General features: G+C 39.4%; 2 protein-coding genes across 4 annotated transcripts; both read right to left on the bottom strand.

The window, feature by feature from the left end:
- Positions 1-25,603: 25,603 nt before the first annotated feature.
- On the bottom strand, positions 25,604-58,735 carry LOC112995867 (cytochrome b5 reductase 4). 3 transcript variants are annotated; one of them, XM_064508735.1, is made up of 16 exons: positions 58,593-58,735; positions 57,191-57,344; positions 54,188-54,288; positions 51,887-51,971; positions 48,000-48,038; positions 43,090-43,144; positions 41,457-41,514; positions 41,256-41,349; positions 40,559-40,591; positions 39,812-39,934; positions 36,909-37,049; positions 35,592-35,744; positions 34,720-34,870; positions 28,762-28,848; positions 27,138-27,302; positions 25,604-26,231 (listed from the first exon to the last, which is right to left on the bottom strand). In XM_064508735.1, the coding sequence occupies exons 1-16, from the start codon at positions 58,665-58,667 to the stop codon at positions 26,177-26,179; spliced, it is 1,569 nt and encodes a 522-aa protein (XP_064364805.1). In that variant the 5' UTR covers positions 58,668-58,735; the 3' UTR covers positions 25,604-26,176. The 3 variants fall into 3 exon arrangements, with proteins under 3 accessions (XP_064364805.1, XP_064364807.1, XP_064364806.1); XM_064508737.1 differs by lacking the exon at positions 58,593-58,735 and adding an exon at positions 55,371-55,423 and having other exon boundaries at positions 57,191-57,333; XM_064508736.1 differs by lacking the exon at positions 48,000-48,038.
- A 1,399-nt stretch (positions 58,736-60,134) lies between these two features.
- Positions 60,135-62,950, bottom strand: RIPPLY2 (ripply transcriptional repressor 2). Its single transcript, XM_026121078.2, has 4 exons — positions 62,769-62,950; positions 62,584-62,659; positions 62,342-62,406; positions 60,135-60,429 (listed from the first exon to the last, which is right to left on the bottom strand). The coding sequence occupies exons 1-4, from the start codon at positions 62,846-62,848 to the stop codon at positions 60,264-60,266; spliced, it is 387 nt and encodes a 128-aa protein (XP_025976863.1). The 5' UTR covers positions 62,849-62,950; the 3' UTR covers positions 60,135-60,263.
- Positions 62,951-72,089: the final 9,139 nt, after the last annotated feature.

The following is a 72,089-nucleotide window of genomic DNA, read 5'->3' as shown; positions in this document are numbered from 1 at the left end:
ACTTGATTTATGTTAATCTACTAAATGGTTTGAAAGAACCTGGAAAGCAGAGATGGATACGAGAAAGAAATAAGGCTTTAAGGCACCACAAGAGAAAGAGAAATAGTTAATCTCTTGTAGATCTGTAAAGGGTAAACTAAGAGCAAGAAGTAGGAAAAAACAGTAGCATGCCACAAACCCGATCTTTCTTTTCCATCAGTGGTGTTTAGTATGCATCACAGTTACAAACTACACTTGCCAGACTGATCTGGTTAAGCTATTTCCTTTGACTGTCATGAGAGAGGTAAAAGGAGCACTTCTTTGTGTAAATGTTGACAGTATGACAGTAAGCGGTTTGTCCTGTACCGATTGAAAATTCAGCCTAGTGCACAGTGGCGGTTTGGTTTCTTCATAATTCATTGACCCACTCACCTGTTTCCACAAAAATAGCAGCTAGCCAATATACCAGTACAGATGTTATGGACAGTCATTGTAAAGACAACCTTCACTTAAGAAGGATGTTCCTCTAGGGAAACAGATCACATTTGTGGAAAGTGCCTTAAATACAACTTACTACATTACAGAAACAAACCCGGTTTATGATACATCTGCAGTTGCCACATAGCATCTGTACTGGCAGGTGTATGGAAAAAATACGCAAATCAAAAGGTCTACAATTACAATGAAAGAAAAGATGCTTGACATAATCTTCCTAAGCATCCTCTCCCCAACTCCTTTTATCCTAATTCTTCAAACAACAGTCCAACCTCACTAAAAGGTTCATGAGAAATTTTTCTGCAGAGCAATATATACTGAGTGAAACCCGATTTTGCTAGAAAAGTAGCAAAACATCCCCCGAAGTACACTGGAAACCCCCCTTTACCCCTTCCACAGATTTACACATTCCACAATCAAAATCCTGCAGAGATTGTGCATGTAAAAAGCAAACCTATTCTGACGTACAGTGGTTAGCCTCACTTAGATGACCACTAAAGAGCAAAGCAACCAGGTGCACAAGAACATTTTCGCTAAAAAAACCAAGCAAAAACAAACAACCCACATCATTCCCTTTCCCTAACTTTCAGGTGTTATCTGTAGAAGAAAATCTATAAAGGTCTTCAGCAGCTGAGCCTTCAACTGAAAAGCTGCAACTCCACTGCGTACTAGAAATCGCAGATTGAAGAGCTCTGTGGTACATTTTGTCCTTCACTCAACCTCCCACTCCCAGGTAATTCCTCACTGACCCACAAATGATCTCTCTTTCGAGTGGTGCTAATCACCTTACTGCCTTCCCTTCCTAGCCTCCAGATTTGCTCAACATTACAGAACACTTCTCATTTCAAACACTTTAATAGGTTAATCTCAATTAAATGAGACTTGGAACAATCATTCCCCACCTGCACTGAGTTTAAAAGGTTGTCACTTCTATTTCAGATGAGGAGAAAGTCTTCTGTGCCTGAAAGTTTCAGGGTTTTTCTCCCTAAGCTTATCAGTTGGCCTCTCAAAAAATTACCAGTCCCATACAAACTCAGCTATGCTTATATCCATAGAGCATCATAGTTACAAAATGTTCCTTTACCTTTCAGCTGTCTTGTTCTCAGCTACATTCATGTTTCCTCCTATCACTGACACTATATAACTAAGACCAACTTCTTGTATTTTCTGTGCATAATATCAAAAGCTAGCAGTTCAGGGAGACCTGTGTACTGTTTTCTGTAATGTTTATCCCCTGACCACAGTAGGAGTCAGTTAACAAAGCAGTTAAAAATCACTTTATCAGACAGACCCTTACTGAAACACAAAGGGGATCAGATAGTACAGGAGTTGGTGGTGGGTTAGAATGAAATAGAAGAAATGTGTCTACAACAAACATATTGCTTGACTCACTACCTCTTGGTGATTTCTCTCCTAGTAAAATAGCCTCTGTGACAACTCCCTGCTATGTTTCTAATTGGACATATTAATATTAACATAAAAAAGGGAGTCCCAATCTCTTGACATCATGAGGAGTTACCAAATTTGTTTAGTGTGAATATAAGGATCATGAACTGAAGGAGATTAAACTGACAAGGAGTGTAACAAAACTTTTCCCCCAACATAAACCAAAACATCAGATTATATGAAGAATCTCACATTGCTAGGTCATCTAGCATAACAAGAACAAATTTTAAAAGCAATCTATTTTTGAATATCTATAAAACTGTCTTCTGCAGTTTCCATATCTAGAAGATGAAGTACTGGACCTGTCCCCAAGATAAATGTATTTAACAGAATATAAACGTGCACTGCATCACTGAAGAAAATCTGCTTCCTTCTTTGCCAAATAACATGGCTGTGATAAAAAAATTCTTTCTCAAATAATATTTTAATTTTCATGAATATTAATGTAATGTTAATATTATGTTAATAATTCACTTTTTTTTTTTTTTAACTAACTTGTCCAGCTCATGACTCTTTCTCATATAACTTTAAGTACCTAGAACCTTTAATAATTAGTCTTAGATGAGATGAAATTGCCTTTGTCCCTCAAGGCAATTAATAGGCACGCCTAAAATTTTAACAGTTTCCATTTCTGTGAGGGACTTAAAATTCCCTACATGACTATAATTTAAATCTTATTTAACCTTCAATGAGAATTTTGCTCTTTAACCAGTTTGCTGCTTTAAAAAAATCATTATAAATCCTCAGTGGTATTGATATCACAGCGTACTGAAATCTGAATATAACCTTTTGGCTATTAGCCACCTTCAGCTAAGAAAAGTTTTCTTTGATAAAACAGCTTTAGACATACTTCCACAACAATAGACTTTTTAGCCTCTAATCCTAGTGAGTCATGTTTCCTCAAAGAAAAAAAAAATCTTTCTTCCTATACCAGGATAGGTCTCAGCAGTAACTGTTAATATTTAAGTAAGTGCTATCTGAATAGCAAAGAACCTTTCACCTGAAAGCTTCAGACTTTTGGCCCGCTTCAAATCCGGTCTTAAGTTCAGCAGAGTATTTTTTTAAGCTGCCTACCATGTCGGAGATAAGACACGGAGATAAAATACTGTTTTATCTTCTAAATCATGAGAACTGAAGTGCTCCAGAGGTGAAATCTTCTCAGCAGATGTAGAACATAGAGAACGAGGATGATCATCAAAGGAATCCTGCTAGCCAACAAAAGGACAGAGCTTTTTACCAGCAAATAAGTGAAGAGTATTCTTTCCTGCTCCTTTGAACAGGGCTGGCTCTACTGTAGAATGCTTGTTACTATATCGAAAATGCTGAACTTGCTAACCTGCAGGCCTTTCTCCACTGGAGTTTGGTACTTGAATCATCCAGATCTTCAAATATTACTTAATAGCTTGGAAAAGTTCTGCCCTGCAGCTTTCAAAACCCCTCTGTGCAAGAGCCAGCATGTGGCTTTATTTCAGTTAAAGTCACTTTTGAGTCAGAGGCTGTACAAGTGCACAGTATATAAATCTATAGTCCATAAGGAGATTCTGCATCCATCCAAGATCTTGCTTTAGTAGGGATACCTGCTATACACCTCTCTTTAGCTCACTGAAGTTGAAAACACAGTCCACTGCCTTTGCCAGAGCTATTAAAAACAAAACTTTTGTGCTTCTACGTCAATACTATATTTGAGATGCTCATTGGCAACTTGTTCTACAAGGGAGCTTAATGGAACAGAGGAGTGATTGACTGAGGTGGGTGCCATGAGGTTCGAGAACAATTTAGGACTCTGTGTACTCCAGACAAACACATTCACAACTGTTCCCAAGAAAGAGTAAAATAAAACCCATCACCACAGGAATATACTATAGTCAAGCATATGGCTTAAAAACCATATCTAAAAGTTAAATACTAGGTTTGTTTAAAGTTTCAAACATGAAAAAGCCCTCCAGTGGCAATAGGCATAATATGCTAATTCTCATGCAAGACTGGTCTTTGAGGAGGGAAATTTGGAAGTGAAGTTCAAACAACTCAATAATATAAATAATAGGCAGCTTTATGGAATCCTACTATACACCACGGTAACAAAACTAACAGACCTTATGAGTATTCATCAAAAGAAAATCAGATTTTAAGTCTTTAAAAGAACATAGCACTCAAATTGGCATCAGCTTGACAGAGATACAATTGTGAAACAATTCACAGTAGTGGTTTTATGATTAATGTGGGTGGAAACGATATGCCTGAAGTCTCTTCACAAGAGACACAATTAATGTTGAGGTGCTTCTCTCCAACAAGAGCTTATTATTAACTTCCTCCTCCTATTGCATATCTTTAAGAAAAATAGTTTGTGGATTACATGGCAGGGAATTAAAAGAAAACTGATAATATCTCTAAATCCCACCATGACCCAAGGTCCTGGTGAGCAAGTAATCATCTTTTAATAAGCCCATTATGATAATAGCGAGAAGTGACTGATGTCCTCTACAAGGCTCTAGGAGTACAAAATGCATAAAAAAGCTTGACATCTATGAAAAAAACAACTATGGAACTCCAAACATAGCTGAAGAACTTCTGTTCTTCTTTTCCACTATTATTACAGAGGCTTTGGCAGTAGCCCCAGATATTTAAGTTTCATTGTACTAGTCCTACTACAAGTCCATATTATGGGGCAGGCCCTGCCCTGAAGCACGTAGAGGTTAAATGATGGGGAAGGAGGGAGTAATAGTGTGATGTCCAAAGAGAGAAAGAGAGGCCCAAAGTAGAAAATATAGCCTCACCTTGTGTCCATGGAAAGCCAGAGAAATACCCAGACATGCCAAATATCAGTCCAAAAGGGAAAGTATGAAAATGCATTATGAAGTCTTTCTCCAAATCTTACCTTGCAAGTGTGATTGAATCTTCCATCATTAGCAGTGTGAAAGTAAACACTGGTGAGTTACTGGTAGATGTACCCCATCTTAGTGCTACACTTACTGGTTTCATGTGGTATCAAGTATTTCTGCAACTTTCCAGGAGAAAAAAAAACAAGTCCAATATAGAAATACAACATTTAAACTTCATTTTATTACGATCTTTGCAGAAATAACAAGAGCACAAAAGCAAGATAAATTGGGAGAATATTAGACTGAAGATACCAGCACAATCCCATGCTTAAGAACATCTCAGATTTTGGGGGCAGACAGGCCATTCAGAGCCTCAAGCACCTCTTTCCTACTCCTAAAATTCTTGAACGGCAAGTTGCTTGTGCTCTCCCTCTGTCTGTCTCTCCCTCATCTGAACGATGAGGCATAAATTCCCTTTGCTGCAAGCCAAGCTTGACGTTTGGGGATGTTTTGACTATGAAAACTTTGGCAAGCCTACCAAATGCTCACTTGAATTTCACTGCCAACAGTACTGTATTGAAATGACAGCTTCTGCTTCAAATAGAGCTATATGATTTTCTGAAGCACTGCATTTACACGGCTATGCAGTAAGTGAGACAACTAGAAAGAAATGTTTATCTGAAGAAACAATGTTTATCCAAAGTTAAATGCCCCCCAACAGTATGTCTACACTGTCCATAATAAGCATGTTTCAGCTAGCACCAGCTGAGCTGGTAAGTACACAAAGCATTAATTTATATCCCTAAAACTGCATCAGCATGGCACTGAACCTGACTTATTAGCCATGTCTCCTATTAAGGCTCATTAGTCCTCACACAGGGCCAGACCAGTGTGGCTGCGATGTTTCCCTGTCCCAGAGGTAACTCATTCCACACATGATAGTGAGTGCACTCCACCACATTGGATGGTAGAGTAATCTCTAGCATATAAAAATAGTATAGCAGATAGTAAAGTCCACCACTGAAGCCAATCAACTCTTGTAGGACTGGAACCTACCAATACAAAGACAGTTGACACACAAAGCAGCTGTCTTTGGCAAGGGTCATGGAGCTCCTGAAAATAGACAGACATAGGCATCTAGGCACATATGCCTGGACCAGCTTTGGCTCCTAGCTCAGCCATGGACTACTTGGGCAAGACACTTCTACTCTGTGCCTCAGTTCCACATCATCTGCTCCAATGCTATGATAGTGGGAGAGTCAAACAGAAAAGCCTAATATTAGGCTCAAATAGTCAGACACATTGTGACTTCAAATTATTTTTCCCCTGTACTTTGAAGCTGACTTGCCCAAGTTTCATGCTGAATGAAGGAGGACAGAGAGATCTTTATCTTTTTCCCCAGTCCAATAATAATTTTTTTCCTATGGTTTCATTTTTAAATTAGGGCAATTTTAAACCATCACTTTCACTCTATAGCTTTATTTCATTTCCAGCCTCTTGTCACTTTCCTTTTACCCCTTTCCGTCTTCCTCAAAATTTGTCATGAGTTTTACTATAATTAAATTTATTCGGTGCTTCACCTATCAGTTGTTTATTGTCTGACTCACTCGCTCTCTTCACTGCTATTACTTAACTCTTAGCACACATTGTACTTCCCAGATTTAGCAATCTTTTCTCAATCTTTCTTGGCTATTGTCCAATATTTGCTTATGAATCGTTTTCATGACAGAAGTTCTCAGTACCCTCCATCAGCCTTGGAAACCTTTGAGTATGCTAACTTGGATAGGAAAGAAAATCATCACAACATGGCTCATCAGCTTGTCAGTCAAGCAATAGGCTTTGCACTCCCACCCCCCTCATTTTGAGTATGCAATTTCAGCTACACCATTTCTTTCTTTTCTGAGACCAAATGCAAGATTTGGGAAAAAAAAGAAAAAGAAAGTTCCCATATACACATACACACACATATAAAGACAAAATTAAGGAAAACAAGAATAAGTGCAAATCAGGTCTCAGTGCAAGAGCATATCAGAGAATTATGTAACTGGCAATACCCTAGTTGGATATAGAAAATACCTTGAGAACTGGCAGAAGTCTCTGCTCTTGCAAACCCATACTTGGAGCTTCTTCTACATCTATTATTGACATATATGCTAACCTCTAGTTCTTAACAAGGGCTTAACAAGTCCAGAAGACTGCATGTGAACTGCTTACTTAAGGTATATTTTAGCTTAAAGATATTAGCTTATGTTCACTGATTGACTATCATGGCCAAATGATTTCTGGTTGTTTGAGCAGATAAGCAGGTAGAACATGGTCTTATTTGCCTGCAAAAAAGCATGTGGACATGCCTTTAACTGTCCTAAGTCTTCTGTTCATGGAAGATGAATGTTATTCTAAGGGGATCTAAGTTCTAACGAGCAGAAGACGACAATAAAATTATGAAGTAAATGTAAAATACATTTTTGAAGCATAGAGTTATGTAAGTTTCTGAAACCCTGGCATAATCTAAGCAAGCACTAATACTTCTGGAAAGGGTTCATCTAAATCCTACATTTGGCTAACTAGTCCGAATGGTTCATCTAGGTTTGCTCTACAGGTAAAAGGGGAGGGATACATGGGACAGATTGCCTAGCAAGACATATCTGTCTACAATTATGTGAATCATGCTCTGCAGGTATGTGAATCATGCTCTGCAGGTGTGGTTTTCCTTCCTTTCTCCCGTGACTATAAGAAAAGGTTAGCTGAACACCTTAGCCATGACTTCAAGCTAGTTAAGGAAGATGAATCATGCTTCTCACCTTTCTGTCACTCCCAGCTATGCATAAAGAGAGAATACTTTTCCTTTCATTGATAATTTTTTTTTGAAGGCAGAAGTTGTGGCAGAGCAACACTAGCAATCTACTGAAAAAACAGGTAGCATGGGAGAAAAAAATCCATTTCCCACAACACGTTTAAGTATGAGGATTGTCCCAATTTTTGTAGGAATCGGCTCCGAAGCTACAGAAACTATGCCAATGGTGGTCACTTCATAGCCTCTAGCTTGATAAAGCATGCCCTGTAGTTTTGGACGAGAAGTAATCCCAAATCCCAGTTCTGCTGGCAGCTGAACGGCATGATGGAGGTGGTAGACTGTTAGAAATCATACCTTCAGTCTGAGCCTATTGACACTGTGGCAACCACCTATCAGAAGGTGGTTGAAGCATCCACTTGTTATGTACTCTCAGTCAGAAGCTGAATAAGAAACACTAAAGCTCACACACCATGTGATAGCAAGCAGATTACATTGCTATGCAACTGGTGAAGTGTTTCAAGACAATCTGTCCTCCCCAGAAGGGAATAATATATTTCATTTATTCCTGGATAAGCCTTTTTGTTTTCCCCCTCTGCTGTTAAGAATATCATAACACTTATAAAGGATCAGGGAATGTTGTAAAGCTTACAGTAGTGGAAGGGAATAATTTTCTTAAGCTGTGGTATAAACAATAGGAAGTTGCAGTTCCGTTAAACCGTTGCTTAATTGCGCCAAAAATACCTTTTTTGCTTATCAAGGGAATGCCAAGTTTAACTCACAGATACTTAAATTTTATAGTTGTGACTTTTCAGCTAGTAGGTTCATACAAATTTTCTCTCCAATTTAACAATAAAAAAGCAGTTGTCTCCGCTCATCTCCTAGCTGAAAATGATTATCTATCAACCAAGTTAATGGATGGTGTCTCAGTACTGCCTATCATATAGCAATAGCAGATTTATAAGTGTTAACTGTTAGAAATAACTACGGCATACGATATACAATAAATAAGACAAGTCTTGAAGACAGTCTGAAAACTAGCTGATGAAAAGGTTGTGCATGTCCTGGCACTCAGCATGTTTTCACTGCTTCTACCTTGCGAACATCCCATCTCTTTGCCCTCATCTGTCCTGTGCTCATGTTGTACAAGGTAGCTGGGGAGATGGAAATCAGAAGCAATAGCAGTAAGTGCCATGGAAACACTGATCTACCTCAAACTAAGGCTCACCTTGTCACTGAAGGCTCTCTAAGGAATAGACTTCTAAAACACTTCAGCTCCAGTTTGGCAAAACTAAATAAGCAGATTTTCAAAAGTACATGCTACCTATGATCACTTTGGAAGAAAAAATCTCAGCGTGAAAAAGGACAGAAGACATTAGCTAAAAGAAAACTTCTTGCAGATCTCACTATAAGCAGCAACCAACCAAAGGCTGGTTTATAAGAGGATCACACTGCACAGCAGATGTGGCAATTTAAATATAAATATGAACCTGGCATTTCTTGGACATAACTAGCAGCAATACCAGCCAAGTAACTTTATTTACCAGATGTTTTAGAAAGTGACTTCACATGCAAGGAATAAAACCCATGATCAGAGACGAAAGCAAGAACAGGTGCATAGTATCAGTGATAAAGCTGTAACGGGGGGTTACAGAAGCAAAGAGCAAAGTAAACACGCTCTCGACACATTCGATCTATTATGATAAGGACCTCAGTGAAAGAGATGAGCATAACAGAGATATGTAGAATAGCTGGAATAAATATAAAGCAGTTTTCCAGAAGGTGCAACTACATTGCAGAGTGAATCAAGGCATTTGGATTTTAGCCTCTCCAAGAGACACAGGCTGATTAAACGAGCTGAAGAACAACTACAGGCAGACAGGATACACAAATATTATATTCATCTCAAACTGCCAGGCTTTTTTAATAGATCTGGGTTTCTTGGCAGCAGCAATAAAATAGAATATCCAAGATTAGATTTGAAAGTAAGGTGAAACGTTACAGAAAGAAATCTTCCATCTCTCTGGCAAGCATGTTTGCCAGTGACTGTGGGCCTAGATTCTTTACTGCCTCTTATCCAGCTGAACATATTGTATACTACGATCTTACTGCACTGGCAGGGACTCCATTTTAAAAGATAATGTAGAAGAGCCCATTTTCTGCAAACTCTTCTATATACAGTCAGATCCTTGCACCTGCCTGCAGCTAAAGCTGAAATGAAGGCTCTGTACCCACTGATGGCTTCTCCCTTCCCCGGCCTTCATGCAGACAATCAGGATTATGCTTTGCAATGCTCCTTGGGATGACAGTAGTCACCCACTGCAAAAAATTAAATTAAATTAAAATAAAATAAAATAAAATAAAATAAAATAAAATAAAATAAAATAAAATAAAATAAAATAAAAGTATCATTTTAAGTCTGTACTTCCTAAATAATGGGAATGCTTGTAATCATTAGTTGTTTTTCTTCCATGAAATAAAAGACTTAAATTATGCAATTTTGGCAGTGTCTGAGGTAATTATATGCCTTTGCAGTACAGAACAGATTACTTTTGCAGATAAACTAGTTTTTAAGAAAAATTACCTTTGAGGTTTGTTTTTAGTAACAACCTAGACTTAAAAAAAATGCTATTCTTAAAGAAAAGCAGAGGAGACTTCAAAAAATAGTAATCTGATTAAATTCTGTCCTGCCAAAAATTTTTTTCCCATTGGGAAGAGGGGAAGGTATCCATTTATTTATGTTCACAAAAACATTCATTTGGAGGCCCAGATGCAAGCAATAGAATATGTTTTCAGGGCCTGACCTCAAGCTCATTGATACTGAAAGAAAAAAGAATCTAATGTTTTGTACCTGGGAGTCACTCACGGATTTTGTTCAGGCACACTATGGTATTTCATGCCAATTTCATTTTATTTTTCGAACACTTCTTGGGCCATCACATTCCTACCTCTAAATACCTTGTGAGCATCTCAACAAAATAACATCCACTGATAAAAGTATTTATCTCAGCTTTTTGCTAGAAAAAAATGCCAAACTAACCAGAAAAATGCTCTGAGGCATATTGAAATTGGCGTTTGTATTAGGCTCACATTTTCCTCAACACCTGTATTTACCTACTACTTATTGCCATTCCTTCTCTTTAGTGAAGGTTGAGGTGGAGGAAGAAGGCAGGAATATGGTGTTTGTTGCCCTTCCCCTCTGCTAGCACATGAAGTCATCCCAAACTACTAACAAGACAGCAGGAAATATTTTCAAGTCCACATTTTCAGAAGTGACAGATGCTGAAGAGCCTAAGCCAAATTCAGAGAAGTGCACTGCAGCTCTCAGCATTGCATGATTCTGGCTTTATGTACCAACCAGGCTGGTGAAATTCCCAGTCCCAGCACAGACACCTAGGTTTCCTCATACAAGCAAGTGTTTCTACAAAAAGGATTCACCAAAATCCTTGTGCTCATCAGGAAATGAGCTAGCTGATAATGCCATGGAGACACATTAAGCTAGTCCCTCTCAAAAAGGCACCAAAAGATGGACTAAGTGAGGGAACACTACCTCCCCGCCCAAGGAGTCACAACCATGGTGCCTCACCTGAACATAGCTCCCCACGTGTACACTAGCACAGTCCCAGAACAGAAGTCACATTTGAATTGCTCTAAGGTCACAGGTTAGTCGCTGCTGTCCTACAGCTTGGTGGTCACAACTGCTTTGAGAAGCAGGATATGCCAATCCCATTCCTTCACGAACAGAAAGGACTGACGGTCTCCCACATGAAGGGTTGGTGCCCTGCACTCTAGTGGCTAATAGGTTTCTTATCCTGGAGGGGCAGCATTTTGAAACTAAGTGGTTTCACAGGTACTAGGATAGACATTAACACAAGGTCAGCCAGAAGTAGTTTTTTCCAGTGCTGAAGACTTCACATTCTAGTTGGTAATGCCACCATGACCAAAACAATTTTCACTGTCTTGCAACACACAAGCCTGGACAAGAAAGGAGAGCTCGCTCAATCTTTTTTTTCAGGCAGGAGCATCATTTTTAGGTCCAAAGGGATGTATGACTAGTGGATATAGATGTAGGCTAAGCTAATTACGCCTCAGGCCAGCCCAACCTTCCATCATATAGAGCAATGGGTACAATAGCTGCTCTAGCAAAAGTCTTGACTAACCTTTATTTCCAGCACAAGCAGGACAGGCAACATTGTTCACTAGCAAGAGCATCAGCTATCTTCCTTTGGGCTAACAGAAACAGTCTTTAACCGGTCTAGGGGAAAAGCTTCCTCCACAACAGGGCTTTCTTCAAGGACCCCCTTCCCAAAAGACAGACCCTTCTTTCTGCTTAAATCTTTGTCTGGGGACTGATTCTTAAGACACACATAACTTGTAGCTTTATTAAACAAAGATCAAGACCTAGCTTTAAAACCTCAGAGGTGAGCAGAAGGTCAGGCCTGGGGATGAAACAGGAATGTCCCACCAGTGTTGCTGTTTGTGCCCTCCCATAAGAGCACCATGGGCGGAAAACCCATGCAGAACAGGGACAACCATTGCTCTCCTAAAGACTCAGTGTGCATTGAGCCCCTGCCTAAGTAATGAGGAGATTTTCTACAGCTACAGGATCACTTACCTCCCAGGTATAAGAAGAAAGGCAAAAGTCCTCTGCCTTACTGCTAGATATATCCTTCATGAGGCACATGCTCACCTGTCAAGAAGCACAGGTCAAGAGATTCTCCTACATAACCCCGCTTTTCCAGGTCTTGTTCTGTCAGCTCTTTTTTCTCGTTCTCGGGTTCTGTGCATATCCCAATACACAATTCATAAGTTTTCTTGCTGTGCTTAGAATTAGATAAACTCATAATGGCTCTACTAAGGGGAGATTCTACTACATAAGAAAGAAATGTATATAATCATTATTATTTTGGGTTTCATGGTACATAACTTAAAGGGGTATACATTCTGAACTTACCTCATGCTCTTGTGAATACATACAATTTATTTGCAAACACTGGCACAATACTGATCTATTTGAAAGAGGAAATAAAAGCAAACACACTTTCACTTAGGCAGTTGGCTGAACTGTCAGAAATACTGCATGTCATTAGAAATACAACTGTGCATGGAGTAGAGACAAAAACTGTATTATATGCCTCTTCCTGTACAATCTTTCCCACCTGAGACATACTCTGATCTCAGCAGTTCCCATATTATGGAGCACAACATTTTTCTGATGACTTCATTCCCAGTGTGAAGTACAGAAAATAAGTGTTGTTCTGGGTGTCATACAAACCACCCATGACACATTCCAGCTATATTCTCTTGTGATGAACACTTTCATTAAAATGGTAACTACCTAGTTATTACAGGACTAGAGTAGCAAATCACTTTTTTGTAATTATTTCTTAATTTCCTCATGCTCAAGGGAACTCTGCTTATCCTGCTACATCTACTTACGCTCTGAGGACCATAAATATTCTCTGTGCTGCTGAACCTCTACATAGCCATGACTGCAAAAGGAAAAAAGCTTCTGCAAGAAATACACATCCCATGCTACCAGAGACATCTCTGCTACGTGCATGGCTATATGAGTTTTCCAGGTTTATGGCAGCAAGTTGTTATCAGGGTTGGATTACAGAAGCTAACGAGGATCAAAGCCAGGTACCTTAAAAAAAGCTCTGGTACATACAGTCTGCCTATCAGATCAGGTCACCTCACCATCTTGCTCTGATACACGGTTTGGCTTTCCATTAGATTATTCTGTGCTAGTATAATCAAAGCTGTCCAAGTGTCTGCTTGTGGCTTTCAGTGTAACACAATACGATGATACCACAAAACCAGCCACCACAAATCAACACAGACAAAACCACAAGCATGAAGTGTGACACCTGATTTTGCTGGAGGACACCTTGGGCTATCAGAGTAGGGTTCATCATAAGTTCTCTCCATGTTAATCATTTTCAGTTCAAGCATCATTAATCATTTCTAATCATCCTTAGCTCATCATATAAAAATTTCAGTATTTTTTCAGGACAAAATTAGAATTTCTAATTGAAAAATAAGCAGTTATGCACAGGTATCATGCACTTTCTTCACTTCTCACAAAGAATGAAAAGGGAGAGGAGACGTGCAATCAATTTTTCTTTGCAGTCATTTTGGAATAGTCATAATAATAATCAGGAAGAGGCTACATAAAAGTTTGGTCACTATTTAAAAGTTTTATTATCACACCTTTGTTTTTTTCCTACTTACCTGCCACCCAGTAGGAATAAAACCCAATCCAGTCATAGTGGTCTGCTTTCAAGTTTAAATATCATCTTTTCCCATTGGAGGGGGAATTAGGGGAAGACTATTTTCAGTTACAACACTGAAAATCCACTAGGTCTACTCTTTTCAAAGACTAATTGGTTTGTTTAAACTACAGTATGTGGTGGGCCAAACATCTGCTGTGCAAACCTGCCTCCTATGGAAGCTAGTACACTGCACTTCTCCTGAAAGCATTGAACCACAGCCCCTGAGACCGTAAGACACTGGTCCTTGCACAACAGACCACTGTTCAGAAAATGGGAGTGGAAGTGAAAGGTTTGCAAAGCATTTTGCAGTGCCCATCTTTATTGTATTCACAAAGTCCAAAGGCAGTGTTTACTGTGCCAGTATGTCTCCCATTAAGAACATGAAGGGAGTCAAAGCAGCTTCCACAAAACTGCATCATTTCCAGGCTGCATGCTTGTGACGGCTGGTGAAGTCCCCACCTGTTTCTCAAGAGAAGGACATAGCAGTATTTTGTCAAATTGTGAAGCTGTGCTGTTAAGTTTCCTACAGTCTGTGAAAAGAAAAACAGGGAAGTTATTAGATTACTGAAGCTGATGCTGCTCCTCACTAGATTCAAAATAGGTAGCGGAACCTCTGCATATAAGTCCTAATACCCAGGAAATCCATTATTTCAGACTTCATTATTGAATATTCTCTACAGAGAAATAATTTCACAGGATTTTCTGCACAGAAAAAGATGACTGATCATTTAGCAAGTGTGTTAGAGAAGTACTGTTAATAGACTTATTTTTCTTAGGAGAAATTGCATAGAATCTTGACAGGACTGTGGATGGATTTAAGCAGGTTAAAACACTGATGAACATTAACGTGCTACCATATATAATCTGTTCTGCTGTTATCCATTTCTCTTGTTGAAAGGCTAAGGGCAGTGGGTAGGGAAAGACCACCTGACTTAAAACTCCCAGGGACTGTGGTTTTTAGGAACAAAGTTCCTCTCCTTCAAACAGTCTGAGCTATCGCAGTTAATGTAAGCACTTTTGAATAGTAGTTCAAACTCCTATGGATGTAGGAGATGTCTGTTCCTTAAGAAACAAATGGCAGGTACTAAAGCCAGTGGGCACTGAGGCACTACCATTCGTGCCACTGGAAATTAGTCTTTGCCCCCACACTCAGGCACCTTTCTTCAGGTTCCTAAGTTTTAGAAGTCTTGCCTAATAAATAGAAAGCACAGTTACTTTTTGTGCATCACAGAAAAACTCATATTCCCCAGCACCATGCACTCCTGTTATGTTTCAGCATCTTTTCCCCCCTTGAATCTCCCTCGAGCAGTTCACACTTAAGAGTTGTCACTTCACATAGCCCTTATTTCCATCTCTGAGCATGCATTCGAGTGGCACTATCCTGGCTTCTGCATACTCCTCTGTACAACCATCACCATTAAGTGTGTCAGCTTCACTGTTTCAGCTGAAGCAGCTGGTTCCTCTGTCACGTGGTTTGCCTCCTCCTTTGCTTTATTGCAGCTGATGCTCAAAATTTTACTTTACGTTCCTCTGTACCACCCTATATTTGGGTTTAAAACCGTGTTTTGCAATGTGCGATGCCACATTGGGGTTACAGGCAGTGAGCCTACAACTGCAACTCACTACATGGAGCAGCGACTGAAAACTTAGGATGGACCATCTTATATCTCCTACTCTGAGGACACTGTACTCAGACGATTAGGTCAAGATGAATGCATGTGAAAGCAGTAAAGGCAGAAAGGCAAGTAGGACTGCCCTCTTCTTCCAGTAGAGAGCTGCACACTCAGTTCAGGAACTTTTTTGCACCTTTAGAGGGAACAAGTGAGAGAATTCTGACTCCATAGGAGAGAATTTGTATCATACTGTGCTTTAACAAACATACCTGATTTTAAATATACAGAATCAAAAAGGTTTCTCTTGCAAGACTGGCAGTCTAGTCAATTTGTACAGCGTGAGGGTTCCTCCTCTGTCAAGAGACGCTTCTGTCTCTTCCCCCCTGCTCCCCTGCCCTTTCCTTCCAGGTTGATATATATCTGGATCTTTCCACAAGTGAATCAAACTTCTTGTTTTACTTGGTTTTAAATTTACTATGCCTAGGCCTTCCTCCTGTCATCTCACTGCATTTTAAATGGGTTCTTTACGTCAAATAGGAGAAAATACTTCCAATGGGGCCTTGTTTTCTGCCTGCAGATGCAGACACAGACAGGCTTGCCTTCATGTACATTTCAATTAAAATATTTGCAGGTTGGTTTAAAACAAAACGAAAACTTTTAAACCCTCTACAAGCCAAACCATCAATAAAGCAGAACCAGTAAATCTATCAGGAAGTTACAAAGCATGACAGGCTGGCACGCCTTCGTGATTAAATGCGTAAGGACACGCAAGCTGGGGCTTGGAGGAGTATTCTGCCATTTTAATGTTTAAAACCATTATGAGCATCCTAGGGAACTCTTCACTCCCCTATGAGGCATCCAGCACTAGGCAAAGTTTGAAGCAACACAGCATGAATTATTGGCCAGCACTGGCTCAACAATTTTATGTGCCTAACAAATTCTTACCTGCGTTGCCACAGCAACTCAGCATGTCCAGTTTGTTTGAAGACACTAATCTGTCTCCATAGGAACAAAACATCCACGCTTGTGTTGAAACTTGAGCTTCCTTAAACATGAAATTGTGCCAGTAAAAGAAAAACTATAGAATGAAAGTCAGATAGTTAATTAAGAGGAGAGTCTGTATTAAGTATGCATATGATGCTGTGGACAGACAACCAGGGAATATTTACTAAGAAAATTTGGATTCTGACTGGAATGTTAAGTCATTGATCACACACACTAAGACAGCTCCACTGAAACATGAACTGAGCCGCTGATGTTAGGATATAGCCAACCCGTAATTCCACAGGCTTTAGGCTATCATAAGCACTCTCTACAGGTAGCTCATATTAGTATTCACAGTTATTCACAAATGCTGCATCCCCACGTGTTACTATGCTGGTCAAAAAGCTCTGAAACCTGTTTGCATTTCTCATGCAGAAGAGATTTTATGGGCAGGTAAATTTATTTACTGGTAAATTCAGGCAAAAATAAGAAAGTTCTGAGGAAGCCAACTATGCTTCAGATGTGCAAACACATTTCCCAGTAGGCACGAACAGAACTTACATAATAATAATAATAATAAAAAGCCCACGCCTCCAGCAAAAAGATCCTTTATTAGATTGACACTTAGACTAGCAGCACAGTTTTTGTCATGGGATAGGATTCAACTCCAGAGTAAAACACCAAAATTTGGGCGTCTACACTCCCATTATAGTCTATAGAGACTATATATTCTCTCTATAGAGAGAACCCAGTTCATTCTGAAGATGACATCTACAGCAGGATATGTGATACTAAGTGTCCGTGTAGGCACTATGAAATACTTTCCCGGCCACCAGCAGCCGCTCCAGAAAGATGAAGGCTTTCCAGATGTCCCATGACATATCTGCCAATCCTGTATGTGGGTCTAGGTTACCACTGGACACCTCAAAGAGCAGCAAGCATCCTGAATCCCATACCTAGCAGCTACTCAGCTGAATCAAAGCTCTAGACTATTGATTTGAGTTCCACTGACTATATAGGCAGTTCAGAAACCTAGTTCAACTGCAGACACCTGATTTTAGGCATCTTAGTCTCAAGCCAAATTCAACTCTATGTTGATTCTTAAAATATACAGACAAACCTCTGAGCCATGAGGTGTTTAATTTGATCTTTTTTATTTTTCCCCATATAGGTTATTTTTTAACATGCAACAACATGCCTTAACAAAAGAAGGGGAAAATAGTTCAATTTGTCAAAGATAGTTGTGGTACTTTCAATATCATCTTAAGAAAGAAATTGCTACAAGTTGAAGTGCTTATATGAGGCAGAGATACTTGCTTTGTGTGTAAAATGCATGCTAATGCTCATCTAACTGTAGACCATGTCCCATGCGCAAAAAAAAAAAAAAAAAAAAAAAAAAGCTTGATTGATAACTGAAAAATAGAATGTGCATTTAACTGCCTGTTGCTAGTTTTCCTGTTGCCTTTGGAATTAAACTCTGACTGGGCTCGTGATGACTCAATCAGAATTTGACCACTGAACTTAAAGATAGAAAAGATTCATAAGAGCTTGACCAACTTGCCTAAAAAATTGCTGCTGCCAAGAAGAAAGGTTCTATCTGATCAAAGGGTAAAATGCGGCAAGAGCTACGCATCTTAAAGTTGTAGGTATGAAAATCAAGCCTGTTTTTTAGTTATAACTTTTGTGTAGCCAAATATCAGGGCTGTATCTGTGTGCACACCCAGTACATTTGAAACTAGGTAATTGACTGAACCACCATAGTTAGTTATTTTACTGCTTGTTACAGGTGCTCTGCAGGTGGAAATTTTGTACAGTTCTTGAAATGCCCCCAGGCAACACTCACTGTGCCTAGTCCAATTTGTATGGTTAAACGTGTTGATTAACATCCTCTAGGTGGTTCCTGCTACAGAAGTGATCAGATTATATATACATAGATGAGATATTTGCAAGCAGTCAATAGAAACTATTCCTGCAGAAATGGTCACATAAGGCCAAAGACAGTCTTTTACATAGAAAACGTTTCTTAAATATCTTAACTATGTGTTTAATATAATCAATAGCAATGAGTTATGCATGTTCTGGAGTGTTCAAATAGGACCACAGGCCAGCTGGATTACAAGAATTGAGGAGAACTGGTTCTGAGCATCTCATCTGATCCAGCTGAAGACACTCCTGCAAAGACCATTGCAACAGAGACTGCTGTCGTCATCCAGTCAGCAAATGATTACCCTGTTTGGGAGATCCAGTTCCCACACAAGCATTACCCTATGCCAAGCTCTCAATAAATTAGTTTCTTTTTTAAAGAAACACTGCCCATGAGCATCTGTGCAACACTGCCGTGTGATCCCAGCTGCATGTACTTGGCTTTCACTTGCGTCAGCCTTGACATTCATCTTGCTCCTCTTGGCAAGCTGATTCAACTCAAACTGTCAAGACTAATCCAGAAAAAGAAACAATCAAAAACACACTAGTTTAAGGAGCTGAATCATCTCCAAGGCACTGAGCAGGGGTGACCACATCTTCCAGGAGAGGCACAGGGGACAGCACCACCCCTTTTAACAACAGCCAGCTATTAGATCAGCTCAGCTACCTTGACTAAATGCAGACAGCTCATCTGTTGCAGCTAATTGACATGGTTTCCTACCAATAGTCATCTTGGTTTTGATCCAGGTACTAGTTCAAGATGCACACAATGTACCCTTCACTGTTTAATCAAGAGAATGCTGTTCAGCTGAGTCCACTGACCCACTAATATGGCCCCCCTCTTGAATTGTTTCTAATACATGAATATACAGTTTCATATGAAGTAAGCTAACACATTTCTTTCCAGCTGTCTTATTACTACTGTCTCTGTAAGCTTTCACCTGCAATCTCCCAATCCAGGTCCGTTAGAACCTCATTTTGAAAAAAACCTTTCATCAATATTTTGTAGTTTTTAATGTATACATAAATAGCACTTATATTCTATTACTTTAAACATACAGAGAAGAATGTGACTGAAGTTGTGAATAAATTTTTTCCAAAAATTTCCCTAGAGAATACCTCTCCACCATCTGTTAACTACTTCTACCTCTAAAAGCCATTAGATAATATGTATAGTCTTAATTTGATTTGTTTGTACAAAAACATACACACACACGCAGAGCAAGCCAGACGTGGCACTGAATAGCCACACAGCTCTAAACTGTAACAATTCCTTGGTTTTATGGAACATAATCAAATATAATTTTCCTGAGTACGCTAACCACCATACCGTAAGTAAAAAGATGTTATGAAGAAAATACATTCTGCACCCTTTAGACACAAGTATCCAAATTTACAAATGTTGTGCAGTAATTCAATAAGATAGACAAAAAAAGTCCCTTTTACTTATGAAAACACATATTACAACAACATAGGAACTATCACTGCAATGGCTGTATGCTTCAAGGAAAAAAAGCCTCTACTGCTGTTGTAAGTTCTCCTTACTGCAAAACAACAGATTAAATCTGTACAGATGTGAAAAATAGGGTAAATGGAGCAAAAATGTGATCCTCAACACATTATGAGCAGGTTATGCTCTGGAACTCAGTTTCATACACAGTCTTATTACAGATTAACAGGAATTGCTATCAAGAATAAAACAAGTTTTTGAATAAATTCATAGAATCATAGAAAAATTTAAGTGCAAAGTCACCTCAGCAGAGGCAGCTATGATATCAGACCAGGTTGCTCAGAGCTGTATGCAGTCAGGTCTTGAAAACCCCCAAGGTTAGGGGGACACAACCCCTCCAGGCAGGCTGTTCCACCCTATAATTCATCAAAATCCTTTTCGAGAAGAGAAGTTCTTGAAGAATTCATCTGAAGATTTGGAGTACTTTATTTCTCAAGCACATTTTATAAAAGTCACAGAAGTCATTTAGTGAAAGTGCCTTATAAAACACAAGCTCACACAGTAAAACAAGACAGCTGCAGGACTGTCTTTGATCATATGGCCAGCTATAAAGACGGTTAATTACAACAGAAAAAAATCAAGTTACTGACGATCTGGTTAACAGCCACGTAAGGACATGACACAGCCTAAATGGAGGCAGGCAGACCATACAAAAAACATTTTCATTTGTTCATAAAAATTAATCTTGATTTTAGAAGTTTAGACCAATGCCCGTCACTTCAGTAATTTATTATAATCTAGAATTACACTCTAAGTCTTTCAAGTATTAGAACAATAGATTGTAAGTAAAATTTAAAGTTACACTTCAGCCACTTGGAACACATATCATCATACCTATATTAGAAAGTTGAAATAATGTCAAATGGCCATTTGTTGCTAAGCTACTCTGTGCAAAGCAAGTTATGAGTAGCATCAAATCTAAACTACAAAGAAAATCAGAGGCTTTTTGAAGTATAATAATCAGTCCTGAATTACATCTTAAAAATTCTCACAAAGTGCCTGAAGTTTTGAGAACTCATCTTGGGGGAAACAATCAAATCAGTAATTATTTCACCAAAAAGTCCATTTCAGAGCTTGAAAAAGAACATCCTTGCACTTAACTCCTCTACAGAGGCCAATTTATGACTGCTCACAACTACACACTTGTATGCAACCCCTCTGCTTACCACTCCTACAGCAAACTATCCCAGCATCTTGGCTTAAGCTGCTGAAGAAGGTAGGTTTGAGTGAGGCTGGACCAAACGCCCTTTAATCCCATAACTTATCGATCAGAGGATGTCCTAAAATGTGAGAGATTTAGTTCCAAGGGCAACATAAATCTGAAGAGAGTCAAAACCACATCTTTCACCCACCCAGGACATGACCTGGCCACTGGGATGTAGGTAGAACACAGCATATTTCACCCTTCCCATGCAACTTGTGCCACTTCACAAAAGGATGGGAAAATAAATAAATAAAGACTTAGCCAGCCAGAAAGGAGGTATACAATTTTAAAGGAAATAGATTATCTGTATTTCAATCTTTATGAAAAGATGCTTAAATAGGTATTTTCCCAATTGGCAATATAGAATGCCAGGCTTAAAACGGACCTCCCGAAGTGGTCCGAAAGGGCTACCATCACCTTTAGGATATGACCCTTGACAAGGTCAGAGCAATGAAGTGTGTAGGTGGAACCGAAACTCAGGACAATTCTCCTTTTTCAAACCGTCTAGCTCTAAGAGTCACAATACAGACCTACCTGCAAGAGAAGAGTAAGGGTGGAATAAGAGTTGGGAAAACCTGTGCCAGTCTTCCAGAACACCATTTTATGAGATAGTGGGTTTATACAGAATAGTTTGTTTCTGGAAATTCCCATTCAAATTCTGATTTAATGTGCAGACTTCATGAGTGTAATTTCCACATACCTGTGTGGTAGGATTTGTTTGTTTTTGTTTTTAAATTGCAAAACCAGGATGCAGTCTCACGTAAAAGGCACAGAATGTTTTCCCAGGATATTAGTAATATATCTTCTTGTGAGGGAGAGGAAAGAAATTGTTTATTTTGACAGCCTGTAACGTGAGCCACTGCTGGTAAAAGGTCACTGATACAAGCACAAAATTTATCACTATTTATGGGAGTTGCACAGTTTTTTAATGCAGGGATTTTTCTAGAAGAGCAGTGAAGTACTGGTATGATAAAAGATACACCTACATGGAGGTTTCTGTGTCTTCCCAAACAAATTAATTTTGCTCAGAAAGATTCATGAGAGGAGACAATAGTGCAAAATTTTCTGCCTTACTGTGTAATGAATCTCCTCCAGAACACAGCTGGAACTACTGATGCACTGAAATAAGCAAACATTGTGTAGATAAAACATTATAATGTTTTTTTAGTTAATGGAAACCTACCAAATGATTGCACTCTTCAAATTCCTTATACTTACTGGCTGATTTTATTATGGATCCTTTTCTAGACATAATTCTCTCTTAATGAACATACAAATAACCCCTGAGCAACAGAGAAATGATCAGCAACACCGCTTCACATTGGTTCCTCTGAGCCTGCTTTAATTAGTCTTTTAATATGTAAGTATTCCAGAACTACAACTAGTATATTTTCAAACTGAATTTGCCTGCAGAAAACTAAGGGAAAAAAAGTCTTCCTTACTTTGGAAAACTAAAAAAGTTTTTTTTTTCTTGGTGTACCACCATCCAGAGATAGCATAGGGCAAAAATTCGAGAGAACATCAGTTCATGAGAACCTGACATTAACCAGGTATTGGTAAAACGCAGTATAAAATAGTATTTTTCTGATGTCATTCTCTGTTTTTAGTTCTGTTTCCTAGGAAAATGTAGCTTTTATGGTCAATCTCTCTGCAGAGCATGTGAGAGCCTACTCCCTCTCTCCTCTTCCTACCCAGTAACTCCAAATCTGCAGGCCAGGTTCAACAAAAGATGAATAGTGTATCATTTTGATGAGCAGAAGCTTACTGTAAAAATCAACCTAACCAACTGAAAGCTAACAGGAAGATCCATTCAATTGCACCAAGAAAAGCCAATGAAATAATGCCAAAGAGTTGAAAGTCATAGACTGGTACAGAACAAACAAACAAACAAAAAACATTTCTAGAGATGTATAAATTCTTAGAACTTATGCCAGAGGCAGACAAGCTAGCAAGGGAACCACTAGCTACAAATAATGGCTATATATTTAAGTTCTAGAAGATTTCTGAGAATCGATCTCTTCTTCTGTAAGAAACAATCATAGGAATACAACCACCTAAATTTGCAAGATCACCTTAGGCACTTGTTGCAAGCTAGATGTCACCCCAACACAATCATAGCACAGATACACAAAAAAAACTTCAACAAACATTTGAAAATTAAGTCAAGTCATCCACACTAATTAAGGGATTATAACCTGTGGGGGACACACTTAAAATTCCAGTGAGCATCTGAAGCTCTGCAAAAGAATACTAGCTCTATAGCACTTAAAACAGATAATCTGGCGAGTCTCTACATTATTAAAGTCAAACAGAAGTCATTCAGCCCTCATTCATCCATCTCTAAAGAAAACAGAAACAACACTCACTCACTATTTAATGTTCAAGGTATTTCATCTCCTAGGATCATAAGCCTTTTTCTCACGCACAGCAGAATTGGGATCACCCACAGCACACTGACCCAAATGACAACTTGATGTTGATCATGGATAATCTTGTGCAGGAATCCCCATCCTCTCCCCCTTACTTGACCAGATTTAGATATGCCCTTTCTATTGTAAACAGGAACACTTCTGAATTCAATGCTTTGACAGTGACTGACATAACAAAGAAAGCAGAAACCAACCACCAAAAGCAACTGTTCAAAAGTTAAAGTGTAGCACATTTGCATATTGAAACCTCCAAGGATGCATCTTTCACATGTTACAATCCACTTTTGTTGCTCATCTATAACACCAGCGTCATCAGTTTTTATTGAGTATTAATGATATCTCCAGGAGAAATAAAACTGTAATAAGCCCTGCAAAAAAGCTTCTTTTCCCTGCAGACAGATAGAGCCCAAGGTCGATGAAGTTTACTCCAACCCATGATCTGAGTAATGGGAAGAAACACCATAGCAAAATGCCTCTGCACTCAACCCCCTGTTAGGCTTCTAAAGCTAGCTATTAATTTGGCTGCTTTCCTTGCTTCATTTTTATTGTATCATTCATACCATATAAACATATGGACAGGATAGCTCATTTCTTCTCATACAGATGTTGGAGATATGCAACAGACTTGTGAGCTATTAAGGGCACCAAAGAACCCAGTTCTAGCCAGCTTCCTAACACTCACCCTACCAGGGCCCAGTAACACTGGAATTCATGCATTTCCAAAGCCCCTGTAGAAACTTTCAACATAACAGCATCTCGGCATTCTCCCACAGCACTGAAGCGTTCAAGATCCACAGGCCTGATACTGAATATAGCTGATCTCGTGAGGATCAGTTTCCCCATTCTTCCTGACAGTCCTGATTCCTCCAAAAACAATTTCCTCCATGCTGCAACTGTAAACAGCAGCTACCACTATTACATCAGACTGGAAACAAACTATCAGAAACCAGCAGGAATATGCACTAAGTACAGACTTCACAAGCTTCTCAACCTCCTCTGAAGTAGTTTCACTTCTACAAACACAACAGTGATTGCTCTAAGCCTTCAGGAAGTCACATTCTGTGACTGAATCTGGCCCAAGTGCTAATGCAAAGGATAAAGTCACTGAAGCACTGTGTCATAACAACTACTTATCCAAAATGCTTTCTTTTGCCTTTTTGGATAAATGCGAAGGAGGAGGATGAAAGCACAAAGTGCCAGCTACTGGAAAAGTAACCTTTTAGAACCAAAAAGCCTGACACAGCAGAAATTAATGAAATCATTTTACACAGCAAACCAAACAGTTTCTTTTAGCACAGCAATCTCAAAGACTTTGGGTGATGGGAACATCAGAAAATCCTCAGTATCCTAAGGAAGACACAAGGTTTATTCATTAAAACCAAAATGTGATTTTTGAAGTCACCAGAGTTATCTCATTTACTACTGTCTTTTCTGAAACTGTGACTATCATGACCTATGGACAATGACTGACAACTAGACCCTTTTCTACTACTATCTTCAAGTCTAGTAAATGAGAGTGCACTGAAAATATGACAGTTCAGTTTAGGATAGACAGCCACTGTCACATAGCAATTTCACCTTTATAAAAAGATTATTAGAACATTTTTTGTAAATGCTAAGGTATGGATGTTACAATTGCAAGCCTGGCTTCTTAGGAAGAAGAAATAACCATTCAGCATCATAAAAGGAGGATGCATCCAGTACTAGAAGTCATAAGGAAACAATAACTACAGATTTTACTGACAGCATCTAGAGAGGTAACTGCTTTGCTGTTTTTTTCTCCAAAATATTATGTGATAGCAAATTACAGTTTTATGATAACATACTTTTAATAATGGAGTGAAAAAACACAGATTCCAATAACGTTATTTAATAGTACTGCAACCTGTCAGAGTATTTTTAGGTCCTTACCATGGCATCTGCAGGCCACAAGCTGTCATGCTTTTACCCTCAGAACAGCTCGTGACAAGGAAATGCCTGATATCAACAAGGCCACGTAGGAAGTTCACTGGGAGACCAAGACTCTGTGCCACTGTTCCAAGTTCTCAGTTGCTGTCCTAAGCCTGTAGAAACTCTTCTGTATCACATTATAAATTGAAAATACAGAAAATGTATTAAAATGCATACAATTAATGTAAAATTATTATTTTTTTATTTGATGTAAATTTTGTATTTTACCAAAGGTTCTTTTAAATTTTCTTCTCTGTAAATGTGTACAAAACCAAGAACTCCTCTGGATCGCTTGCAAGGCAAATAGAGATTTAAGTTGACAAAGAATGTATTTCAGTGATCAGTTACCTGAGTTACAGTGCAGTATTTAAATTCAGACAGTATTGCTTTTAAGACATTTTACAGTAAGAAATAATAAGCATTTCGAGTCAAAACCTAAATCAGTGCTTATCATAAATTTCAAAATTCTCACGAGTCAACAACATTGTATAACTAACAATGTGTACTATACACTTTTGCTTGCCTGTACAATAAATTAATATCCTGGATGAATTTTAAGTATTAGCAAAAATATTTACAAAAACAAGATAAAACACAGTATAAAATTTTTTTTCAAAGATATATTTCTGTCAAGAAACAGTTTGGTACCAAGAGTGAAACTTCAAGTCTTAAAAAATTACTTCTCATTTAAATAAATTCAGGAAGGTAAATAAATAAGATCGAGTTATACAAACAAACATTGTTATCTTCATATTGTTTTATGCAGTAAAAGCATGCATCTCTTCTTGGGAGTATCCAAGATCCTTCAGACATCTGAAAAGGTCAGAAATAAAGTTTGTAATATTAGTATTTGGAAACCAAAACCCATCACAGATAGAGCTAAAGTAGCACAGCACTGCCATCTTTTTATTCGGACACACACAATGAAGTTTACCTTTGCAAATACAGTTAGAAAACATTTCATGCCCAGAAGTTCATATGCGCTGTAAGAACTTTAAGGATACTATAATGATTTCTAAAAAATAGTTAAAGATATCGCTTTAACCATCTCAGGTTTCTCAAGGGGTGACATAATTTTCAGCCAATTTCACCCTCCTTTATATACATTTCTGCAGCCCTACTGAAGTCAGCTGCATGGAAATGATGTCCATATTGGTTCATTATTTTGAAGCTGGATGAGGGAAAGTTAAAGGGCCTTTTATCTTTAAATATATGGCATATAAAATAAGAAAAGTATGAGGTACAGATGTATAAGAACATAAATGCATTAATAAAAATCAACAGAACTGCTTCTCATAAAGCAGCTGATGCTAATTCTACTTTTAATAACTCAGTTTGTCAAGCTAGTACCAGTACAGAAAGCTTATTTCCTGTAACTTTTCTCTGAACATTAAAAGCAGCATTTAAAGTCTTGAAAAAAATCATTTAGAGATGCTCTTAGAAAGTTTTTTCTTTTTTTTAAGCTCATGAAATTCACATATTGCTGATATTACCTATCTACATACTAAGCATAGTCCTAAAATATCACATCAAGTGTTTTTGAAAATGCAGTTTTTAAAAATTAAAAGTTATCTCACAAATCAGAAAACTGAAGGCTATTTTAGAAGGACCATGAAGTCAGGAATACTGCAGCTGATTAGGTATTCAAATTAAGTGATAAACAGAGAATGAGGAAATTAAAAAACAAAAACAAAAACAAAAAACAAAAAAACCACTCACTGTACTCCTTGTTCAGTAAAAGGTGTTGGACCACAGATGCAAATAAGCACTTTGGAGTCTTTTCTGCTTCTTTTCAGAAACCCAGAGAGGAGAGATGAAGAAATTCTCCCCTGTTTACCCACCCAGTCCCTTGCTGGTTCTGAAAGAACGAACTGAACCTCAAACCTGGAAAGCAAAAGAATATTTCAGAAGGTCTGAAAGAACGAACTGAACCTCAAACCTGGAAAGCAGAAAAATATTTCAGAAATACTGCCCCAGATTTCAAATCTGCTATACAACATTAGCGACTGAGATACTGATATCCCCTAGGATTACCTTCTTGTTCTGCTCTACTCCCATGGCACAGTATAAGACCTCACAGACATTTAGTATTTCCCATCAAGCAAGCAAGCTAACCAAATCACCTCCAATATTCTGTATTTAATTAGTTAATCCAATCTTTAAATCTTAAAAATCTTCTAGTTATATATTTCATCTGAAATAGAAAACCAGCTGGTACCAATTAAGATACTAAGCCACATTTACATTATTCACATATACAACATTGGTGTAAGCTGATACATAAGTAGCAAAACCAGAATGCGACACTTGTGAAAGTGTCAGTACAATTTCATTACTGAGAAAACTGTAACTGGTTTCAAAGACTTGTTATCAGGGTAATTACTGAGCAAAAAAAGAAGTCAAGCACTGGTGTATCTGAGGCTTATACTGAAAAGGAGAAATGGCTTATGCTGTAATACTGCACAATGTCTAGACTATGAAGCTTTGGAGGCGCCAAACATCACTACACTGTGAAATAATATTGACTTTTCACTTCGATGTTTTGAAGGAACTCATGAAATTAGTTTGTTCACACAATTTCAACTAAGAATAAATAAGCATAAACAACAGGAACCTTTTTCACTTCCAAAAACCTAGACATTGACAATTTATGTAATCACAAAAGCAAGGATATAGAAACTAAAACAAACAAAATCTTAAATTGCTGTGTCTCCTGACAGAACTATGGCCTGCCAAATTAAATTACCATTACATGTCCACTAGTGCATTTTAATACATAACTACACTGTAATAGAAGAAGAAATTGCAACAATTAGGAAGTAAAAATGAAATTAACAGGCTTAATTTAAACTTTGCATTTCTAGATAAATATTTTCTTAAGTGATAACAGGCTTCATCAAGACTCCTCTGTAAATTCAGAATTTTCCTCCAAAGGTATGCTCTCCTTGTCTGTCACTTCTATACTTCTCTTTGCATATCTGCATTTTCTACTGCTAAAGCTAATTTTCTTCAAAAACTTCAAAAACCTTCTTAGCCAATCTTAGCTATAATCTCATCTTAAGATATCATCTCCAATAAACACCTATTAAACATCTTGTCAAACTCCTGTCTTCCTATGGGACCCACAGAATATAGTGGCATAGCCTGCTGATATGTACCTATGACCAATAAATACACCCTTACGTCCTTCCACTCCCCATGTATCTTGTTAAATTCTAGCTAAAAGTTGCCAAAAGCAGGATCTGTCTTTGTGCTATAGCTGTATAACACAGTCCAAGTCCTAGAGCTTGTTCTCCTATGTACTAGGATGATACAAATTGTTTCCCACAAGACTTTTAAATACCTTTCATCTTTAAGAGCTAATTGCTCCAGTTGGTTTCTCCAAAGTATGTCATCTTCTGTTTTATTGAAGAAGATCAGCTTTGCTGTCCTTAAAAAAAAGAAAGAAAGAAAGAAAGAAAATTAACTGCACCTTGTTTTTGTATTTGAAACAGATGTGTTAAATAATCAGAACTTACTGAATTACACAGAAGCATGTGACCTATGAAAGTCTGTTAGACTTGTGACCCTTCTTCCAAATGCCAGGATCCTACCTAAACTGCTGTCCTAAGGAAAATCTCTTAAAGAAGTTTTACATATTGGTTTCTCATTATTGTTTGTGCATTACTACTGCAGTTAACAGATGTTATATAAACCCTGCGCACCTTTTTAATATTACATACAAGAGCTTGTAGAGATGACACTCAAATTTCAAGAAGGTTATGTCAATATTAAATTCATAAAGATGTAATCCAAGCATAGAGAAGTTAGAAAAACCTTACTGTCTCAATCTGATTTTGAAAAAGCTTAGGTAAAAAATGATCCTCATGAGACACTCAGCATCAGAGCACTGCACAACACGGTATGTCTTGCAACTTCCTTTATACCAAACCTTTGTAGGATAGTTTACCGGATCACTTGGGTATTGCTGTCCCGTAAGGGCGCTGCCCCGATAACTCTTAACATCTGCACAGATATTCTGGAAGCAACATGTGACACAGAACAAGCAGCAAAGCACACATGGCAATTAGCAGCAGCCATGGAGCACCTGTTCTCCCCTTTGACCTCTGCTTTAAACAAAAATACTTCCCTGTCAGGGACTCAACTCATCAACTTGAAGAGCAAACTAAGCTAGCGGCACTCTGTACCAGGTTATCTTATTCCAACTTTATTGGTTTATAAAACCAATTTTCCCATACAGAAAGCTACTGTTTACAAGTGTTACATTTGCTGGATAGTTCATGTCAAACATATCGCTAAGGCCAGTGCTATTACCTCTTCAGACTTTTATGCTACAACAGAGGTGAAACAGCACAAAAAGACTAGCTCTGCAGTCAAAGTACAATTTACCATTTGGTAAAGCCACATAAGCGTGATTCCTCCTTTGTTGCTAATGACAGATTAATACACTGGGGACAACTGAGCTAAGACTGAAAACCTGCTGCTAAATGCAAGCAGCTCCTGGACAGCACCCTACAGGGCTTCAGGCTGCAGCTGCTTTTTCAGCCTAGACACAGCTCTGAGCAAAGAGCGCACGTTGCTGCAGCTCCAGAAGCAAGTTCCCATAGTGCAGTGCTGTACTTGCAGGAGGCAGGGGTGCTGCAATACACAGTGCAGAAACGCACACTGATGCGCACAGCTATCTGTCAGGACTATCACTGAGCCTGAGCTAATGAGCCGGCTGGTCCTTCACGCCACACAGCCCTGCAATTCGGCTCGCTAAAACAGGGCACCGCAATACCCAGTGTCGCTCTACACGCAGCCAGCCGTGCTTCCGAGGGGCTGGCACCAGGCATGGTGTTAAGTTCACATGACACTGCACTATTAAGCCCCATCAACCCCAACCTAGTTTACACAGAGCTGTCTTTCGTTCATGTGTATCACATACCCTAGGACTTCTGTGGACAGTTTCTGATCTCCAGCAGTTCCCAAACTGCAGTTAAAAAGCCCATACTCTCCCAGTCTGAAGATCCCACATTTTTCAGACTTTCAACTTTTCCCCTTGCAGCCTGCACACATTTCAAGTTACTGGGAAATCTCTTCTAAGCTACATATAGCAAGCACTAAAGATAACAAATCATTTTATGAGCAGCATGCTCATTTTTCTCCTGCCAAAAATGTAAAACTGAGGTGTAACAGTTGCATATAATACACAGTGTTATAAAGAGAAGGAAGGCATTCCAGATTCAGTACAATTCAAAATAAATTACAGTATTCAAGCTTTGGAAAACTTGCCTAGTACAGAACAAAACACTGCCCCACACAAAACCAGCCACACTTTGTCTTTAAATACTAAAAACCAACCTATTCAGAAGCCAGGATGTGCCAAAACTAGCTGCCTTACATTCTTCCCAGAGCCCACTTTCCTGAAAACACAGAAAATAAAGCTCACTTCAAAAATGTCGGGCTCTCTAATCTGGAAAGGTGCACCCCAGCAGCAAGTGCTACGCAAGTGGAGAGGGGAAAAAAAAAAAACCCCACACAAAAAAAGCAAACCACTACCTACAAAAAAGCGCATGAGAAAGCAGTGCAGTTTGTACTTTTGGGTACAAACATAAACTTGGAACAAACTGGTGACAGGTTAGCCACAAAGGAAGGAGAAAACAGCTAAAAGGAAGATGTGGAGATTTAGATTTGAGCCCACTGTTACGGAAGAGCTAATTGAGAGAATGAGGACAGAAGCTGAAATGAGAAACTTTCAGTCCTTTGGAAGGAAACGTGGGAAATCCAACAAATACTTTAAAAAATTATTTCAAGGGACGCAGATTTCAATAAACTTAAAAGAAAAAGAAAGGCATGCATGATCTTATGGGATGCTGTATAGGGAGAACAGTTAAAGAGTTCCTCACATGATTTTAACACAGAGGAAGACCAGGAGGGGAAAAAAGTTACAAAATCGACTTGAAGCACAACAAAGGAATAACGAAAGTAGAACAGCATATTAAGAGAGAATATAAGAACAGGGTGGGAGCTCAGGAATGAAAAGCTGGAGACAAAACAAGGTACAACCGACAAGAAGAATCAAGGATAGACTACAATTTGACACTGACTTGAGGAGAGTGTGTCAGTCCCCTGCCAGGTGCTTAGGGCCTTTGTGCCTCGGTCTTCTTTAAGACTAGAGCCAGCTGACTGCAGTAATGCAGCATCAACGAAAAGGAGCAAAAATCTCAGCTTAAATAGGAAAGAACAGCATAGAAGACTACTATTTCTTGAAATGAATACTTTGGCCAAATACAAGACTGAGGGAAGACTGTTATTCTGATGTACAAAGGGCTGCTGCAGACAGGAAGAGAATAAATTGCTTTCTATATCTATCATAGGCAAGAAATAACAGGCTTAAATCATAACAGGGAGACTGAGGTTAGACAGTAAGAACAGAAATCCAGTGATCAAAAACAGTTACGTTCTGGAAAACACCACCTAGAGAAGATGCAGATTCTCCAGCAATTAGCAATGCAACATTAGAGGTTTAGTCAACATCTGCCTAGAACACCACAGGCAGAAACTGATTCTGCTTCCGAACACTGAAGTGGCAACTAATTCATCCTTCACATCCTTTCTCAACCTTCATTATGATGTGTTTTCTAGTGTACGTAAACAAAGTTTATAGCAATCTTTACTTGTCAGGGTAAGAATTTCATGCAGTTTTTAATATAAAGTATACATAATCTATGATAAAATATGTAAATAAATATATAAAATAAACATGAAACACTCTTGCAACATTTTCTAATAAAAGGAAGTGAGGGTTAAACAGCAAAAATAAGGTCAAGAAACTAAGTTGTCTACAGCAGTCAGAAACATCAAGCTTAATGTCTGCATAACCTGCACCAGATGAAGTTATTCTAGTGCTTAATGACCCTCTGTTGCAAGAGAAGAAGAAAAAACCTACTTCAACTAGTAAGGAAATATATGCTGTTGCATCCTGAACAAGCTGTAAGCATTGAGTTCCCATAAGAAATCATGATGAAGAAAGTTAAAATAAGCCAATCTGGTCATCTTTGCAAGGTCAGAGTAGATAAGAGCACTCATTATCTGCACAGCCATAGTCTTTACTTTAGCCTTAGCTACATAACACTTCTTCTGGTTATAGACAAAAAGTCAAGATTTGCATCTTGACTTAGTATTGCTGTCTGTATTCTGCTTTCATACTACCACAACTACCTTTACCTCACATGCTGGTTTTTCCTCAAGAAGAAAGAAAATTTATTCCAAATGCACTTAGGAGTGCTCCCCTAGTGTTTCTTCAGATGACAAATTTATCTTTTGGATTTCACAGAGACAGACAGCTGCACATTACGTGCTAATGACAATACACGACGCTTTGGAAGACAAATAGTATGCAGTCTCTCTCCTCACAAAACAGGATTATATTCAATTGCTAGACCATAAGCAATACAAGAATAAAGTATTTTTTTCAGATTTTTTCTAGAAACAGATTACTGCACTACACGTAATCCTTTATTATGAAGACTAGCCTCCAATTTAAATCCACTACGAAGCACATTTTGAAACAACATAAAGACATAATGAACCAAAACATCCTGTGCTTATATTGAATAAAAGCCAGTATTACGAATTGAATATGTATTAAGAGAGTCTGAATTCAAAGGTACAACAAAACAGTAGCAAGTCTGTAGAACTGCCCTCAGCAACAGTTTTAAGTAAAAGTAACGCCTATTTTCCATTTCTATACTCTCTAAAATGACAGTAGTTCACACAGACAAAAATGTAATCCATTAAGAAAATCTGGAAGACGTGATTCTGGAGGCAGACTTTTGCTGAAAGCGATGCAAGCACACCTCATCTCTATCAAAGTGCAGCCCTACAATAACATTCTGTATTTTCTTTTAAAGTTGAACTACTGCACTCTCTCTTCAGTTACAACTTTTTACACTCCATGTTACAGTTCAGTATACTATTTATCCTGAAAGCGTCTGTTATATTTTGAATATAGATACACGCACACACCCCAAACTATTCTTTTAGGGATTCCTGCTGCTCCGTCTTTTGCAATAAGAGACTACACCCCAAAGGAAAAAGAATCTGCTGTAGAGTCTGCTTTTATTCACACAAGGGAATTGTTTATGGGTCTGCCTGAACACAACTGAAATCCAAATTTAAGGTAACCAGCATGGTCAGACCCCAATCAATATGAACATACTAACTGATCAAAACTTGAGGGTTTTTCTTTTTTTTAGTTTAAGCTCCAAGACAACTAATATTCTATAAGGGCAATTTTAACCCAACACATTTCTCTCCTCTCAAGAAGAAAGGCCTTCCTAAGAGATACTACAGAAATGGCTGAGGAACTGTTTGTAAGAGAACTGAAATCAAAAGAAAACAACTAAATGCAATAAACAGTTGACTGACCCAGTGAAATGACAGCAAGAAGTACAGAAACCCTACCTAAACCAATGAAAGTAATAAAAAAGGAGAGTATATGCACTTTTTACAACACATGTATGAAGGCCTGAGGTTTTTTTCTACATGTACAGAGAAGACTAGAATCAGCCAGGCAGAATGGCATACACATACACTAGGGTACACATGGACAATCACTGTGAAGCAGAAGCACTAGTTCTGGCGTCCTAAGTGAGGAAACAACCTGTTCACTAGAAGTGATCTGATTGCTGATGATCAGAAGAACAAGCAATGCTTCCTTTAATAAATTTTACAGGTACAGCACAAAATACATACCCAATACGCATCATCTTATATGTTTAAATATATTTAATGCCATGCTTACATGAGCTGCACTTTTATGAAAACTAGAACTGGTGAAAATGTGTTACTATTTCATAGAGGTGTGAAAACTGAAAATATACGAGCATATTAGCTACTCTAACAGATTAAAGAGAATCCATATCTAAGTAAGTGTAAACTCCCTACGTTAGGCAAACAAAATTTACATTGAAATATTTCAATATTTTAGAAAAAGCACTCAAATGCAAAGCTAGATTTTAGAAAGCGAAGTTTTCTACTTGTTGGGCTGATTTATATCACGATTAAAATCCAAAATGTAAATCAGTCCATTTTGCTGATGGTAGCCAGTAACCAACTATGCACAAGCTCCCAAAGACTGTCACAGTCTTCCCTAAAGCATGCCAACTTTTGGCATAAACCAAGGAAAAATGCTTTCATACCAATTTTGGGGGGCATTGTAGTAACCCTGAGGTTTGCCCACTACATTTTGTCTCATCCTTCCTATGGATTACTCTGGCTTGGGGATTAAATCGTAAGAAAAAGAAAATGTACATACCGGAGACTACTAACTTCACTCAGAGCAAAATTCAGCAGTTTAACCATTGGTGTGAAGCCTGTGCCTGCTGCCAATAAAAAGAGATCTTCTAAAGCTTGTACTTGTGACTTCTTGAAGTTACCTTCAGGATTGCTAATAGAAATACAGTCTCCTATATAACAAAAAACAGAACAAAAGGCCTTAAATGAGATGAAGAATTGGAATACTAGTTAACTATTTTTAAAGGTCCTTAATATTGCCTTCGCTCTTGTAGTATTAGGGCTCCTTCCAGGGGGTGTTCTCTCTCTCGCTCACTCTCTATAGTGTGAGAGATATATATATATATATTTATATATATATATCTCAATCAAACATGGATCATTTTTGTTAAAAGAACAGATGTTCAACTAAAACATCTTGTTTTGATGAATTTTACATGGTAACACTGACTTCAAAAATGTGCATATACTTATACATAAAGATCTGCATCATATGTGAAACAGGAAAGGAAGTATATCTCAAGTCTAATAAAACAGACCTAATTTCTTTACCCAAAAGTACAGAAAGCTGTTCTAAGAGTATATACAGAATCAAATACACGGTAATCAATGAAAATTAATGCTTGACACAGTTGATGTATCTAAATAGTTATACTTGGATATAAACCCATTTGGAAGATCAGCCAAGACAGCCTTACATAATGGACTGTTCCTAAATACAGCAAGGATGTGGCTGCAGGTTTGAGACACAGGAAACAATATTTTTTTTTAAAAGCTAAAAGTATGCACTGATCTATAACTGGGGAAACAATAAGAACATCACAATACCCATGACAGCAAATCTGCAAAGACAAAGCAACTGCTGCATAACCAAATAAAATCACATATACTTACCAATTTGTAGGTGGTCAAGTGCCTGTGTGAACAATCCACAGGAATAAATTTTAATCATTAAATATATATTTGCACTATCATGGCAAGATGGTTCTTTGAAATCCAGCAGCAAAAAAGGCAATAAAGGTGTGTATGGTTTTACTACCTCTGTCCCTAAACAGAAAACAAAAAAAGTAGCTAAAGAAATGTCCTTTATTCAGCAAATTTACTTCAAATGTTACAAATAACTTATATACCCCATACAAATAACACCATACTGTGTACTTTTAAGCAAGTATTTTATTTTCCACTGTAACATTTCTTATTAAAATAGTCTTCCATTCCCCTGACTAAAAATCTTCAGGCCACAGGACAGTATGTTATTTCTATACTCCTAAGCAATTCAAAACATTGGAAAAGGAGATCTATGGTCACTCCCAATGAACATCAAAATCTAACTATTACCATTCAGTTTCAAGTACCATAGCTTCCTTTTTTATTGAAATAACACATTTTTAATGCTTCATGATTATATTTTCTTCCACTATCATTTCAAAAAAATATTGCATAATAATGATAGAAAAAGACAGCAGAAGTTGCACACCGCACAGAATTGGTAGGAGTGGAGGGAGGACAAAACATGCTTTGCAATTAAAGGATATTTAACAATTCTTCTGAGTGTTCTGAGACAGTTTCTCTGCCATGCATAAATACAGCAATGCAAGTACCTGCATAACTGCCAATATGAAAGCTTTTTAAAAGTAAAAAAAGAAAAAAAAGGCAATTTTTTTTTTCTTTTGAGTTGGCCTTATCCAAAATTCTGAAGAGTAACACTTATAGTGCTTTTCTCAAGACACATTCCTCTCCACGGCTACTTCCTCACTTTAATGTTCTCATTAATATTGTCCAGCTGGAGTAGAAAGTAGTGTTACCAGGATGGCTATAACCCCCTTGGAACAACAACAAAAAATAGTAATAAAAAAAGAAAAAAAAGGACAGAAGCAACACTGAATCATAATACTCCACAACATGCCAGAAAAGCTGCAAACTAAAAGGAGCAGACTAATTATACATAACACACATACAATGAGCTTTCCTCTACTCAAAAATGAACAGCACTACTTGAGTAGAGAGAATATTTTAAACAAAGAGTTGGAAGGAGAGGAGACAATGAGGTCAATAGTAGAAGAGAATGACAAACACCTTGATATTTAGCGTTTTGGCAGTATTCACCCAGGCAGCTCATTACTAAGCAGTGACTGTGATCATGGAAGCGCAGACATTCTAACTACAGCTTTATATTAAAATAACCATGATTACGTTCTCTATTTTTCTTACCTGCAATGATTTGTTTGAGGTAAACATGTTGTCCGGTGGGAACCTGGAAACGAGTAGTCTTAGGCAACATAAAGCAGAAGAGCTTGGTGTCGTGGGTAACTTCTGTCTTAGAAACCAACTTGCATTTTCTGTAGAACAGTCCTAAAAACATATTTTACTTGTTATTTAAGCCTCAATCTGGCTTTCTGTTCTTATACAGCTTTTAATAAGAGATAGAGAAAGATAAAGAAATAAGTATTTCACTTTACACAGTTATAAAAACATTATAAACAGATGCTTCTTGTATCATTACTTCTAATTACTTTCCTGGTTTTGGGCTGAGGACTCAATTTAGAGCTTTATATTAGGCTCTTAGTAACAGACTGAATCTTTGAGTTATCAGTTAGCACAGACTGGGAAGTAAAAAAGCTCCCACATATTTAGAATATTCCACTTGTACCATATTGTATCTGCACTAAATTCTTCATACGATTACAGTATGAATGCACATATGCAGACCAAAGACAGTTTGAGCAATGCAAGGGAGAAGTAACAAAGACATGGCACCACGGTCTTCAGCAATGGACTGCCTAACCCTGCCCTGCATCCTGGCTATTTATTCAGCTGACTATCCTGCACTGTTGCAGTTTCATCACTATTAGTACAAAAAGTATTTCTAACACAGCTACCTACGCAGGAGCATTGACCCTTTTTGTGGAACAGAGCACATCAGCAAAAGTCTCCTCCAGCTCTGTTTCATCACCTGCTACTCAGTCCGCTTACAGTTATGATGTGATTAGTGCTGCCATACCTAAGGACATGCTGTAAATGCGAAAAGGAATGTCTACAATGCACTGTTCAAAATACGAAATGTTACAGCAGGTACTCAAATACTGACAGTATTTTAAAAATAGAAGCGTCCACATTTCCTGTAGAGTCTTTTAACCTTTAGATATACAAGTTTAAAAGCCTATCGGGATTCAACAGTAGAGAGCTTTGCACAACTGTTTAGGTTATGCAATATCAATACATAAATGCTTATACACAACATAAGCTGACACTAACACATGTACCTATACGCACAAAGTGCACCTTAGCATTATCAATATTTCAAACAAGAATTGTTACCTTTTGGCTAAAATCAATTATGAACTCCAGTTACCTGTTACATGCTTACTTAAATTGTCTACAAGGTCAGATGTAAATGACAAACATTTGTTTATGCAGCTATTTTGGAGGCAAGGACAAGAGTTTCAAATACAGCCTGTTTCAACCTGCGGCCTGCAGGTTGCACGAACAGTCCATCGATTAAATACTGTGCAAAAGGTAACTGAGGAAAAGCAAACATTGCAAATCACTACACAAGGGCTGCACTTCCACCAAAATTTCTCAAGAAACTGTCAAAAAAAAAAAAAAAAAATCAAGGAAAGACCCCTGCTTACTCAGAATAGCTATGAAAAACAGAAACATGTACATTCCTGTTAGCAATGGGGATGAAAAAAACAGCGGGGATGGGTGAAGGAACACCCCAGAATATTTAATTTAATTCAGGACAAAAGGGGAACAAACAGAAGGGCAACTCCACCAATACTTAATAGGATATTAAAGTAACATATTTTACCGTATATGTGCAATAGGCTAGGAGCAAAACCAGTTTGAGAGAAGAACCCTCTTACCCATAATAATCCCACATCTTTTATAAATTTCAACATAAAATGCTTAACAGACCCAGTGAATATTTTGAATTCACACCTCAAAATTTTACATGCTTATGTATCAGAATACTTGATCATGATACCCTTCCAACTACACTTTGTGCATTAAAGCAATTTCAGTGAAGCAGCATTTCATACCTTTCTCCTTTTTCTCACGTTATCAAAAAGCATTCAAGTCACTAACATAAATATCTGAGCTACTCATGAAAACAGGATGAGAGGCAAAGGACACAATCTATGGAAATGTGCTTCGATGCAGTCGGTCTTTCCGGAACACACCAATCTCTCAACTTTAAAGGCGTAAGTACAAAAACTTAGAGCCTCAGACTCGGAAAGAAATGTACAACACAGTGGTCAACATTTAATTAGCTATTGAAAAATATACAGCTTTACTTTGACATGTGATAAGGCAGACTGAAGTTAAACAGTCAGCTTTTGAACATACACAGGGAGAGGGCCAAAAGGGCTTTCGAGAAACAGGACAGTTGCAATAATGTCAGGAGCATGCTTATATTATAGAATGCAATTGCACAGAAATTTCTAATTTAGCTCTAAACAAGAAGCACAGTGATCACAGCAGTGCACTCAGGTTGTGTGTCAAGCTAGTACTTGATGCGGCACTTGAATATTATAATGTTACCACAATATGAATTCGTATATACATCTACTGCTTCTTGCAGACACATCAGCTCTTTCAGAGCTGCCTTTCATAACTTCACATGAGCTGCAGGACCAGGCAATCATGGCTCAAGTTACAAAGATACAGGATGCATCTATAGTAACAGCTGGAACCTGAGGCTTTTGTTTCTCCACTAAAGTTATTCCTGTATTGACTGACACAAGACCGCCCACTGTCTCCTCAGGGTCTGCTGAGGTTTTCATATAAACAGAAGTAATATTAAGCACACAGGTAGAGTGATGAGATGCAATATCCCTCAAGCAGTCTTCACCTTCCCCCGTTAGTTCCTCCCAGTCTTTCAGCGAACCTGAAAGATCTCCAATTCTACCACGGGACAAAATATTAAAACCCTTTAAGTCGAACCCTTTCAAGGAAAAACCCTGAACAGCTTTCACTAGACCAGAGAACACCCCTGAAAGAAATGAAATAAGACTACAGAAAACAAAGAAAATCCTGGGACATTCCAAATATGCCTAACATGCTCTGAAAAACATTAAAACAATTAGTAATGTGAGCATTTAACTGCTTACCTCTGTTCTTGCGTTTGATAAATGTGTTATGACTCTCCAAAGGCTGTCCCAGCATTTTCCAATGAACGTTATCTTTTTTCTTTAAGATAATCTCTACCTTCCCAACTTTTTCAGCAATATTTACTAAAAGAGGAAAGTGTTTCATATTATTAGTTTTAGTTACATTTTGTACAAAAAAATTTATTTTACTCCTCCATTATAATGAAACTCTAGAAGGACTGGTCATTTCTCAAAACACACAGAATTAATGTGTTAAATTAAAATACCAAATTAAATGTACTTCCAGCTATCTCCTTATAATATTAATCGGTATATTTAAAACAACAAGAACTACCTTAATATGCATAATTAGTGCATTGTATTTACTAATACACTGTGAAAAGCTTCACAGCCCATCTGGTCAAAAAAATGCTCATGAATTCAAAGTTCTCAATTACTGCAAATTGGTATAGACTAACAATATTTACTTCCTCCTGTCTATTAAAAGCCATTTGAATGAACAAACAAATTCTAAGAAAAATCTCAATCTAAGCAAAGAAAGGTTCACAAATACACAACAGAACTAATTTCTAATGATTTTAAAGTGTTTGATTTAATGGCTTAATTTGATTGTGTCAGAAACTGATAGTTAGCAAAAGTGTAAGCTATCTGATAAGCGAATACTCAGAGACACTGAAAAATAAACTGACATGCAACATCTGCCATTAAAAGATACAGAAGAAAAATGCTACAAGAGACAGAACTTACTAAAAAAGTCTTCTTCGACTGCATGATACAAGTCTGAAATAAAGAAAAAAAAATCCTTTCTTAAGGAGAGAAAAAAAGAAAGGTCACATTCTAGTCTTCACATATACATTCAGTTCAAGACTAGAAATACCAAGCGAACTAATGAGCCTAGCCTAGCACTCTGTGAATTTTTATCATGACTAGCACTCTGTGAATCTTTACCATGCCCTGAAAGTTCACTCTGTTGCATCGTACTAATCCCAGTGACTTCTGTCAGCTAACACGTAACACCAAGAAAGGCACTCATTTTCTCATTATTTTTACCAGTGACTCACGTAAAGCTACCCAATCTACATTTATCAAAATAATTTAATTTCCCATTTTTGAATAAGGGCATTATAATAATCATCAGCAACACACACTTGGTAACAATGTCATGCAAAGTTTTTCCTCTTCCATTTCTTATTACACCTTATTCTACATAGCTTAGGACATCAAATGAGAAATCGTATAAAAAATAAAGTATATGTTAAAAATGAAGGTATGTGACTTGACAGTGTATTTACTTTACATTGAAGTATTTCTAAGTAATCTGCTCTCATGGAAGACGTAAAATGTAAATTGGTATATGTAAAATACACTGTGTGTGGTCTGTGAGAGGTTTTTAAAAAAACAGAATGCAAATTCAGTATTTTCAACTGCAAATTAAAGTACCTACCAACTTCTAAGACATATGAGTAGTCATTCACGATGATCTCTCCCCTTAATCTTTTGTCTTGACAGTCAACTATCACCAGCTCTGCATTCATATCCTTACATCAGCAAGGAAAAGGAACATTATTTTAGTAAAAGTTGTCCCCAAATTCAAGCTGGATCTGTGATCGATCTTGTAATTCTCCTTTTCATAAAATACACTTACCTTCTGCTTAGTATATATAACAATGGTGACCATACCATCTGTTTGGAACCAGTCATAACTGTAAAATAAAAAATACAGGAAAGAAAAAATACCAAAATACATTTAACAAGCAGCTTTCAAGCAGAGCTTCTTTCATGAAGTTACAAGCTAAATACATTGTTCATTGTGCTTTGAAGAGGTAATTGCAGAGCAAATCATTTTCAAAATAACATTAAAATAAGAGAAGTGTAATTACCCATCCTGATAGTTAGCACACTGTAGCTAAAATTACATTGTCTTACTCAACAAGCACATGCATCCTCTTTGCCACACATGAACTTTCCTAACAAGGTGGTCAAAACCTCCAGACAAGAAGTTTTCCACCCCCCACACCACAGAGCAGCAGTCTCCTTCATCTCCCCAAATCAAGATTTTACATTCCTATGTTCCAAAGCCTCCCAAACCTTGTAATAAATCTGGGGTAAGCCTGAGAAACAGGAAGCACACCCTTGTCATGCTAATTGTTTACACCGCCTTACACTTGCCAATAAGTTCCCAACACCTCTTTGGCACAACATACTTATCTTCAACCCCAGGAAAGCTTTTCGTTTCTTTCCCCCTTTTCATGGGGGCCATACATCTGACAATCATATGATGCCTGGCTCTCCACCATACAGCATCTGTATTGCTCATCTGACTCTGGTATCACGAAGGCTGCAATCCCAGTCAATGAAAGTCAACTCTGTCCCCACAACTAGGATAACACCTCACATCTACATTACTACCGTCTTCTTCCTTCCCTCTTGTCCTGATCACTGCTGCCTAGTGTTGAGGGTCTTGGAGCAGGAAGGCAGACGGGGAGGGAAGACACCCCCTCCAGCAGACACTCCTGGTAGCCAACATGTTCTAGGCTGCCCACCTGCCTGCCACAAACCTGAACACATCTGACACGCATGGGAAAAAAGGCAGGGGTGGGTGGGGAGCACGTTCCAATTAATCACAAGCCACAGTTTACCCACACCATTTTAAATGACTGCATGTAACTAGCCCAGAGATAGCATATGCACAGCAGACCTTGATGTAAAGTGAAAAAGTGAACCTCAGGGTCTCAAGGCATCATGGAGTAAAATGACAACAGCAGGCATGTCACAGTAGTTTAATCAGGGCCTGTTTTTCTTTGCATTTGCAAACTGTGAAAGCTTGAATATAGCTACCATACCTTAATATGCTCCAGTTTGAAATGAGGTACTTTTCCAAGATGTGCTAACTCATATGTTTATGGACAAATAACTGAAGTAAAAAAAGTAATCGGCCCAGGCAAAATCACTTTCCAGGAGTTACCACAAGAAGCAAGGTTGAGGACACTGAATACAAACCGTACATTTATATACAATGCAGGGCAGTACAAGTGTTAGAAAACAGCAGACCAAGACAGGAAACATGCATTGTCATCTGCCCATAAGGTCAATATGACCTTGGGCAAGTCATTTAAATCCGGAACTTGAACTTTCCTACTTTTAAGATGATGATAATGACATAGATCCATTTAGGTAAAACACTAAGCTAAATATGGAAGAAGTTGCTTGCATTCAGTAAGAACTGCATGGAGTTATTAAACAGTATGTTCAACAGACAATGAATAAGAAAGGTATACCTTGGAGTTAAATCTTTAGCAGAAGCAGCCAGTAGCTTCTTTTCAGGAAGCATACCTACAAAGGACAGACAGTCATTAAAACATCTGCAGTGATGTTCACTTATTAGAAACCATAATCGTAAATTTAATATTTATATGCTAAATACTATTCCTCAATATTCGGTGGCTTTATTTCCACAGATGTACAAAGGCATTCACATAGTTTTTTGGTGTTTTTATTCAGCACTTGCTCTTGGAGAGCAGGGTCCTAAAACATGAAGTTCTATTTCAGAAGTTAAGAATTCCATATACCACAGAATCTGTATGCACAGACTTTCTAAGACATGTAACTTGGTCTCTGTTTCATCTGTCACTGGCTTGTGCTTTCACATTTTGTGACAGCGAAACAGAGAAAAAAAGTTGTCTTAATTAATTTACTTTAACAGAACTATTTGTTTATAAAATACAGATCAATGAATTCAATCTCAAATATCAAGTCTAACCTAATTCACAAGTAAAATTTCACATTAGCCAATGGAGCAGAGATTTCAGCCGTAATCTTTCTACTTTGTGCTTTTATAGGAATCTTTGCAGAATTCAGCTACTTGCTTTGAACATTAAACATCATGGAACAGTCTGAATAAGCCTACCCTGGGAGGCAACACTTGTTCAATCTTTGCACAGCAAAACTTGTTTCTGGCCTAAGGGAAACGGAACATATTTGGAAGAACTTGAGCAGAGATAATGGGTTCAAGCAAGTAGCAGTCCTCCACCAACTTTGATACAAGGAAATTGTATAGAATCATGATGGAGAAAGATGCACAGACTCAAGTATGATATGATTTGTAACACCACATGTATAGCAGGAATTTTACTGGACAGTGGTTAGGCAGAGGTGTAAGATAATAGTTGGTAAGTCATGTTCTTATTACAAAAGGATGGTTATTTTAAAGCTTAGGGCAAGGAGCAGAGATTTCATACCAGAGAGGCCATTTCTATGAGATATGCATTCTCCTAAAAACACAGGGACATAAAACCAATTCTTTATTCCATTCCTCTAAGAACAAAGGTGGTCTTGGGCTGAGCAGTCTTTCTAATTAATCATATTGTAGAAATGGTTGCTTTCTAGAATCTTCAGTGCATTCAAGGGCAAACCTTGTAAACCAGAAATGGCTATGCATAAAATATAATTAATGTATGAATTTTCTCATTGACTTAGTTCCTTATCTTCTAAACATCAGTAAGTTTTATAGTCTGACTACAAGTTTAAACACAGAAATTAAGTGATTCCATCATGTGGGAAGTATATAAAAACAAAGAGGCCCATTCTGGTCTAATCCAATCTGTCAAAATGATGGATTATCCAGATGGAGGAATTACCCCCTACCAATTAATACTTGCTGGAATTTCTTACACTGTTATCCTTAATTACCCCCATGTACACACCATCTGTGAGTCAGCAGCTGCCAAGGAAGCTAAGAGCCAAACAGTCAGATCACTGCAAAGGAAAAACAACCACCTAATGATAAAACCCCTGTCAATGTCTAAGCCCTTCTTAGAGATATTGATACCAGACTGGTATCGCTTAGATGGGCTTAGACTGGCCTCTACAGTTAAGAGGAGATAAGGTGTGTGTGCCTGCCCTGAAAGAGGGTGGAAGTCCTAATCACAAAAAGAGTTTTGGAGTGTTCTGAGTAAATTTGTAATAAACTGTATCACACTTTGGATTAGCTATAATCAGGTTGCAATACCATATTTACCTGACAGGTATCAGAAAGTCTTTTTGACTGAACATCTCTCAAGGGAAACAAAAGCTACTACTGGACATGAGTAAGGTTATTAAAAATATAGATAGCATATTATTGTGACGTTTCTTTAGAAGTCTTGTTTTGAAGTGACCTTGTACTGAAATTCAGTCATATTCACTCCTTGCTTTTGCAGGGCAATTAAAATATGAATGGCCAGAATAAAACAGAACAATCCAGCAAACCAAGCACTTTGTGAGGTTTTCTGAAATACTCTAAGATGTTGCATGAATACCACGGGACCAGATGGGATACATGCAAGCATGACAAGGAAGCTGGCCAGTATCACTGTGAGGCCACTCCTATCTTTGAAAGGCCATGGTGATCAGTGGACATTCCCAGTTAGCGGAAAAAAGACAGATAGCCCACCCATCTTCAAGAAAGATGAGATGAAAGATCCAGGGAACTACAGTCAGGCTAACCTCAGCCCCTGGAACTGTTAGGAAGTAAATTCTTATGGAAGCCATATCCAGGCACTTGAAGGACAAGAAAGAATCTTCTCAAAGGCAAATCATGCTTGACCAACCTGATTGCCTTCTGCGATGGGATGACTGTCTCTTGGATGAGTGGAAAGCATTGAATGTCATTTATCTTGGAGTTTAGCAAGGGTATTGACAGTCTCTCTCATATTATCCTTGTAGCCACACTGGAGAGATCTAGCAGACTACAGCATGGGTGGAAAATTAGCAGGACTGCCAGTCTCAAAAGGTTGTGATCAACAGTACGAAGTCCAACTGGTGGCTGGTTACAGCTGGCATTCCCTAGGGAATACCAATACTGTTTGGCATCTGCATGAGCAACCTGAAGGATGCACTCTGTCCCACTGTCAAGCTGTCTGTAGACAATACCAAGTGAGGGGAAGCAGTCCAAACACTGAAGGTTATGGCTACCATTGAAAGGGACCCTGACAGACTGAAGAAATGGACCTACAAAAGCTGCAGGAAGTTCAAAAGCAAATGTAAAATTTTGCAGCTGGGACAAAATATCCTCATGCAACAAAGTAGGCTGGGGGCCTGACTGCATAGAAAACAGCTTTGCAGAAAGGATCTGGAGACCTAGCAGACAACAAGCTAAACTTGAGCCAGCACTGCATCCTTGTCGTGAAGGTGACCAACTGCATCCTGGGCAAGAGTGTAGCCAGCAGTTTGAGAGGAGTGATTCTTCCTTTCTATTCTACCCTATCCTATCCTTCCTCTCTATTCTACTTGCACGACTGCATCTGGAGTGCTGTGTCCAGTTTTGGCTCCCCAATGCAAGACAGACATTGATACACCAGTGCAAGGCCAGCACAGTCACCAAGACAGTCAGCAGCTGGAGCACAGGACATATGCAGTGAGGCCGAGAGAACTGGCTTTATTCAGCCTGCAGAAGAAGAGGCTAAGGGGGAAATCTAACTTCAGTCTTCAGCTGCCTAAACAGAAGGAAGGGGGAATACAGAGAAGACAGCCAGGCTTCTCAGAGGGGCACAGCAGAAGGAAAAGAGGCAATGGACAAGTAGGCGTAAAGAAAATTCTGATTACATATGGGGGGGTGGGGTGGGGGCTCTTTCCCATAAGGGTGGGGCTGCTCCTGAGCAATCTGATTTAGCATCAAAGTTCACCCTTCTGGTTCCCCAGAACAGGGGACCAGACCAGACAACCTTCAGATGTTCCTTCCAACCTAAATTATTTTAGGATTCCATGAAAGCTTTATGTATCTTTTGTTTTCTTTATTCTAAGAAGGCCCAGAACAGACCTGCCGTATCTGAATACTCCATATATTACTAAGAAGAACAGGAACACTACTTAAAAGAAACTCTAAATAATTCCAGCTTGTTCAGCTACTAGAGTTTGCTTTCTGTACTTGAAGCTCTAGAATATCTCCTCCCACCACCCTTTTCCACATCATGTGTTTTTTTCAAGTTATGATGTGCATATTCTGAAATGCCACCAGATCATTTTCCACCATCTGGTGGAACTGCCCAAGTCATTTATTTTACTGTTAATATTACAGAAATCATCATCTTAATAGTTTGCATATATGGAAAATCTCAGTTTAGCTCAAAGGTGCAAGGCTGAAAAGATCATGTTTAGAATATATATTTGATACTGTGCTTAAAGTTCCTGGGAGAGGAAGCATTTTGAAATTCTGATGTCTTTTGTTGGAACCTCAAGTACCAACAGATGACCAGGAGCACATTAGGCTTCACCTTCAAGACTACATCACTAACAATATATTCTGGCAACTTCTGCCTAACTTTACACATAATTGATGTATTTAACAAAAAAGAGAAGGCTATATTTAACAAATATTTATATATTTAATTATTAATATATATTTATTTATGTTTATATAATTGACCTAAGCACACTACATAATAGAATTATTATTTACACATTTTAGATTGGTAGAACAAAAGTGTCTTCGTTAGTGTCAACAACTTCCTAAAAACCACAGTCCGTGCCATAGGCTTCTCTTTTCCACCTTCAGACAGCAATGTTTATTTCTAGTCTCATTTAGACTTAAATTTACAAGAGCTAGGCACTGAGATACAACTGAATATGAAAAACTCATAGAATGTAAAACAAAATAAATAAAAAATACCCTCAACTGCTAATGTCAGTATCAAAATCTTCAGGGACTGACTTTTCCTGTTTTGAAGAAAGTCTTGCCAGAGAGGTAGGCTGAATACAACAAACAGGTTTTATTTAAAATTCCTTTTTTTTTTTTTGGCACTTTTGCAGGAAACTACAATCAGAAGCTGGAAATACACAACATTTTCTATGTCTTCCAACAATTCACATGACCTGGATGAAAAAAACCCAGCATATCTAGAAGCAGGCAGGGAAGCCAGACAGGAAGAGAGAAGGAATATCACTTACTTTTCTTTTCCTGGATCTACCATCAACATAAACCTCTAACCTCAAACCTCCCTTTTCCGTACTATTCCACTGCCATCTTTCAACACTTTTAAGCACTGAATTCACCACACCTGATCAGGATTTTGCCTCCCACAGATTACTACCACCTCAACATCAGACTGAAATATATAAACAGACAGAAGTCTGATAAATGCTCCTCATTTAATAATCACATTCAAATAAATTGAAGATTTGCTCCCCACCTTGCCCCAGGTTAAACACTTACCATTAAGCTGTTTCTTCTCTTCAGATATAGAAGAAATCTCTACAAGTATTAAGAAAAATAACAGTGACCAAGACAGTGAAGTTGGCAGGCACACAGCACACTAAAGAAATGAGCCAAATTAAGGATCCCCAAATATAACCTCCAGAACAAAAAAAGATTGACAAGGATGCTTCAGCAATCAAGATCCTCAGATTAAATACAGCACTGAATACCATTACAAAATACTCTGTATAACTGAAAAAATACTATGTCAAAAATGCCAAAAGTTGCACAGCACTTAAGGGTAGGAAGTACAAGAACTCTTACCTGACCCTGCAAAACAAACAACACAGATTACCTTGTGCAGTTATAAACTTCATAGCCAAGAAGCTTGCAAAGCTTGCTAAATCTGTCAGACTTTAAGTGACACTTGTCTCAAGTCAGCATGTAGCAGTCACTGAATCTGATCTACAACTTCTAAACCTACTAAGCCCAATCCTTGGCAGAAACCCAGGGAAAAAAAATCTTCCTATAAGCTCCTTCTGTCAAATGGCTTTATTATTTGGAAAGTTATTACCTGACCTTTTCATGAAAACTACAGTATTCTGCAACAGCCTTCAAAAAAAAAAAAATTAATACTAGGAGGAGGATGGATAAGAGGATAAAGGCCAGTAAGTGTGTGAATACATAGCGTCAATTCATATGTAACAATACTCAAGGGCAGAGGCATAGTGCCTCTCAGACAAATATCTTTCTCCTGCTTACAACAATATCAGGGGGAAATTAGCCATCTGGATGTGCCCAAGCTGCTTTCTGCCTCTGTATACCAGGACATTTTGAGATATGCATGTAAAGACCCTTTTTATATTCTTTATGACAGTCAGGTTTCGGTAAGTGAAAGAATCTGATTTGTTGTTCCTGCTCCCTTTTATGAAAAACAAGATTTGGATGGCTCTGCCCTACTATGGGCTTCCGAACCCCTCCCACTGGTCTCCATCACGCCAAACAGTATTTGAGGAAAAATGCCATTGTGAGAGAAATTAAGGAAAGGCTTTGGGAGCAATGCACCAAGCATACAATATTGCAAAGGGACTTCATGAAAGCCTCTGATAAAGGTTGCTCTTGGCATACTCTGTTGTGCCACTGTGGGATGAAAACACTCTAAGATGAATGAGACAGTTCCCCCAACGCTTTTGTTTCAGGCTGTTTCTCTCTGTATTCTGCCATATCCCATTTCAAGCATTCTACTAAGATGAGCAAGCCACTTACAAAAACTCAGTGCTGATTAAAGTTCAATTTTTGTGTTCGAAATTCTACTCTCATTTCACTGCATTTTAACATGCTGCACAAAAATCAGCATTCCAAATTTAAGGACAGATGTTAGATGCATTTTCAAGATACAGTCCTACCTCCCTTCCTTGGATCACACTTACAGCTCTCAGCCCATCCTGACTGACTTAATAATCCAAACTAGTACATACATTCCAATATACAAGCTTTGTTACCACAGAAGTAACATACAGGCATATACTAAGATGTGCCTGTGACGAACATCAGCAGGAGTAAAAGATACTGGATGATAAAGTAATGTCTGTGCTAACATCTAGAGCTGAGTACCCTGAATGGATGGTAAGCAGAATAATGGCAAAAAGTCTGAAACCGTAAAGGATCTCTGAGGGAGAGGGAAGGAGGAAGGAGACACTGAAATCGTATCTCACACACTTGGTTATTGCTGTAGTTACCGCACATGCCTTCTCACCACCTACAACCCTACACATTCCAGGGCACAGCTACAACCCTCCACTCTTCTGCAACATTACAGAAAAATCTCCTATTAGTCACTATCGTATCAGCAAGCAGCATTCCCAAAGACCAGCCAGCAAAAAGCCAGTGATCACCAACATTTACAGAATACTTTTCTTTCATACAAAAACCCTAGAATATGCAAGGGCAAGTTTAAGCTTCCTTAGAAATTCAGTGAGCAAATAATGGTACCATCCAAAAAACTTCTAGAACCTAGGAAATACAGAACTAAGCTAAACAGTCACAAAACTTCCAGCAATGCTGCAACAAACCCATATTTGACGTGTCAGCACCATATTGAAACTATACCAAACAGTAAGTACCAATGCTTGCAATACTGTCAAAGGCTCACTCTGTGCCACAAAAAGAAAACAATTTATACTATAATTCAAAGTCCCGTCTTTCCTCTGTACATATTGTCCCATTTAATGCTAAACTCAAAAGCATATACCTTAGCTCTGTACTTTATTCTTCCATTTTCAAACCCAAATTTTGCTGAACTCAGTCTTATAGAAGGACATAACGTAAGAATTTTTGCTGTCCAATAGTGAAGTTCATCAATCCCATTCTTCATAATTCACTATTCAGAAGAGGAGGATATAAAACCCACCATGAACCAAAGTAAGCTTCTAGAATTTTGCGCTGAAGAATCTTCCTTCAAGCAAGATGTCCCTGATGGTCATTTTTGCCTTTCTACTTTTATTTTATGTAGGGATAGTAATAATTCAATTGACAAATGCAGTTTTGCCTGGGTATGTATTAAAGACTAATTACTAAACTAAATCTGGATTGCTGAGGCAGACCCATTACTGCTGCTTTTTCCAATAAGCATTCAGCAAATCCAGTCTGATAGGTTTCATTTTTAATTAAGTGAAATTACATTTTTTTTCAAGCCTGAAATGGCCAAAAGACACACAGACAACAGAACCATTTTCATACAGCCAGCAATGTTTTAACCTGCAAATTTTACTACAGCTAAATGGATGGAGCAGTCCTATTAGAGAGGAAGGCAAAAGAAGAAAAAGTAAACAGCAGAAAATGGACCGACATAGCTAGCAGAAGCAAAGATACATTTATTTTTTATTCACTGCCTGTCACAAGAATTCCCACCAGTTGCAGAAAAGTTAGACTTATGAAATCAAAAAAACCAATGGGGGTTTACTTTTAAATTTCTAACACAGCTGACAAAGTGGCAGTAATTCATCTGTAACACCTCAACTCCATTAGCTCTGAAGCAGTTATTCTGTCTTGATCTGTTCACACATTGCAACATGCAGCTTAAAAACTCCACAACAGAATTAGCTACCTAGCAACGTGAAACATAAAATCCTATTTTCCCTTCATAAGAGCAGAGATAAAGAAATTCAACCTAACTGTAAGGCAAAGCAATCCAAGTGCTGAGCAAGTATGAAATGTGTTTTGTCAGAGCTTGAAGAGCATCATGCAAGAGAGAGCTTAATTTGTGAACCACAGGATGCCACAAAATTAGGAAAAAAAACATCACCAGCATTTTAAGATAATTCAGTCTTGTTGTCTTGGCTCAAAGGAGCCTGTTTTATTAGCAAAATTTTCTCCAAGTTAACTTAAACTCTAGAAGACCCAGTAAAGGATTTGGGGAAGAATTACTGTCTATCGCGTGCATTCAAATAACTTAATATACATGCAACTTTCCAGACATACATCTGGCACTGAAGCCACAACAGTGGAAATATTATATGAAAAGCCTCACTTTTATTTCTGTATGCTCTAAATTATACCCAAGAGCGGCCCATGACAGCTTGTCCTCCAGGACTTGAAGAAGAAAAAGGGTTCCTTGCCAAGGTGGGAGAACATACACCCCCCCCACACCCACCCACCCACTCATCCTGTTTTCTGGTGACTAAAAACGAAAGAAGAAATGTAGAAGTACATTACATATAAAAGTCTCCATTTATAAAACATTTTCATCTTCATCTACATGCTGTCAGAAGACTAAATATATGCAACAATCTTCATCTCTGTGCCAGAATACAGACTCTCCTCATAAATACAATGATTTAGGATTTCACACAACTTCCAGATAACTTTGGAAAAAAAATCAGAAATTTAATTCTAAAAACACTCACCTTTTGGAACAGCAATAGGCTTGAGAGCCATTCTTCCAACAAGACACTCCTTCAGCATGGATTCATAATTGACCCAACGGTGAACCTATATTAAAAAAATTGGTTTTCACCAAATTTGTAATTCCTACTATGTTGTTCTTCTATGCAGTGAAATACCATACCAAAAGAGTTCATTTTTTGTACAACGGCCAATATTAATTTAGCAGAAGTTTGTTTAACCCAGACACTTATTGTTCAATTATTCAGTACTTATTTTTACTTCTGTTACAAATAGTATGTATTTAAATTTAAAAAAATATGACCTTGAAAAGCAGACAGTAGCTTAATTTATTAATTTTATGCTTTGCAGTATTTGAAGACCACAGTCTTGAGCTATAGGAAATTATACAAAGATTACAGAAGGGCTTTTTTACAATGTTTACAGCACCTCAACTTGTGCTTTATGTAATTAAAAGTACCTGAATAGGTCTTTACCACAAGCAGAATTAGCTTTTTCTAGATACAGATGATGCAAAAAAGGAGCAGCTGATGAAGGAAAGAAAGACACCATATAACAGTTTAGATACATCAACATCTCCTACAAGCTTGGTGTATTTCTGTTTATTTCTTACAAACACTGAATCATTGGGAAATAATCAATTTCAGAAAGTCAAACAAAGTGAAGAAAAAGCAGTAGCTTTACAGATCAGAACTGGAGAGCTTTCATAGGAAATGGATAGCAAAAAGCCAATTCTGATAAGACAGGCAGGATAACATCATGAGAAGACAAAAGGAAACAGAGTGAAACACGACCAATTTGAATGGTATGTAGAGATTTAAAAAACAAAAAATGAAAAAGAAAAAACCACACCTTTCAGACTGGAAAAGCTGAGGAAATGAGACAAGGATGTCCCATCTACAAGCAGTGGTTTCCTAGTATACAGAAAATGGAATGAAATGAAGGATTTTTGAACTACAGTTAACTTTTCAGAACTTACTCTGAGAAACACTAGCAACCTACCAAACATTTAAATAGATCAGTATCTGACCAACACAGAATGCTAAAACAGGGGGATAACAATGGAAATGCCTCCCAAAGAGAAAAGATATCAACCAGCAACAGAAGTGTGAAGAACATTATGAATCTGAACACCATTTGCCACTCCTAGGCAAAGAGTAGCAAGTATGTACGTGAACTTAGAAATAATTTGATGGGCTTCTGAAAATGCATTGTGAGTAAGAAGTACCAGAATGGCATTTCTCTTCTAACAAGATTCCTATTTCTGAAGATACCACACAATACCTGACAAACAGTGATCCAAATTGAGAATTTCAGGCCACAATTTGATACTGGATGAACTTTTAGAAGAGGAACTCCAAGTTTCTTTAAACTAGAGATGCTTTGTGACCAATGGAGAATTACGTCTGAATTCAGCACTTCATTTGCAAAAGGATTAACCAAAAGTAAACTGAACAAAACAAAGCAAAAAGGCTTCATCACATCTTTCCTTTGTTAATATGCATTGCTAAAAACATTGTGCAAATAGTGTACTGTGACATAAGAACTGTAAAGAGATAGAAGTACTTCTCCTTTCTCCTCTGTCCTTGTTTCTCAAAACACATGAACAAAAGAGACTTAAAGAATGTTTCTAAAAAAAAGATACCAACTCAGTGAATCACCTCTTAGAGTGCATTTGTACAGCACTAGGTTTGCATGGGATTCCTTACAGAAAGCACACCCATGCTGCAGACCCTTTAAGAGTTTTTTCAGAACATCTAAAAGCAAAGGGTAAACAAAGAAAAGACTCCAAATGTCATTTTATGATTTGTTCACAATCAGTTTATAGCAGTGCCAGTAGTTTTTCTTAGTACCTTGTTAACTGATAATGCAGTAAGCAAGTTAATAGACAAAAGAATCCTACAAGCATTTGTCAAAAAGTGAATACGCTCCAAGAAGACAATGCCTCTCAAAAGATAGCAGGTAGTCGATGCAGAAATTTATTACGAAGGAGGTATCTCAAATTGTTGCTAACTTTATTTCTACTTCAGCTAAACAACAAATAATTTAATAAAGTGGTCAAATCAAAGTATCATCTGAGCAATGTAAAATGACATCTCCATAATCTTTTGATACTAGATTTAAACCATATGCTACTTTCAGCACATTTTAGCGCAATTCTGAACACAAATCCATTGACTTTCCTTAACCTTGAAAAAGTTTAAATCACAATTTCCACAGGGATGCCCTAAAAATAAAGAGAAAACGTGCATTTTTCAAAATACCTTTTGGTGAGCAAGTCATTCACTGCCAGCTGTTCTCACCTGATCAAAGAGATCTGTACCATCCGTTCCCGCTGCTTTCATTAGTTCATCCTCTCCACCAGGATGATATTCCATGTATGGAGTGACATTATATACAAGTCCTGGGGAAAATGGAATATAAATACCTGTGAGCAAATTTCTAAGACCACTATAACTATTTTTCCATCACCAAAAACAATGTAAAAATCAATGTATACTAAATAGTGTGTAATGGCAAACAGTAAGCATCATCAGAATGAATGGTCTGACTTTCCAAAAACAGAAACATAAATTACACAGTCATATACATCAGAAGATATATCTTATCAAATGGAGATGTCACTCCTACAAAGTCATACCACTTGTCCCAGTGAATATCTGGGGAAACCTACAGGGTCAAGACTAACTAAAAAGCACTTGAAGTTGCACATGTTCTATCCTGGCTATGGGGTAAAAAAGGAAGAGACCGATTTAAACAGGGACATAACACTGACCCAGTTCGTGCACAAATTTGTCTTCCCTTTCCTTTCCAATTAAGTTATTTCTAAAGTGCTTTCATAGTTTATTCCACATGTAAATGGTTGCAGGGAAGCAACACCCACAGAGAGGAACAGTCTCCCATAAGGAAAAACAGCCACCACTGGCAACAAGACTTCCATCTTTCAGATTCAGCAACATAAACTATACATACCCTGTACTCCCTAAAGGCTTCTAACACTGATAACATTTTTGTCCCAGGAAAAGCACATTCTTTCTACATGAGTACTATTCTTAGTATTTCCAGTGATATAAAACAGTGCTTTACAGCCTGAAAAGATGAAGTCTAATTATTGTTGCCAAGCAACTGAAGTAATTAAAGCTTGGAGAATGCAACTAGAAATAGGTTTAACTGCAGACATACCCCTGCTTAGAGAACTAATATAGGTCTGCCTAGTAGAACATTTGAAGTTATATAAAATTAGCAAAGTAGGAAGCTACCAAAAGTGGAACTGTGCCAGCGCTCACATAAGAAGCTTTTAACTCCTTAAAAAATGTGCCTTCTTCAGAGAGAGGTAGGTACTGAGCACTGGGTGGGGTGGAGGGCAGTCAGTGAATACGACACATAGCTAGGACTATCCTATTTCATAACAACAGCCCTCCAAGTTCTCCCCCATTTACCTCTCCAAGAAAGAACAAAGAAATGATTTTTGCACATTTTACTGACCTGGTCTTCTGATGACTGTATCCACTATGCCATCTTGTGTGCGGCACTGATTACTGCACACAAGAAAATATATTTGTAAAAATCTAAATAGTTAGGACCTCCTGAATGTTAGCCTAACATTCAATTTACCAACAAACTTGCACGAGTAAAAGAAATCTCATTTATATACCCTTTACTCGCTTCTTTTTTAAACCCCTGGCAACCCACTTTATATATCTGTGGCCTATATGACAATTTTCTTTGATGACCACCTTACTAGTTTCTGAACAGAGGTAGTTCCTGATCTTCTTTTACTTCACACCCTTCTCATGATTTTCTGCTTTTTCCTGTAGAGATGCAGTCTAACTACACCAACGCAAAGAATTCATTTAGTTTTTCTACAATGGTGTAATTTTACAACTTATCCACATATCATGTCAACAGATAATCTACCAGGATTCTCAATCACGCTGTTTTCTCAGTATTAGTTTTAAGACAAAGAAAAGGTGGAGATGTGAAAATTAAAGACAGATGCAAAAGCAGCATGATGGAGTTTTTGTAAAAATGAACCTTAGAGATGCAGCCTAGGGGGAATAAGAGATTAAAAACCAAACAGAAGTATTCTTAAGCAGTAATTCTGTCTGCAGTAGTAAGTGTCCTTTTTTGTGAGGGAAATAAGCACTGATCTCCATAGTAAACCACCTTTCTTGAGTTCTCCTTCTGTTATAGTTTTGCTGGTATGTGCAAGAACAGCACACATAGGGCATTAACAATTTTACTATTTTGTTCAAGAAAGCTAGTGTTGAGTGACGTTTTACCCTCACTTTCACTCTCATTCCCTTCAACCCCCAACACAACCACACTGTCACCCTTGTAAAGAAATTCTCAAATTTCTTTCGATAGTTCAGAGTTGACATCATGGCAATTATCAAAGCTGTTCCTTACTAGGTGAAAGAAGTTACCACTGACATGAAGCACTTTTCCTAAAGAAAGATCACATTAGCCACTCTGGTCCCTCTTGATTTATCTTCATAGAAGTACTGTTATCATAACAAATTTAAGGCCACATTAGCATATTTTAGTCTCTAAAGAATGACTAAACCGAAGAGCAAACATTTTGCTTCTCTCTGTAAGAAAAATGGGAACTTCACCTTCAGCACTGAAAAACCTCTTCTAGCTAAACTACTGCTCCAAACCACCTTTAACACATTGTTAATTCTAGTTATAATGATTTCAACTTTTGAGCTAAAATTTCTTAAAAGTATTTACATAAAAAGCATGGCTTTGTTACCACAGGTATTTGTTCTTAGAGGCAACAACTGCTCTGTATGGCAGCTGTCATTTGCCTTTCTGAATTTTATGATGAGGAAGTAGTGTATGGGTTTACACACACTTATTTCCCAAAGGCTGCTGCACAGATCTGAATAACATCTTTAGAAGTTATGTCTTCAGACATTTTAAAGTGATCACTAAAACTCTTCAACTGCTAAGGACACTAAACACTTCAAGACTGAGGAGTGTCAGCGTATGTCAGCATTTTCAATGTCTTATTCTTGCTAAGCTCCTGCTGTTTGAGCATCACCTGTAATCATATGTTTTATTATTTTCATATACAAGCAAAAAACAGGAGTAAAATATGCTCACTTTGAAGACTTAAGAAAGGCTTAGAAACAGAAAAATTTTTTGCTACATAAGATCTCTAACTCAAACAAAATTGCATCCTGTTATGTTGAAATTGCATCTGGCCTAAATGTAGCGCCTGTTGTTTTTTGGTGGGTTTTTTTTTTGTGCAGAACAGACACTAGCCAAAAACATGTAGAAGAAACATCACAGCAACCAACCTCTTATACATATCCAGCAGTCCTCCTTTTTGTTGTGCTTAGCAAGCTCATCTTCAGTCACTTCAATTAGCCTCCCTTTCAAACCAGCCAAGTCTTTCCCACTTTTAGTTAGTCGAATCCAATCCATAAGACTCCTTCCTGGTTTTAAAGGTACCTGAAAAGTAGTAAACGTGTAAACTCTACGGAAAGAGACAAGCCATTTAAAACACTTTTCTAAACTCTCGAAGAGGACTCAGGCAAAAGAGAAACAACACAACTGATATTCTTCACTGATATTTGGGACCCCTATACAGCAGTAAGGCTGGTTAAGGAAGCTTCCTATTTAGTAACCCAAGCAAGGAAGTTCTCAAATACCAACAAACATTAAGACAACTCTGAAGATATCAAGTTCTCCTGTAGCTACAGTACTAAGAAGTTTTATCAGTGACATTTTAGCTATGGCCTGGAAACCTGAGAGCAGCAATAAAACAGCAAATCATTCAGAAAGAACAGAAATTTGAAAATCAAGGTTAAGTAGGAAAAGGCATTTGAAATTTCACCTTCATGGTATTCAGTGAGACTTTCTACAAGTCCTACAGCAGCTAGAAAACTCACCCAGGGAAAGCTGGGGGGGAAGCACTCTAGCTGACCACAGACACACTAGCCACGGCCTGCCCTCAAGGCAGAACGAGATCCTAAGGATTCCTCTCACCTTCCTCTCCGACAGCACCCCGGAGCGGGAGCCCTTTTGATCTAAATTCTAACTGACAGTTCAGGGTTAAAGAATCACAGTCTTGCACAGCTGCAGCGGAATCCAACATAACACTAAAGCACATATAGATGCGAGTTACTTGACGCTATTCTAGTCTAAGAGTTCAGGTCCCAAGCGTTCTGAGCATGATTTCCACAGATACACACAAACACTGAGCGGCCTCAAAGCACCCCAAAGGTGAACGCCCAAATGCAAACTTTAAGTCGCGTGCCATAGTTTTAAGCTAAAAGCCATCTCCAGCAGAGCTGCACAACAGGAAAGCCAGGACGGCCTGGGCAGGAAGCGTCACCATCACCACCTTCAGAAGGAGAAGTAAGGCAGCGGCTGAGGCGGTATCAGGCCCTACCGCCGCTTCGCTTTTCCGCTCGCCGCTGCCACCGGCGTACGAGCAGCTCGAGGCAGCGGAAAGGGCCTTGCGAAACACGGCGCCCCGGCCCAGCGGCCAAGCGCGGGGGGGGGTGGGGGGGAGCAGCGCTCGGCACGGGGGTAACGCCCGGGAGCCGGACAACCGCCGGGGCCGGGCCCGCAGCCCCGCAGCCCCGCGCACGGCAGGCGGGGGCCCAAACGGCGGCCAGGCCCTGCGGCGGCGCAGGGAGGCCGCTCCGGTGCCCACCCCCACCCCCACCCCCGGCGCGCGCGAGCCGCCCCTACCTTGCTGCGGCCGCCCGCCGCCGCGCGCTGCTGGGAGCGGGGGGCGGGGAAGGCCGGCGGCGGCACGTTCAGCATCGTGCTGCCCACCGCACCGCGCCGCGGCCTGCGGGCGCCGGGCGCGCGGCAAACGGCGCACGCGCGGCGCGGGGGGCGGGGCGTGCAGGTGCGCAGCGCCGCCCCGGGCGCGGCGGTGCCGCGTGACGCAGCCGCTCGCTCCGAAGCGGCGGCGGCCGAGCGCGGCGGTTTGACCGTCCGCGCTGCCCTCTCGGCCCGAGGGGTGATGCCGCGGCGCGGTTCCCATGGCGGGTGCTAAGGACAAGGGCGAAGCGCAGCCGGTGAGGATTGTTCCTGGGTGGCTCGTATGCCGTTGCACCGAAGTTAGCTTTACAGCTCGCTCTCCTGACCTCAGGTGCGGCGCTCAAACCCTGAAACTATTAAAAGAGGGATTATAATAGATAATGCAATTATATATAATAGATATTATATCTATAAGATGATACATAAAATAAAAATATGTGCAATTATAACTAATATCTGAAAATATGTATATCTAGAATATATAGTTATATATAACACACAATACAGAATTACAATCTAACATATATAGTAATGTGTAAATATATTGTATACTATATGATAATATAATTATAACTGCTGCCTGTATTTTGAATGTAAAGTCCTACCTGCTGCTTGCAATGGATTTGCTCCTTCCTGCCATGCCGTGTCAGGCATGCTCTGGGTGCATGCGCTGGGGCAAGTCCTTCGGGGCTGCTGCAAGGCTAGACCCCACACACCACAGCAGGGGTCACGCAAGGATGATTTGTGGTATATAAATAGGCTGTACTAGACAGCAGTATTTGAATTAAAATTTTGGATCTGTCCTTTTAGGGGCATTGGCCTGGATTATTATTACTGTAGTTGCTGCAGCTCCTTCTTTGTATTACCGATATAGTCCAGACTTTGCTTTGATTATAGTAACCACCCCACCACCACCACTTCTTGATGTCCAGTTCACACACAAAATTAACAATTTCACAGGGCATTTACATTTAACAGTACAGCTCATGTACATGAGATCTTGCTTATGACTGAATAAAGGGTTTGCCTTAGAACTGTTAAATCAAATTGTCATATTTTTAAGTAAAATTTGGACCCTCCTCTCCAGGTGGAGAATAGCTGTACTGCTTGTCTTCCCCCCCCCCCCCACCACCACACACACACAGTGCTTGAAACCCTGTTATAACAGCAGGCACAATATACTTGATCCAAACTGATTCTTTGATGTGCCTCTACTTTGGCCCTACTATACCATGAAAAAAACCCATCCTTGTTTCCTTAGGTATGGAAGAAGTCACATAACCACAGAACCATTTAAAGCAAGACAGCCAGATCTCTGCTCTTAGAATCAGTGCCCAAGTTTATAGTCTACAACATACAGGGCCTAGAACTCAAATATAATATTTCCTTAGTGTGAAGAAGTTAGTCACCCTCCCTGCCTAGAAATGGGAGAGAACTAGAACAAAATAAAAGGTTCATATAAAATTACAAAACATTTTGGTTTTATTAAGAATAACTTACATACAAATAAATTATCTTTAAAAATACTATAATACATTTTTATATTATGTTTAAATTAAGATGTCTTGGAAGTAGCCTTGGCCTTTCTTGCAATCAGCAATCCGATTCCATTCTTGAATCTTGTTCTAGTTCATCATCCTCCTCTTCACTATCTGAGTCTTCATAAAAGGAAATTGTAGCTTGAACTGGAAAGTTTTTCAGAAGTGCTTCAGCTTCCTGATATAAGTAATCATAGCACCTTGATTTGGGCCAAAATAGTCTGAAACAAGTATACAATAGGTTTATTTGTTATTACATATTCTACTTGGAGGCTGACAGATGAGAAGTAGCGAAGTTCTATTTATCTAGCAGACAGCTTCCCACATGAATTTTCCCCCACATTCTGTCATCACTAAGCTACTTTCTACTTTAATATAAAAATATTCTCTGGATTCTGTGTTTTCATCTGAAAAGGCAAAAATGCACTTAGACCTAGTTTTCTAGCAAAACTACTCTAAAGCCCGAGATCCACTGCATCTCTAAAACTTACCACTAGTACCTTAATAGGATTCCTGGGACCTGATCCAAATACTCCAGATGACCTCATAGGAACAACTCCCAGGAAGTTTAACAGGTGTTGATCAGGATCCCTAATACATTTGGATTAAATTAGCGCTTTTGTTGTTGAGGGTCAGATCATGGGTCTGGTTTACAGTGGTCTAAGGCAAGACTCAAAGTGGAAAGGAATGATAGTGACCAAGATTAGCATCAAGAGGATCAGGCCTTGATATTTCACCAAAGTCCTATCTCACCAAGAAGAATTATCTGCTTCACTTCTTAAAGATGCCCCATGGCTCTAGTTTTCAAAGTAGCTTCTGTGTTCTACCCAGAAATTAACACACAAATTGCTGATATCATCACTGTTTAGCAAGGGCTATCAGATAGTGAGATAATATTACCCAACCAATAATCCATATTTCCTGTTTCTTTTCAACTAGCAGCCTCTTTTGCTTACAGTTTGAAAGTAGCTGTCAGGAAGAAATACACAATGGAAACCTCCAGAGATTAGAAGCTAGCAAGTTGTGACAAAAGCAATTAAAAACAGATTGTTCATAGTAGAAATACATCAAGTTACAGACCTGGATGGTTTTCTAGCAAGTACAAGAATGCTTTCTCAGTTACTGTTGCAACACTACCTCCTTTGCAGTACTGAGTAACTGATACTTGCTTCATAAGATTTCTTCACTCCCAGTGTTCCCTGCAGCATTCACCCATACCTCTAAGCACATAAGCAGTCAGTGAAGTCAGTCAGTACAATTGTTTAGGTAGCATACACCTCAGCATTTAAGGGATCAGAGCCTAGATTGGGAGAGACCTGCATCTTATCTGAAATAAGAACCTGTGTTATTAGATCCGCCACCTTGCAACCACCTTCTAGTACTAGCTGAATCTGTATTCAGCTAGAATCAACCCTACTCATTTTCTTTGTCTTCATCAGAACTGACAGTATTGTTCTGCTTGGTTCATGGCTTATGAGTTCTGCTTGCAAAGTATCCAAAGTCATCTTGCAATTAAGTAGTTTACAGATGCAGATACTATTACCTTCATCATTAAAGCAGCAATTACAAGTGTTTCTCTTGGCAGTGCTGGCTCTATCAGAGCATGTCCTTTCCTGCCACTTCCTCCCTCCCAGTGCAAGGAAACAGGTGCAGGCACAGACATTCAGAGTTACACAATGAAACAGCCCATGAACTAACACAATTCTCCAATATCCCTCCCCCTCCTTATATTTTTCTCCTCCAGGGTACAGGAATGAGCAGCAAGGTGCTTCAGCCAGCCCTGCCATCACAAAAAGAAATATCCATAATCACTGTGTAACTGTCTAGGTCCCAAACCACAGAAGCACCTGAGCATCTTAAAGATCAGGTAAACCCACAAGTGCTGGCAATCATTTGCTCAAGGGCCTGTCAGTTCAAAGGAATCTGGACCCCCACATCCCTCTGAAGGCACTTAAATAGCTATATAAATATTTGAAAATATAGATATGGTCTCAAGCGCTTTGCTAGCCCAGCACTGCCGAGCAGGAGGCTTTTCCCTCCGGCTGCAGACCACCCCAGGCAGCAGCGATGAGGGAGCGGCAGCAGCGCTGCCCCGCAGAAGCCCGCCCGAGGCAGCCCGGCACAGCCACTTACCTGACGGGGTGCGTGTACTGCGCCAGCTTTCGGGAGGCTTCCGCCAGCCCGCAGGGGCTGTGAGCCTGGGGGCGAGAGAGCAGAGATCACGTCCTCGGCACCCACCCTCAGGGGGCTCAACCTCGGCAAGTCCCTTCCCCACCTCGGCGCCGACACCCCACACACGCAGCCATGGAGCTGCGTTACAAACGCGCGGATGATGCGCGCTCCGCGGAGCCCCGTCCCCCCTCATCCACACTCACCACAGCGGGCCCGGTGCCGGGCCGCCGGCCCGCCTCGCCCTGCGCGGGCACCCAGGGTCTCCAGAAGGGCGCAGACCTGCGGAGCAAGGGCAGCACCGTTAGGGCCGGGCCGTTAGCGCGCGCGGCCGTTAGGGCCGGGTCGTTGGCGCGCGGCGGCAGGAGGAGAGGGGGAGGGGGGCGCGTACCCGTGCGGGCCCTTGGAGCAGCTGCGGGAGGGCAGCGCCGCCAAGGGCGGGCAGCCGCAGCACACCCGTTCGCCCTCCATGCTCCGCCGATCCGCGCAGAGGCAGCGCCGCTGCCGCGCCTCAGCCAGGAGAACCGCCGCCGCTCACCTCGCCCTGCCTGCCCGGGCCCGGAGGCTTTTATACTCCGCGGCTGATGAGCGCGGCGGAGCCCACCTCCCCCGGCTCATTTGCCAGCGCGATAAACAAAAAAGGCTGCGCGTGAAGGCGCCGCTGTGTAAACACGGAGCGCGGACGCGTGCATGCCCCAAATGGCCCGGGGGGAGATTTGGCACGTCGGTGTTAATAACACTTGGGCAGACACATGGCCGCTGTCCGGAGGGGAGCCCGTGTGGGAACCGAGGCGGCGGGCGCTGTCCCGCGCTGCCCGTGCACCGGCCGCGCTGCCCCGGCGGGGGCTCGGCCGCCGCCAGCGCAGCCTTTTGTTGCTGGAAATGCGCTTGTTTCTCCCCTGCAGCAGCAGCATCGAAACGCCCCCGGGGAACCGAGGCCCCGGGTACCCGCGGCCCCGCGCAAGCCTCTGCCGGCGTGACTGCGCCGCGAAACGCTCGGCCCCAGGGTTGCCTGCTGGTTTCTATTAGCATCGGCCGCTTTCCGGGCAGCCCAGGCGGGAGCTTGCGGGGTTCATCTGCTCTGCCGCAGCGGGGCTTTGATGAGAGGTGCTTTACCGTGAGGTGGGGATAATCCCCGAAGCCTCGCGCAGGGTGCTCAGACACAGACAAGGGAGTTTCGCCCTGGGGTAGTGGGGGAAATGACACTTCTGGGGGACCTGATTTCCTAAGATGCCACCTCCCGATACACTCCATGACATATTCTCCCTAGGATAACCTCATTTTCTTTAGTTAGCCTAGTGGCTTTTTATTCACAGGGTATTTTTACCAAGGAAATGTGCCTTTGTTGATTCTTTGTCATGTGGTCCTGATAATTTATTCCACTGCTAGCATCAGATGTTGTTCCTATGTGCACATGGTTTAGGCCAAACTCATGCCATTTCCTTGTTCCCCAGTATTTAGGGAGCTTATTTTTATTTCTGGAAGGTGTCTCATTTTTTTCTGAGGCTGCAATCTCTCGTGGGGGGGGGGGGACAGAAAAAAAGGTAGTGATCATATAAAAGAGCTAGTAAATAATAATAATCACAGCCCTGGGGAAGCTAGGAAGGATGGTGGGATCAAGATGGCCTAGATTCTGAAGTCGTGTTTCAATCCCAGTCAATTTATTGGTCCATTAAAGAGTCACATTAGTCCAGGGCATGGTACCCTCTAGCATAGCATCTGGCCTGTTTGAGCTTAGCCATTAGCAGTGTGTCTGCCTTAGCACTGCCCAAGAGTAGCTGCACATAGATGGTTCCTTGTACCGTCTCCACAATATCTTCAGCAAAATCTAGTTCGCTAAATAGAGAGCAGTATTAGCAGTGCCAGTTGTAAAAATGGTACATATTAGAAGTTGAGTGGGAAACATAATAAATGTAATTAAATATGCGAAGAGCATTTTTTTGGATCAGGTCAAAACCAGATACAGACTGAATTGCCTTTCTGAAGAAAAACAGTCTCTTACTATGAAATAAATAGATGGAAAGGGGCAGGCTTTTAGGCTTGTGCATGCTGTGATATATTCTGACCTGATCAGCAGATCTGTTCTGTCAACCCAAGTGGGTTCTGCCATTTACTCACTTGGAAAAACTGGCAACCATTATGACTTTAGGACTTACTAAAATAAAATATATTTTTAGGACTTTGGGGTTAAGTCAAACATTTAAAAGAATAAGATTTCCAAAGTAATTTTGCTGCACTGTGACGTATAATGTTGTTTGCGTTTTTCCTGCCCTTTTTTTCACTGTGGTTTAGAGTCACATTAGTTCAAATCAGTGAACAAAAGGCTCAGACTGCTAGTAAATGCTCATCTTACAGTTGCAGGGTAATAGAGAATGGGGAATGGAGCAAAATAGCTTATGCAATAAGGGGAGTTCATAAGCCAGATTGTATCCATTTTTCTTCTATTTCCAAATGGCTAATGTGAAACCTTGTCAAGTGAGGTAAAGTGTAAAATAGATGTTTAAAAACTGTCTGATGTCAGATTTTTCTTTTGCCTAAATAAACTGAGAGCAATAATTTTCGTAGCTGGTATTTCTCTTTCAAGAAATATAAAACAGGCTGTACACAAATTAAAAAATAAAGGCTAAGTTATTTGTCTAAGGAAAATCAGAAACATCTTCCATCATATTAGCACGGACAAACAACCATTTGAGTACAACAACAATATTGTTTGTTTTATAAAGCATAAAAGTGAGTTTTATCATCTTCAGTGAGAGCAGCGAAAGAAGAAATTAAGAAGGGATGTCTTTGGCCAGTGACCCTTAATTGTTTTAGAATTCTTTTTACTACCTGCCCCAAATGAGAAAATGTCCTGAGAAGAGAGTGTGACTTACCCCTTAGATAACAAACTGAAACAGAGGTGTTGAAAGGATAAGGAGAAAATAATGACTAACAGCTGTTTTTCCTCTGCATATTTTCACACTAAATGACTCTTCTTGGCCTTGTAGTTTAGTAATGCAGTCCTATTTATTGAAAGAAATACCTATGTCTGTATTTGCAATAATACCTTATTGTCATTGATGCCATGGAAATAAAAAGAACCTAACATTTTGCCATATTCCAGGTGACCTTGATATATAGACTAGAAATTGTTAAAAAGAGGCTAGAAAATTGATTTTGTTCTTTGTCATAATTGTCTTTCCTTCTTCAGTTTGTGCACAGAGTAAAAGCAACAGTGCATTCATATACTGCTATGCAAGCTACAGTTTAATCGTGCTAAAACGAAGAAGCAGGAGCTACCTACAGTCGCTAAGCAAACAGCTGGTCAAGCAGGATTGATAGAACACTGTTAACAACCGTTTTTGAATATAGTAGTGGAAAGCATGGTTTTGAATTCAACAGAAAGTCTGGTTGAGGCAGACCCTTCTTGTATTCTTGACTCATGGAATTAAAACAATTTTCTCCCTTCTGTGCCTTAATTCCAGCTTTTGTTTCAGACTTTTTGTACTTCAGCGTTTAACAAAAAACATGAATGCTGAGCTGAAGGTTGTTCTCAGAGTTACATATGTAGCTCTGGACTGCTTTTAGTAAAGCAAGGCTGAGAGTCAGAATCTGCTACATTGTGCTATGAATATTGTAGTAGAATCAAAAATAAAAAATTATATATTTTTATTTACTTGCATGCAATAATAAAAATGTCTAGGCATTCTGTCAATCTTCAGCTGCTTGAAAGTTTCTCTCAAGATTAATGTAGATTTATTTATTTCCATCTATCACTTTCCAAGCAGACCATACAGGAAAACCTACAGGGTTCCATTCTGTTTAGCCACACTTCAGTTTTTATAGGGATTGTTGTATAATTACAATGGAACAAATAATTCTTGCACAGTCACTGTGGATTACAGCAGTATAATTAAAAGCACAATTTTGTTTTCTTAGAATATATACCAAGCGGTATTTATCCATAGTGAAATTAATTCACTTGGTTTGGTTGAAATTGATTAAAAGTGCTTTTGTGTCTTTCTGCAGTATGACATCTTGAAATGTAATGCACTGTTAATAGGATACACAGAGGAGCAAACACAGAGGTCTGTGCAGATCTGACTGTGCTACTATAAACAAAGAAGGTGTTCACAAATGGCTTAGAGCTAAATTTGACAAGAGAGTGCTAATCACACTTGGACATGGGAATATCTGGACAGAGAACACTCAGCTGGCTTCATACTAGCCTCTGTGAAGGCAGTGATGCCTCTTATTTATTAGTAAAATATAGTGCATAGTATGAAAATTATTGTGTATATGGAGAAAATGGGCTTGATCTTTAATATCAGTTTTGCTTTAGTGAGACAGGCAGGGTCGGAACCCCTGGAACCGCTCCTCTGCTTACTGAGGCTGGACTGAGGAAACTGATTAACAGAAAAAGTTCAGTCTTGATTATTTTATAGCCTAGCTTCATCCTGATGTTGATTTTGATAAAATTATAGGACCAGGTTTTGAAAATTGAGTGTATGCCTAGTATTTGCATACAGATATTTACTGTATATGCATATGACATTTATTTACATGTATGGCTTCTTAGCTGATAAACTGGTCATTTTTTGCAAGTGAATATAAAGTTTGCATGTGCATGTGGAATTGGTGTGCGTAAATTAAGTAGATAAAAATCTATGTGCAAATGTAAGTACTTTACTGGAAACCTTGCGGTAGTCTCTAAAATTTGAGGTGTCAAACATTTTTTGTTTGTGATATGATACATATGGCATATTGTATGCTATAATTTGAAAGTAGAACATTAGTTTCTAAAGAACAAATAACAGCACAGATGGTTTTACCAGCCTCTCTATCCTCACCATTATTTGGGTTTGATACAGTGTTTTAGATGTCACTAACATACCTGAAAACAGGCTTGGTTCAACAATTCTGCAGAGTGAAATCTTTTTTAGTAAATACAGTGAGATCCAGATTAGGTCCTAAGAAAGAAAATAAATACAAGTCCATTTTTCTTCTGGAAAAAAAGAGCAGAACTTAATCAGCAGATAAGTCTATTCTCATTACCAGTGGCTATAAAACTATAGCTTGGCTAAGAAAAACTGTGCTTGTCCTATTGCTGTTGTCATATTTTGTTCCATCCTACTCGTGTATAAAAATGCAACCCTTATTCAGACAGTCTAATTCCACTTAAGCCCTGGGCCTAGTGTTTCCTATAGGCAGGTATGTTTGGAGGCCTAGAGCTAACCAACGTGAAATGCTCTTAGAGCATGTAAACATTCATCCTCTTCTCCCCATCTCTGGGTTTTGACTAAGGTGCAGTATCATTAAATGCCTGTTTTTCATTTTATGTAGAGAATGATTCTTTCTCTTCCTACTTGATGGGACATGATGGATGGCAGGAACACTGGAAGAAAACTATTGTGAGAAAGAGGGATGCATTTCTAATGTCTTTTCCCCTCTTTGTGCTATTGGGAACCCTGTTCCTTGTGACATGGGCAGTGCTATCACATGGGATTAGTGGATTCGGTAGGGAATGGCCTCACCAGAGGGACAGCAATGGCAGAGCTCCACGGTCCAGTCTGTCTTTGAGACTGAAAACCCCAAACTTGCCCTGGTTTATTCCAGTCCTGACGCTGTTTTAAACTTAGTGGTCATATGAATGTGAGGGGGGTCACTGGTATCTCCTGGGGAATAAGAAATACATGTCTGTGCTTGTGTGTGTGGCACATGCACACCCACTGGAGGCCCCACCGTGTACATGTGGCAAGGTGTGACTCCACACAGCAGGTTGGGTTTCTTCATTTCCCTCCCCCATTATACTCCACTCCCAGGCCCACGCTGGCAAATGGTAAAGGATAATGTACCCATATGGGAAAGCAACACATTAAGGGGCTAAGAATGTGTAATGGGATCAGCCACTGGTTACAGCGATCTTTTTTTAAAATAGGAGTATCATTTGCTGTTGAGTTATGGGCACTTTAAATTCCACGCAGATAAGAAACAGAGACATCGGTGCTGAACACCAATCTTGTCATTTCTTTTAATAGAATGGGAGTTAGTGAAACACTGATACATCATTAATGCTGGGACTCAGCAGAAGTGTCTGGCTCACTCAGCATAATGCAGCACAATGTCACAGGGTTTGCTGCAGTCGGAGCTCTCAGTGCTGCAGTGTGGCACTGGCAGGATTTGCCCTCTCGCCACTTAAAAGAAGCGAGAAGCAGCCAAATGAAATGAACTCGCTCTAGCCCAACAGCTATTGACAGAAAAGATGAACAAATTAGATAATCATTGGAATGTCCTGGTCTGACTCCTTTGACTGGTAATACAGTCCTTAGCAGTGTCATCTCTCCTCTCACAGTGTACCCATTCAGATAAGCATTTCTTTGGGTTTATTGCTTCCCTGGCTGCAAAAATAGTCATGGAAACACAGTGGTTGTTCCACTGTTTCCCCTATATCTCTGAGACATGAGTGCAGCAACAACCCTTAAACAGGATGCATGTCACTAAACTTGTGAGGTATTTATATACATCACATCATTCAGCATTTAATCTCTGGCAGTGCAAGAAACAGTGATGCCTGAGCCATACCTCTGACAAGCAAGCACCTGAGAAAAGCAACGTGAATCCTAAAGATAGCAGTGCCAGCTCTGAAAAGTACACACAGTATCTTATACTGTACTGTAAGGACGACAGAGCTTTTACAGAGGCGCCCGGAGATAAGTCCTGACAGAGACCCCTAGTCTCGAGGTTCCTTCTTGTCTGTCCCCACAGAGAAGGGAGACTTCTGATGACCAGTGTCATGAGACTGCAAATTCCATCATGGCAGGATCTCAATACTTCCTAATTGCATGCTGTCATCCCAAGAATCATAAGTGGTAGCACCAAACGCAAGGACTGCAGCCTTCATCGTAGTCTGCCTGTCCTAGTTAAGATGCACATGAAGGGCAGAAGCACCTAAGGTAAATATTGGTACCACTTATTTTTAGGGCTGCTTGTCAGTTCCCTTAAAAATCACATTTTCAGTTGCTTATAACTTCTCAAATTTTATCTGGACTAAATTTTTCCACGCTAGGTTTATTTGAACTTAATTTGGGGGAAAACTGCAATCAAAATAAGACAGCTCGAATCATTCAGCCATTTATAAGAATGAGGAAGAAACAGCAGAAACATTGTTTTGCAACATAAAAAAATTCTAGTGCCTTTTTTGGGGGAAGGGCTTAACAATCCCAACAGCTGTGTGTGGTTTCGGACCATGAAGTTTGCCATTGCACCAGGTATTTGCCTTCTGGTCTGTCTCTGAAAATCCACTCAAATGTGGCCAACTTCCAGGGGATGGTTTGACTCACTCACTAAAAAGACTTTGAAGAATTTAGTTAGTAAATTCCTTGAAGAATGAAATCTGCCTTGGGCTTATTCCATCCAGAGCTGATCAGGGCTCTTCCCGCAAGCTAAGCTCTGCACTGCTTGAGCCTGGGGTAAATCTCAGAGTGAGTTTCCCAAAGCAGGAGGCACTTGCTTTCCTTCTGCTCTCTTCAACTTTCTTCACATAACCCAGACACAAGGACTGCAGCAAGAGGAGAGTGGCAGGAAGAGGAGGAGGAGGGGAAGAAATGGACAACCTTCTGGGTGGCAGACAGAAACTGGGAAGAAGGGTGGAGACTGGAGTTTGTGCGTCATTGAGAACCAGGAATAGAAATGAAGTTCAGGGGAGATAGGAGGGAGTTTTAATTAGCGGGAGGGAAGATTAAGCTTGGAAAAGGCCTTGAAGGGGAATTGGGGCTGGATGGCAGGGCTACACAGCCACCCTGGTGACGGTTGACCATGTTCACCGAGACAACTCCCTTTGTACCCCTCAGGGAGTTGCCCATAGCCCCATGGACCACCCGACTCCTCCTGCAACATTTTCCCATGCCATGGCCTCCCAGACTGTATCATTCCCAAAGAGGGGAAACAGTTCCCAGCCAGATTTTGGAAGGAGCCCCTGGGCCTCTCCAAAGGGTCGAGGGAAATCTGTTTCTAAAGAAGAGATTGTGGTGCCAAGCGTGAAAGATAGGTGGAAGGAAAAACCAGAAGAGAGAAATAACACTATTAGGGTGAGGAAACTGAAGTGAAGGACTGAGGATAGGCAGGGCTGGAAGCACCTACAAGTGTGCAAAAGACTGGGCAAACAACCCAAAGGCATGAGATGGGTTCTTCCAGGTGAAGGAGGTTGGACCTGGATGTCTCAGTCCCAGAGGTGGTCTGGAGAGGGGTCTGAAGGGGTGAAATCTGGGACTGGGTAACAAGAAATGAGGCAAAGAGCCAAAACAGGAAAGAGAACTGACCAAGATATTTGTACATTTGAGGCAGAGGGAGAGAGGCGTCAAGTTCAGAAAAACTAGGTTGAGAAGTTGAGGGCCTGGGATGGACCCCAGGAGTCTCTAGCCTCTGGCAAAGCCTGTGAAACCTGGTGGCAATGTCCCATCACCATCTAGTGAGTTTGCAAGTGGTTACCACTAACACTCACTCTGTCAGTTCGAGTGACAAGAGCCTGCATCATAGATCCGAAGTTTTCTTATCCAAGTGCTAATATAGCAATACCTGGTGCAGTTTTTTTAGTTTTTCTGTTTACATTTCTAAATACCTAGGAATTCACCTCCAGACTGTAATAGGGGAATACTCTTTAATATTGCAAAGCCAATCACTTAAAATTAATGGAACTCCTGAAAAAAAAATTCAGAGGTTCCCATGTAATTTAGGTCACCTAACTTAAGTGTCTAAAGGTTAGTCAGCTTAGTCTAACCTGATGACTTCAGGCTGCCTTTGGAGTAATGGGAAAAAAAATCCAGGAAAACATGTCTAAAATGCCTAAAATGTATAGGACAGGCAAGATGGCTAGCTCTTTGGCACAGTCTATGTCTCTCTACTGACTCTAAAGAATGACTAGCTTAGCTTTAAAATGACTAACTTCCAGATGTCTCAAGTTAGGTAAGATGAATCCTATATATCCCACTATCCACGAGTCTGCAGTCTGATTCGTAGCAATGTTGAAGTTCATCCCCTGCAGGGTTCGTGAGCACAAATTCCCTGTTGCAATTCTGCACCTAAACAGCTTGGACACTCTGGGGCTGAGGCTCATAACTGCAGCGCAGATTGATGCGTATCACGCTGTACTGTATAATGCAAGCTTATGTAAAAATGAGATCATCTTTATCTCAGATTGGCCAGCAAGGTTAAATGAGACTCTTTGACATTAACTGTGTGTCCTTAGTTACCTATGTATAAAATGGCAACAGTAGTAATATACCCGCAATTGCTAAAGGCGCCGTGAATTCTGCTCATTAATTCATGCAGCCACTACAGTTACCAGCGTTACAGGAAACTGAGGGAAATTCATCAGAGCAGCATTTTGAAATGTGGGTTGCAACTTTCTGCTATGCAAGAAAAAAGTCTGAGCATGCAGACTGTACAGCGAACAAATGATATATTGAATCACAACTCAATAAATTGTCATCACCTATTCTGGGCACTGAGAAAGGGAAGGGGCTTGTGAAAAAGCAGAATGTGCTCATGCCATTAAGACTGCCGTAACGCACATACGTGCACAAACTCAATTCGTGTAGGCAACCATGATTCTGGCATTCTTCAGACTTTCTGGTGCTTGCTATCACAGTCTTAATAATGTTGTTTTGACACACAAATGTTTGTGAGTGTGAGACAGATGTGTCTCTGTTCTACTCCATCTGCAGTCTCTGCATAA

Source organism: Dromaius novaehollandiae, chromosome 3 (genome assembly GCF_036370855.1).
Source record: "Dromaius novaehollandiae isolate bDroNov1 chromosome 3, bDroNov1.hap1, whole genome shotgun sequence".
Taxonomy (NCBI): domain Eukaryota; kingdom Metazoa; phylum Chordata; class Aves; order Casuariiformes; family Dromaiidae; genus Dromaius; species Dromaius novaehollandiae.
This window is presented reverse-complemented; position numbering and strand designations above follow the sequence as displayed.

What these genes read in the sequence shown, in the direction of transcription:
- LOC112995867 (XM_064508735.1), bottom strand. Translation starts at nt 58,667, where the DNA reads ATGCTGAACGTGCCGCCGCCGGCCTTCCCCGCCCCCCGCTCCCAGCAG. An exon ending in CGGCGGGCGGCCGCAGCAAG is followed by an intron (nt 57,345 to 58,592) that starts GTAGGGGCGGCT and finishes ACTACTTTTCAG; the next exon opens with GTACCTTTAAAACCAGGAAG. An exon ending in CCTCAAACAAATCATTGCAG is followed by an intron (nt 35,745 to 36,908) that starts GTAAGAAAAATA and finishes TTTTCTGTTTAG; the next exon opens with GGACAGAGGTAGTAAAACCA.
- RIPPLY2 (XM_026121078.2), bottom strand. Translation starts at nt 62,848, where the DNA reads ATGGAGGGCGAACGGGTGTGCTGCGGCTGCCCGCCCTTGGCGGCGCTG. An exon ending in TGCTCCAAGGGCCCGCACGG is followed by an intron (nt 62,660 to 62,768) that starts GTACGCGCCCCC and finishes CTTGCTCCGCAG; the next exon opens with GTCTGCGCCCTTCTGGAGAC. An exon ending in CAGTACACGCACCCCGTCAG is followed by an intron (nt 60,430 to 62,341) that starts GTAAGTGGCTGT and finishes TACTTGTTTCAG; the next exon opens with ACTATTTTGGCCCAAATCAA.